Source organism: Neltuma alba, unplaced genomic scaffold, assembly GCF_004799145.2.
Source record: "Neltuma alba isolate B1F8T4 unplaced genomic scaffold, ASM479914v2 tig00010569_pilon, whole genome shotgun sequence".
Taxonomy (NCBI): domain Eukaryota; kingdom Viridiplantae; phylum Streptophyta; class Magnoliopsida; order Fabales; family Fabaceae; genus Neltuma; species Neltuma alba.
The window spans coordinates 160,865-232,953 of NW_021635435.1; the positions used below are offsets into that span (position 1 = coordinate 160,865).

A 72,089-nucleotide genomic window follows, 5' to 3' on the forward strand; every position below is an offset into this window, starting at 1 on the left:
TTTGGTCTTTGCCTCAATAAATTTGAATTCTGATTTAAGCAAAACAAAGGTCAACTTTGAGTGATCATGAATCTTCCAATTCAACTCTAAATTTTGCAAATGACCTATCCCCAGAAAGCTCTTTGAGTATACTTTCTAATGCAACAAGAATCACCCCAAAATTCATGTCGTCACGAAGTTATCTTCATCATAGTGACTAAAGGTCAGAATAAAGACGTTAAACCTAATTGCCATGTTTCAAAAAATATATCTCCCTCATATGAAATTCTTTGAAGTTGATTTTAGTGTCCATGAACCATGTTCTGATTCTAGTTTCATATGAATCAAGTTTCACCTCAAACGGATTTGTGGTTTAAGAGATATTAGAGAAATACCGAACCTATGTCAGAGCTGAACGAAGAACAGAGCATAAAAGAGTGTGTGTTTGATTGATAAGTCTCTAATCGAGTTCTTGATCGATAAATGCCCTTGAAAATCACCTCTGAAACTTATTTTCAATGTTTATATGAAGGGTGACTCAATATATGATGATATAACTTCCGGTTTGTGCATTTTAGCTTCCGATTGAGCCATTCAAACTTCTAATTGAGCATAGCAACCTTCAACAACAAATCTATGAATTTGAATCTTGATATTTCCATTTGATCTTGCAAGTTCTTCTTTTATCAATCTCTCTTCTTCTTTTTCCTCTTGATCGTTCTCCATAACTTAAAGTTCAACATAATAGTTCATTTCTTTTCTTGAGGAAACTACACAAGATATTAAGTGCAGTAGTTAATTAAAATATAAGATAAATAATTTATGCAAACTTTTTGTTATATTATTTGACATCATCAAAACTAATCATATCTAACATTCAAAACATGGAGCCTATGAATATGATATTTTAAAGCATGAAAGTATGAGATATCAAACATGTCATCTACTTGCATTTTATCTTGCATGCATGAACGATAATGTTTGTTACTGATATTCTCCCGAATCTCACTCTCCTTTAATAAACCCTAATAGGTGATAGAGATTGAAGGGTAGAGGCTTTTGGTGTCCCTTCCAATCAAGAATTAGGGCCTCACAATCAATAGAAAATATGCTTTCATCTCATACCTTTCTTCATTCATGCTTCGATATTATGATGTCTTGGGCGTAGAGGAACCACAACAATCCATCCCGAACTTGGTGGTTAAACTCTACTACAGTGATGATATTGTAGGGGAGTTCCTGCGGAAAAATAGCTTGACGCAGGGTGATAAAAAGCTTAACACCCTCATTCTTATTACTTTTTTAATCAAGAAAAAAGATGCATGAAGTGGAGGCAAGGAAAATAGATAAGAATTGAAGAAATGTTTTGCATTTCATTGTGTAATTTGTATGCCAATATATGATGTAAATGTGCCACTAATATTATATGTTGATTAATGATGATGATGGCATGTAAATTGAATATAGTGATGTATGAGAATAGTTAGTGCAATGATGGAATGAGAAAATGCTTTGAAAAAAATTAATTATTAATTATTAATTCAAGTGAGGGGGATAAGTCACCCCTAATTAAGCCATGAAATGGTGAAAAAGTTGAACTGAGGTAAATGAATGAATCTACTCATAAAATTTAGTGACCATCTAGAACACATCCTAAGCTTTAAAGCAAGTGGTAGATCACCTTAAATGGATGTGTTTGCTAACAGTTATGATGGCTCAAAGTTAGGGAAGATAATATTGAAAACACTGTTTTAACCAAATGAACAATAAATTTTTACTAATTAACAGTACGAATTAGCAATGGTTAAGTGTCACACCTACCTTTAATAACATATGACACCACAAGTAGAGCCATTTGGAACCATTATTCAAGATTTCAGGGTAAGAAAATTCAATATTTTAAACACTTGGACTTAGGTTACTATGCACATACCCTTAAAAATTTGCAAACTTAAAAATTCATAACTAATTATAAAAAAATCAAAACGGGATGGTTCCAAGTTCTATTGAAGCTTGTATATGATCTTTAAAGAAAAAAATACTCATTGGTGTCATGTCCATATGGAACAGAGTCAAGAAACATGCAAAGTTGCATTGTTCATTTGGTCATTTTTCAATTTTTCAGAATATTTGCCCAACATTGGAAGGGTATAACTCTTAGTAAAGAACTCCAAATTTAATGATCTACTACTTAATTTAAAGCTTAAAATAAGATCTATAAGCCTGTAAAATTTTAGGTCCAAACTCTGTTAGATTTAAGGTTTTGATGATAATAATTTAAGTGTTTTCTATTTCTCTAAGGATTTATTAAGTTGATAGATCAACTGATCAATCAAAAGTTAATCGATCAAAGGTTAATTGATCAATTGTCAGATAGTTGGCATTATTCTTCGTTATGCATGACAAGGATGGAAGATCATGAGGGGTGAGGTGCTGCCAAAAGGAGTGTTGATATGTGTTATGAGAATCCGGGTATTATGAGAAAAACCATATGCAATGGAACGCAAAAATCATACGTTTTGAACTTGTTGCTTAAAAAACATTAAGAAACAGATGAACAAGAAGCTTTGTTGTTGTGTTTCCTTCTCTAACATTTATGTTGTCTTCGGACCTTTCCTCCTCTTGCTCCTCTTCCACTAACTGTTGCTTCTTTGTTTGCAAAAATTCATTCAAATGTTTTGCAGAGCAAGATAAGAAGATTGAATGCCTTCAAATATAATAGATAAACCAAGAAACAGAACCCATCAGGATGTCTCTTCTTGACTTGAAAGATTATGATAAAATAAATCATCAATAAATCCGTTTATTCAAAAATATCAATCAACAACGGGTTTCTACTTGAGAAATTTAATGGCTTTCAAGGTGAGAAAGGCAGAGGGGGGTTTAGAAACAAGAGAACAATTTAGTGTGAAGATACCGAAGGGGTGAATCTTTGAGGTGGCAACATATAACACGTGTTTGTTGGGTATATTCTATAAGCCACATGTCTTGCAATTGACACCGTTCGCAATGTTATGGAATTTTTTTGGGTGTGAGGGAGTGACGGCTTTAACGGAGGTAATTTGGAGGAGCCAATAAAAAAGAGAGAAACTCTAGGGACTTGATTCAACATCAAGTTAAAATATAGGGAGCGCCATATTAGTTTTCCCATTTAACAATAACACGGCTACGCAAAAAAAAGGTCATAATACTCGTCCGGTCCTAGCCCTTGTACTAATGTGTATAAGCGGAGTAGTAATAATAACACGGCTACTCGCAAACTGCTTCCGGTACTTTGAACCCGGCTGTCATTGGGGAGGTGAAAGAAAGGCAAGTGACTTTGAAGGATGAATTCGAGTCCGAATTACAGTAACACTAACGGCTATCATAGGCGGCGGCGGCAGCAGCAGCAGCAGCCGGGAATGAGTCGCAGAGAGCGAGTCCGCCGTGGAAGTCGGAGGTCACGAGATTCCACAGACGGCGGAAGTAGCCTTAGGGTTTGCGAACAGCAGCAGCAGCGACAACACAGACCTCCTTGTACGGACTTCGACATGGCCTATTTCCATTCTTATGCTCATGTTGGTATCCATGAGGAGATGATCAAGGTCGAAATCTCTTTCTTAATCTTTATTATTTAGTTTAAACTTTACAGTTGAAGGACTTCGTTTCTTCATGACTGTTTGTTTTTATCAAGTGAGAGACAGTTTTCTGTAAATGGGGCCTTTTAGTTGGTTACCATGCTCGTTGCAAGTCTACGAACGTGACAGCATGATTTAGGAATTTGGTATTCAATGGCATTGCTGAAGTGAGTGGTACGCCATAAGCAGAATTGGCTGTATGCTAGTGCTTGCAGACAACATAAATTGCTATCTCTTTGAGCATTACTCTATGAAATTAGCGGTAGCGTGGTATGAAGATGCCTGTCTTTGTTAGTGTCTTTGAGAAACTATTAGTGCCATTGTCATTTGGAACGGGTCGCTGTTTGGAGAATATCTTCTCGAGAAGCTTCTTGTCTTTCTTAGTGTCTTCTTGTCCTATTTAAAGGTCTGGCTGTTATTTGGAACAATATGTTGTGTTTTGAGAGCTGTGTCATTTTCTTTAGATGATCAATGGGCGTATAGTTTCTTCGAGCTTCTTTATGGTGTTTTACCCAAGGATTTTTTGAGGGGGACAACCTCTCGGATATGCAGACGAACCATGTTAACGCTGTTGCATGTTTACCTTTCAGTTTTTAATATACATATACACACACATATATATATATTCTGAAACATGTAATTTTGTTTTCTTGGGAGGATATATAATCATTGTGTTTTACATCATTTTTCTCTGGACAAAATTCAATCTTTTATCCAGAAAAAAAACAAATACATACCAATTTAAAGGTTTATATTATTATCTTAGAAATTTGCACTGTTCCCTTGGATTGAGCCACTTCAATAGCTTACGATTCAAGTTTTTAGCAATGTGGTCAAAACTAGATTGAACTCTGGTCTTGTTTGGACTTATAAGGGAAACAGCCGAAAGCCAAACCAATAGAAAACTAGTAGAACCAGTCTTGAACTGATGAAAACTGGTAAAACCAATGGGTTAATCCAAGAAAATGAGAGAAGAACATCACAGAGGAACACAGCAGAACACAGCAGAACATCACAGATGACCGCCAAGAAATGAGAGCACAGAGGAAAAACTAATGAAGAAACGAGAGAATGGAATATGAAGTAAATCGACTAATAAGAAGAAAATAGTAAGAAAATGACCGCCAAGAGGAAGATTAACTCATGGGAGTTTAAGTTGTGTTGAGGTCCCAATTTGGTATTAACCTTCATATAAGGTCGTGAATTGTCATTCTCCCTTTACTCAAATGTGTCAAGAGAGCATGCAAGATGACCTGACTTGCAACATGGAGACATGACTTCTCTGTGAAGAGGAGTAGCTGCGGGAGACACAGTGCAAAGAATAGTGTGAGACTTTGACTTAACGAGGAAGGGGACTGGGCGAAATGTCTTTTTACTTTTTAATCTCACTTCTCGTCTTCCTTCCCTAACCCTTCGACAATGTCAATCATTCTGACCTTCCAACCCCAACCAACACATTCACCAAGACAACTTTTTACAATTTTAGGTTTAAGAATTCTTGTGGCTAGGTGAGCCTAGTGATTCTAGTAGTACTTGGCAGGTTTGATTTTTATTTTTCAAATTAGGAAAGATCTCCTTCTTTCTCTCTCACATATTTTTTAGTTTTTATATTACTTAAAATTAAAATTCACCTTTTTGATGTTTTTGTTTTCGTTGTTATTTTTATTTAAAGTAATCAATATGAAACTAAAAGTATTTTATTTTTTGGCCAAAAAGTATATTAATTTAATCAAGAAGAAATACATTGATGAATTTTATCTAATCTAATTCTATCATTATGATTAAATATTGCCTAAGTTACTTTTATTTTTCATATATTTTATTTAAAATATGATAATTTAACTAAGATTGGGCTGACCTTGGTCCAACTATTAAACCTTGAATTAGTGCCATACTTCTTTGGTTTTGAAGACATTGGTCTATAGACAAACAGGCAATGAATTAATTGTTTATGGTCATGGAAGGTACGTAATAGTAAATTTCATAGTTTCATAGTATTGGGTGTGGAAAATCCGTTTACACTCAATTGTCTTCCTTCCTCCAGAAAGATGAGTAATATCCTAAGTTCCATTACTCAACAGAGCATCCATCCCCTATCTCCGTCTGTTATGATGCAAAGCTTTAATGATATTTCTATGAACTTTCTTACATGAAATTTGGGTCATAGATGCTTGACAATTAGAAACATTATCACATGATATATAACTTCTAATAGGGTGATTAATAAAGGACCTAACACCCATTTTCAAAGCAATATGAAATTCCAGGAATCTTTATCAGCAAGAATATCCTTACTTGGGCTTGAGCGGAGGAATTAGCTTGCTTGAGAGGTTTATAGGCCCCGATTTCCTGATTCCTCCTACTTTTGGAATACAACAATATAATCGTTGGGCTGAAGAGTGCCACTGCTTTCATTTCTGCCTTGTGATGTTGAGCATCCACCTCACTGTTGGTGATAGAATCGGCTTTATTTAATGGACCTATAAAAGTAAAATTAGCAAGATACATGAAAGAGTAAAATCACTCTCTGCTATCCTGGACGTTGGCCTCAAGCTCTATTGTCTTTTAGAGAAAGTTATTGAGCATATTAGTTACTCTAGGGTGGCTATAGGCCTGACCTAGGAAACTGTTGTATTGGGGGTTGTGAGGATCACTTTTTGGACTATTAATATTTGTTGGGTTCTCAGGGGAAGGGGGGACTTATTTTGTGAACTGAGTTTGGTGAGGAGAGTGCTGGCCTCTTGAATGCCAGGTTAGGGGTGGAGGAAGAGAGTCTTTCTTCATCATTTTCTCTGTATTTCAGTGTGTTGGTGAGTTGAGTTTTCTTTGTTGTTCCCGTGTGAGCTGTGCTAGTTATATATTGTATTGAACCCAGTATTTTGTGTGATTAATATCAGTTTCAGCATTGTTTGTCTACTGTTTTTTCTTGGTCTCTATCAGTTGGTCTTGGGTTTATGTTGGCTGTTGTTGATCTTGGGTTCTTGGTACAGGTTATTAGTTTAAGGTCCAGTAGTAGGTTTGGTAAAGGCTATAGGTCTAGGTCCAGTGTTGAAAGTATTAGGAGCATTGTGAATCTCAGGTAAGGGCCCTTTCTTTGACTGGAAAAATCCCATTCTTGCATCATAGGTAGGCAGAAGCGATGAAATTTATACTCTTCTTTTGTTTGTTGAGGAGTTCCCATTTAATATATACTTGATAGCTTTTGGGGTTTTTATGGTGTAAAAGTTGAACTGCATTTTCAAGATCTCTTGGTTAATTCAAAGTGTGATGCGATGCTCAGTAATGTAATTTTAAGATCTACAGTTATTTTATTTTTAGTTTTTAGTTTCTAAATTTTGTCCTTCTGTTTTGTACAGGATCGGGTGCGGACTGAAACTTATAGATCAGCAATCACTCAATTCCAGAGTTATATTGCAGGAAAAGTAATTTAGCAAACACAAGTTGTTAGTTGAGTTGGGCATAGAATTGTGTTTTATTTTATAACACGGTATTAAAACAGAAATTGCTGGTGCATTGTGATATATGTGATTATGGTTTTGTTTGGAGTTGTGTGCTTTGTGAATTCTGACTGTATGTTTAAAGATGGACCAAGGCCTAAAAGAAACACCAGCTGATTTGTTAGATTAATGGATCATTGATTTAATGATTTAATCATCATGTGTTGTCACTTTTGGTATTTCACAATTTAAATTAGATTAAGTGGGGATCATATAAGCAGTGATCCTCCTCTTTCATGGGATTTGATTGTAGTTGAGTTGTTTTTCATGTGGTTAACCAAACTCTTTCAAGATCCCTAAATTATATTGCTACATGAGAAAAGTAATGGAGAAGACAGAGATCAGATTCTGAGATTTTTCCTCCAGGTTTCCAGCAGTTTGCTAATTTTAATATGAAATTTCTCAGGTTTACTTTTTCATTTTAATTTTTTTTTTGGTGGTTTCTGTGTTAAAATAATTCACAAACAAGTTGATGGAGAAATATGGAAAGCTGACACACCTATATTTAGAAGTATTGGCATGTTGGACATTGATATCACTATATTCTGTGTCCAGTGCTTCAGAGTGAAGCGAAGAACACTTGCATTTTTGCCTTGAATATATGTGGCAGACACTGGTGCTTGGCTGACCTTAGAAAAGGGAAAGGGGTAAAAGAATAGAATGGGATACTAGAAACCCATCTTGTCGAGGTAAATAGATAGTATATGCATATAAGCCTCTAAAGTAAAAAAGAAAAAAAAGGGGACGATATGTCTGCTTGCCTCACTCTTACTTGACCTGATAACCAAGTTTTAGTCTCCGTAAATGAAGATGCAGAAGGGTGTTCAAAGACTTCCAATCACTTCACGATTTTCTTTAGAAATTAAGCAGGAGCATTAATGAATGAGGGATTTGCTAAAATGCAGGACTTTTAACTATTGGAAGATTCTCTTCTGCTTATAGTTTTTCTTGTTATTTTCCTCTGAGTAGCTCTTCTCCTGCAGGTTGTAGTGGATGTTGGATGTGGCACTGGCATCCTTTCTATATTTTGTGCTCAAGCTGGGGCAAAGCGGGTAAGCTCACTGACATTTGTAAATCTATATTTCTTTATGCTTAGGAATTAGTATTTTTGCGTCAAGTTTGAAGTAGCTTAATTAAGTGATAATCTTTTTGATTTGGTGAGAGATAATTAATAAATATGTAGTCAATTTGTAATCCAGAAAGAAAAACAAACAGGAGAGCAAAATTAGGAAGTTATTTGACAAAGAGTGCAAAATAATTTCCTCAAGACAGTCGAAGAGAATTCTAGGCCTCTAATTTTGTTGTACAGTGACAGCATAGGGGACTTTTCGTGGCAGTCCATTTGTCTTATTATCATCTTATTTTTCATAAATTTAGATTTTCTATTTTGATAAAATAAATTTTATTTGAGAAGCTTCCATGGTGGTCCTTGGTCATCACATCAGCATGTGCTTCATAAATTACAATTTTTTTTCTGTTCTTTTTTTTTTTTTGGGGGGGGGGGGAGGTAAAAGGAGTAATTTGTTAGAGATTTTTGATTGAGTCTTCCATTCAAATGCTCTTATTACGTGCTAGATTACACCATTCTTTTAATCGCCTGAACAGTTATAGCTGTCATTCTTAACAAAGTATATAGTATGGCTTTATGCCTTATAAGATGCATCTGTAGAGTTGTATACCTTTTTACTTTATAAGATTTATTGGTAAAGGCTGCTCAAGTGTCCTTCATTGTCATAAATTTCAGGATGCAGACCTTTTTCCGTATTATCACATCCATGAATAATTTGGCCGAATACTCATTGATAATATGGCATGCAGTTCTCATCTAAATTAACTGCTATTTGTATGATTTTGAAAGTTTCTTGGCATAATCTGGTGGGATATGATTATGTAGTCAACTTTTTATTCATAGTTTTTAGCTCTGTAATCTTAATCACTAATTTATGTTTTCATTTCCTATTATTCTAATGGGATTTGATGGCTGGTCTATTGCCATTTTCCTCCTATTTATGTGGTCACCCATTTCCATGAATAATATGAAGCATAGGGGCATTTTTTATGGTATTAGGGTCCAAGAGGCTTGAAAATCCTGAACAAGGAACAAAAAATCGGATTGGATACTAAATTGGTCGAGGCACTGGTTTAAGGGTCAGTTGGTCAAATCCAAGAGGCCGGTTCATTGGTTTTCTTGTTGAACTGGCTGATTCAGTTCGATTTTTTGTTCCTTGGTTTGAAGTCAACCTTTGTTGCAAAACATTTGTTGAAGCACCTCTATTTGTTCATTAGTGGCTCCTATTGGCCCATTCTCACTCATTCTGAATCTCACCACTACTTGAATCCAAAATGATGTGCGCGGGGGGGGGGGGGGGGAAGTAGGGACAAAGCACTCTTTGGGCAGACCAAGTCTATTTGTTTCAAGTTTCATGGTGATCTCACTATGTAGAGGGCATTATATGGTGTCTTAACAGTTGATATGCAAAAAGATGGTGATTCCTCATTTCTTACTACTATATTTTTTTATTTTCATGGTTGTGGTAGGTAAAGTAGAAATGAAATTGGGAAACATGGGGTTGACACTTGTACAAAAAATAAAGTAATTAGGCTTTAATGGAGTGATGGAGTAGGGCATTTACTCGAAAAGTTTTGTTGTAATCCAACCAGATGCTTCCTCATCAATGTTTGAGTTATGTTGTGTTTGGGTTTCTTTTTAGATGACTGCAATGTACTTTTTATGAATTCCTATAGAGATTTGTTCAGTTTTCACATCCCTTATTCAAATGTGCAATATGAAGATGCTTCTTGGTTACATTCGTACATAAATGGTAGGCTTCCTTTTCATCGTTTTCTTTTATGTATTTTGCTCAATTATTTTGTCATATCTCACTTGCACGGAGGAACTTCAGTGTTTTCACTCCCAGTCTATATGATTAAAGCTTGTTATTAATGTATTTCTCAGGCAATGTTTTTTGAGTCCCCAAAATTAAAGCCTAAAATCACGTGTCAAACTTTGAATTTGACATTATTGAAATTTTTACAAACATGACATCAGCTGTATGATTGCCTTGGCAGGTGTATGCAATTGATGCTAGTGACATTGCCTTGCAGGTAATTGTAAAATATCATAGCTTTAATTATTATAAGCTGTTCCCCCCTTTATTAGTGTTTATGTTTGAGTTTTTAATTGTGGGCTTGTAATTGATTAAGATTCTATTTTCTTTTCTTTTTCTGTTTTTTTTTTGGCTTGATAGTGTTCAGTTTTGCTTCCAGTCTAGCCCTGTACCTGCTCAGATTACCATCAGGATCGTGTTTAATAGCAAACGCCTATTTGCTACTTGAGGTTTTCCTTCTGGAAGTGTGGTTATCTTCCATATCTAGTTCTTCTTAAGAGCCCTTAATTCTTCATTTACAACTTAATTCTTCAGACCTGCCATAGCTTCTCAAAAACTTTTAAGCATTTTTTTCAGTTGAAAGGTTATCCACAATGGTTCGAATAGGAGGAGACAAATTTCCATGTGAAACATATCTCTGAATAGGTTTAGTACACATCCTTACTCCCTTTCTCAAAGCTACAGGCGAGCCGAGATCATCATAGCCAGGATTTTTATCAGCGTTGACTTCTTGCCTGTGTTCAGGAATGGTGGTGATCTCTACCTCCTCAATCTGCTGGTTTTTTTGCTTTTGCAGTCTGGAACTGTTGTGAACATTTTCCAGACTTATCAATAGTGTTAGAACTTGTTCCCTCTTCCTCTTGGGCCTCTAAACTAAAGGTAAAATCACGCTGAGAATTATGTTTGGATCTGGTTGGGCCAGGCTAGACCATTCTGGGCTAGATTCGAATCAATTCAGATTCTGTCAGTTCCAGGTCTGCAGTTATGGTCTGTGAGGTGCGATTCTGGTGTTTTCAGGTTTATTAGGTTGAACAACAAATAGGATACCATTGCTTGAGTCCAAAATTAGCCATCCATCTCCCTTTTTCTTCCCCTGAATGGGCAATTTTTGGCAGAAGTGTTTTTCTTCTTGGAAAGTAACATTCATGGACACATTTTTCAGGAATCTGGACAGTAGCATTTATAGCCCTTTTGAGTAGGTGAATAGCCTAATAAAATGCATCTCAGGGCTTTAGGTTGTAACTTGGCACTTCCCACATGGCCCCCAAAAACTTTTTGCAGTATGTTTAAAATGATAAGTGAATATGGATAGTGAAATATTTTCTGGGTAATCATGAGTATTATTGATATGAAATCGATTACATATAAAGAGGAATAGATAGAATCAAACCTGATCTAATCCCTGGAATTCTTTCTATAATTTTAGGAACAATAAACTAGAATAATAGGCAATAAGTACGTATCCGATTTAGGAGGTAATAACAACATGCACAAGAGGAAAACCAGGGCAGCTTATGGGAAGGCCCATAAGGTAGCTGCATGCCCGTTACCAGCAGATAGGATTCAAGAAACTTTTGTAAGGGAGTAGCAATATTCAGTACCTTTGAGGGCATCCTATTGAGCTGATGTAATAATGGCATTACCCTAGAAGAAACTTGGATCATTGCTGGTAATCATCATGGCCTTAGCAACTTCTACAAGGTTCTGTTTTTTATTCTATTAGCTACCCATCCTATTTAGGTGAATAAGCACAAGCGGTTTGGTGATGGATTGCATGATTTGAGGAAATTTTGAAATGGAGAACTCAAATATTCTTTATCATTGTCACTTTTGAGGACTTTAATGGAAGTTTGGAACTGTGTAATAACAGAGGAATGGAATGATTTAAAGGTCTCAATGACTTCATTTTTATTTGTCGTTACGAGCAGCCATCTGACTCGTGTGATCATCTATAAAAGTGAGAAACCACTTTGTTTTGGGAGTTCTTGAGGGGCCCTAGACATCATTATGGACAATAGCAAAAGGTTGTCTAGTTTTGTATGTTTTTGGGGAATAGGAGTTTTCAACACGCGTTGCTAACTTACAAGCATCATAGAGGGGGACAAATCCCATCTTAATCACTCATCTTTCTCTGCATAAATCCTGCTCTGCTCAATCACAACCTTAAAGATAATTTTTGATTATGTCAAAGCACAATGTTCCTCATTTAAAAATCTAGGGTGATCCGAGGTTTGAGGGCTCTGACACATCTATAATGAGGTACAGTTGTGATCCAATCCATGTTCCTTATCTCATGATTATGAATCAAAATCACACTAGTCTTAATTCGTTATTGTTTCCACAATAATGATTGACCAAAGATGCTTAGAATAATTCTTTAGTTATTCATGGATCTTGATAAACATGAAACGATATAATAACATGACACGGCCCAATCATTAAAAGAGGCACAATCATTAAAAGAACCGACAACTGAAGTGCCTAGATAGGGAGGAAAAAGCAAAGATCAACTTTAATTGTTAACAGATTGCTACTTGCTTCTGTTTCTCCATTAAGCAACTTTGATGGTTTAGGCTTTCTCTTATATGTTTATAATATGTAGTAGCATTTGGAGCTTGACTTGTTGGATATAATTGATCCTTTTCTTTTGTAAGCAGGCAAATGAAGTAGTGAAAGCGAATAATCTATCTGATATTGTCATTGTATTGCATGGACGAGTTGAGGTAGGCTTCTTTGAATCAATGGCCGATTTTTGAAAATCTGATCACCAGTATAAGTTTTCAATTTTTGATTATGATGGTTTAAATTATCAACTTGGTGTTTAGCATCTAAATAATCAAACCTTTTATTCACATTCCAAAGTTTTGATTTTATCAGGAAAAAAAATAAAGGAAGTGCTTGTTTTGTCTGTGTAAATCAAAGTTAAAGACTGAGTTGGTATGTGCTTATCTTAAGGATAGTAATTTTGGTCAAAAAGCTGTCAGACTTCACATGTGAAAGGAGTAGTGGAGGTTTTTGTTATGAAGAAACAGAACCATGTAGCTGTAGTTATTTTTTTTGTTATTGTTTTTTGATGTTTTTCTAGGAATCTATTTTTATTACTTTCAAATATGATTTTAAAGGTAAATTGGATTTCAAAACACTCGCATAATTGAAATTCAAGGGAAAATTAAACGGTAATGCAGCAAAAGTCAAATACAAGATTCTAAGATATTATGACTACAAATAGATACCTAATAAATGTTAACATGATCATAAGTCAGATTATCCAGATGGGCCTGACATTGGGTCTTAAAATCACTTACACTCCTGCTTAAGCTAGATAATATATGTTGATAATTCCCAGCTTCATTTGATTTGCAATTTGAGTATTGGAATGCACGTGAGGTAGATCAGCCACATTGAATCGACTTTCTCCTTTATGAAATGGTGAAAAATCTCTACTTGCTTACTTTGGTCACCATGAATATGGTTCTTTGCAATTCCACTTGTGATCATATTGCAAGTCCATTTTCAGATCCTTTAGTAATATTTAGATCCACAATTCTTCACATATTCCTAGAGCTAATGCTCAATACCCAATTTTTGTACTGCTCCTGGCCGCTATTGGCTGCTTCTTGATTCTTCACGTCACTAGGTTACCCCAATTATAACTGCAATAACCTATTGTAGCCATCTTATCAGTAACTAACCCAGCATAATTTGCATTTGATTAGACTACAACACTTTAGGTTTTTCTTTGGGTAAAAAAGGACCATCATGCTAGGTGTCTTCTTCAGATATCTCAAAATTCTGCATGCATCTCTCATGTGCTCTTCCTGTTGCTTATTCATGGATTGGTTTCCTTCACTTGAGAAAATTGAAGTATGGCCTAGTGTGAGATAGATAAGCTTTATCATGGTTGGTGATCTAGAATCTTGCATGAATTTTCTTCTTCTGACAAGAAAAGGGAAAAAAGAACATTCGATAAATGAGATTGAAATTAGAGTTGGATAATAAAACAGCATAGAATGTATGAAAAAAGTGTAAAGTTATGCTGGAAATGATAAAATTCTTATGGAATTTGGGAGTGATGATTTCCGTTTTCTGTGAAAATATTTGTAACTTTGGCGTGTAATATTTAATTGATGTTGCTTGATGGTTTCTACTTTGGCCTGTGATATCATCTTAATTTGCTTCTATCTTATATCTGCCAATTGGAACCTTTTTCTTAATTTATTTAACATTAGATATCCTTTCTGCAGGATGTTGAAATAGATGAAGAGGTTGATGTCATCATCTCCGAATGGATGGGATATATGCTTCTGTATGAGGTGCTTATTATGATCCATGGAATTAGCAGTAAAAAGTGAGATTATTTGTAGGGTTGAAACCAATACTATATCAATTTCATAATAAAGAAAGACATGCATTCAAAAGAGAAGAAAATATGATTAGTTGACAATAAGACATCCTCATATTTTTATGCACATCACATCCTCAAATTTCTAAAATATGATTAGTTGACAATAAGACATCCTCATATTTTTATGCACAGCACATCCTCAAATTTCTACGATGTGATTGCCTGAGTATTTGTTTGGAATGGTGGTAGGATTCTTTAAAAGTAGCTTTTCAGTCTTGATTTACAGAACATGAATTATGTGAGAAGAGTTTTTTTTTTTTTTTTTGAATTTTGTGAATAAGTGCTTTTGGAGTGTCGAATCATGATCTAAGTTTATTGTTCATAGGGTGTAGGGGGAACTTTCTGTTGGTGATTGAAGAATAATCACGGCCTAAAAAACCCTAACCCTAATTAGTGCAAGTTTAAAATTCAAAATCCAAATGTAATAGTATTTAGGGATATTATTCTGTTTTATCATTTGAAATTGTGTTACTTGATTCTCCTAGAATCTCGACCTATCACTCGGATTTTGGCCTCCCACCTTCATCAAGATGAGGTCACTATAACCTATTTATTTTGCTAGTTCCTTTGGAATAACACTTAATTTAGAACCATAAGAGTTCTTCATGGTGTCAGAGCAATATGATTAGATTTTGCATGGGCCTACTGAATTAACCCTAATACCCTGCCAACTAACCTGACTGGTTTGGCGGCAACTGTGACCAGCAACCCTAGCTCAATCGAGACCTAGCAATGGGGAGGATTATCTCCAATGGTTGTTTAATGTGTGGCTTTTTATCATGGGCAAAGGCAAGCATGGATATCTTTCTAGAGTTGTGGAGAAACCGTAGTCACCGATGAACAATATGCAGATTGGGAAGTTGAAAATTCAATGGCATAGGTATGGCTTATCAACTCCATGACTACAGACATCAGCGCCCACTTTTCTTACTTTTCTTTCTTTCCAACAGCATGAGAGGTGTGGGATGCTACTAAAGATACGTTCGCTGCTGTAAAAAACAAAGCTGCCATCATAAAGATTGAAGGATTTCTGCATGATTTCCAAAAAGGCAACCTTTCAATGGCTTAATATTACATTGAATTATCTGTTAGATGGCAGCAACTTGATGCTTATGAGGCACATGCTTGGAAGTGCACTAGAGATGCAGCACTTTATACCAAAATCAAAGAAGAAAAAAGGATTTTCAAATTTCTTCTTGGATTGGATGCCTCCTTTGAAGACATCCGTGGGACAATAATGGGGCCTGGAGGCTCTCCACTCTGTGATGTCTTTTTCACTGTCTGAAGAAAAGAGAGCCGAAAGAAGTTAGTTAATGGTGACAGCCCAAATGAGGCATTCCAGTTGAGTGCTTTAGTATCCAAAGGAGCAACGCGAGGTGACAAGAAGTAGAACAGATGGCATGATCATTGTTGAAAAAAAGGTCCGATGAGAGAAGTTTGTTGGAAACTAAATGGGAAGCTTCCAAAGAGAGGAAGGCAAGAAGGCTGAGGATACTTAGGCGCCATTAAAGGGAAGTGTGAATCAGAATTCAACAAAGAGCCAGACCTACTTAGAAGGGTTCTTGCAAAATACCCTTCCCAGGAAGATACAGTTGCAACTGGGTTTATTGCCTACATAGGTAAAACAATACTACCTCTAAAAGGTTATGTGCATCATAGGAGATTGTGGATAGCACCAGAAGTTGGAAATTCAGAATTATTGACAGATATAAGGCCATGTCCCTTCAATATATTTGTGAAAGTAGCAGAGGGGAAAGCCTTGAAGGCTAAGAGGCTAGAGATTGTTCATATGACTTCTGAAATTATTTTGTATAATGTTTTCTACACCCGGAGTTTAAAATGTAGTTTGCTACATGTAAAAACTATGACCCAACGCTAGGAATGGGGTGTTTATTTCACCTTTGTTGAACGTGTTTTTTAGGATTTGCGGAGAAGGAAGACGATTGGCATTGCTGAAATTCTAGGAGATCTCTACTGTTTGGAAGTAAATCCCACTCTCAATCAAATATCGTGAAGTTTTCTTCAGTTTTTTCTACTGGTTGTGCAAATAAAGAGGCATTGTTATGGCACTATAAGGTAAGCTATCCAATTTTCGATGTGTCAGGTGTTTCCACATCTTATGAATAAAAATGATTGCTTTTTCATTTGTGATATTTGTCAATGTGGCAAACAAACCAAAGCAACTTACAAACCATACTCACATCAATTTTTAGAACCTTTTCACCTAACTTAGTGACATTTGGGGACTTTCTAGAATACCTTCTCTATCTCATGTTAAATGGTTTGTTAACTTTATTGATGACCATTCTCATCTCACGTGGGTGCCCTTCATGAAAGAAAAATTTGATTTTCCTTCCACATTCATCAACTTTCACAAAATGATCAAACACAAATGTTGACACTTTGCAGTGACAATGGCCAAGAATACAACAACAACAACAAGCCTTATCCCACTAGGTGGGGTTGGCTACATGAATCACACGACGCCATCGTGTTCTGTCAACAACCCAGTCCTTAGATATATTGTTGACTAGGAGGTCTCGTTCAATGACCTTATTAAGCGTTCTTCTTGGTCTTCCTCTGTTCCTTTTTATGGAACTCCATCTTGTCTGATCCACCCTCCTTATCGGGGCTTCTAATGGCCTTCTTTGTATATGTCCAAACCATCTTAAGCGATTTTCAACCATTTTCTCTTGGATAGGTGCCACACCGACTCTTGCTCTGATATTTTCATTTCGAATCTTATCTTTTCTTGTATGACCACACATCCATCTCAACATCCTCATTTCTGTTACCCCAACTTTGTAATCTTGTTTTCCCTTTATTGCCCAACATTCACTACCATACAACATAGCCGGTCTTATAGCAGTCCGATAAAATTTTCTTTTAAGTTTCTCAGGTACCTTCTTATCGCAAATAACTCCGGTAGCTTTCCTCCACTTTAACCAGCCTGTTTGTATTCTATGAGAAATGTCTCTATCAATTTCCTCATCCTCCTATATAATGCATCTTAGGTATTTAAACTTTGATATTTGAGGAATGATTTGCTCCCCCATCTTCACCTCCAAATGCCCATTACCTTGCCTCCTCCCAAAATTACAATGCATATATTCTGTTTTGTTCCTGCTCAAGCAGAAACCTTTCGACTCCAAAGTCCTTCTCCATAACTCTAATCTAGTGTTAATTTCTTCTTTTGATTCCGCCATGAGAACTATATCATCTGCGAAAAGCATGGACTTGGGATTTTTTCTTGAATAGGTTCGGTTAGAACATCCAGAACAATGTTGAACAAGTACGGACTCAAAGAGGATCCCTGATGTAGGCCAATTTGAATAGGGAAGTCCTTTGTCTCACCTCCAGGCATCCTTACACTGGTAGTTACCCCCTCATACATATCTTGTATGGTTTTGATATAAGCAACTCGTACACCTTTTTTTTCCAAAGCCTTTCACATTACTTCTCTTGGCACACGATCGTAAGCCTTTTCCAGGTCAATAAAGACCATATGTAAATCCCTTCTTTTACTTCTATATCTTTCCATTAACCTTCTTATAAATAGATTGCTTCCGAAGTGGATCTCTCTAGCATAAATCCAAATTGGTTTTCTAAAATAGAAGTCTCTAGCCTCAACCTATATTCCATCACTTTTTTCCCAACTTCATTGTATGACTCATAAGTTTTATCCCTCTGTAGCTTGCACAGTTTTGAATGTCTCTTTTATTCTTGTAAATAGGAACTAAAATGCTTCTCCTCCATTCATCCGGCATATTCTTAGAACGTAAAATTTCATTAAAAAACTTGGTTAACCACGCCTCACCCTCATCTCTCAGACATTTCCAAACTTCAATAGGGATACCATCAGGCCTAACGGTTTTTCCATTGTCCATTTTCTTGAGAGCTGCCTTAACCTCTCCGATACGGATCTTGCGGTAGAAAGCCAAATTCTGATCATCTTCGTTAATTAGCAAGTCTTGTAAGTCCTGAGTCGCATAATTGCTTCCCTCATTCAACAACTTGTAAAAATAAGCCTCCCATTTGTCCTTAATATCACCATCAGTAACTAACACTTTACCATTTTCATCCTTTATACACTTTACTTGGTCCAGATCTCTCTTTTTCCTCTCCCTTTGCTTTGCAATCTTGTAAATATTTCTTTCTCCTGTCTTTTTTCCTAACTCCTAATAAAACCCTTCATAAGCTTTAGTACGTGCTTCGCTTACTGCTTTTTTCGTCTCTTTTTTAGCCAACTGATACTTTTCCCGGTTTTCTACACTGTTGCACAAGTGTATGGCCTTAAAACAATCTCTTTTCTGTTTGACTTTCTTTTGCACACTCTTATCCCATCACCAAGTCTCCTTATCTCTCTGACCAGGACCTTTGAATTCTCCCAAAATTTCTTTACCTACCAAACGAACCCTTATAGCTATCTCTTCCCACATCATGTTTGCATTTCCCTGTGACTCCCAAATCCCTTCCTCCAAAAGGGTCCTTTTGAATAACTCACGTTTCTCACCCTTTAACTGTCACCACCTAATCTTGGGTTTTACCACTTGATGGTGTTTTTGCTTGGTACTCTTAAAACGTACATCAAGAATAAATACTCTATGTTGGGCCGTCACCCCATCTCCTGGAATCACTTTGCAATTAGTACACAATCTTCTGTCTGGATTCTTAACAAAAAAGAAATCAATCTGTGATTTTGAGACCACTTTTGTACGTGATTAAATGCTCATCTCGCTTTTTAAAACAAGTGTTGACAATCTTAAGATTATATGCAAGAGAAAAGTCGAGAATAGATTGTCCTCCACTATTAAGCTCCCCAAAACCAAAACCACCATGGGTCCCATTGAATTGTCTGCTTCCTTATTGACATGTCCATTAAGGTCCCCACCGATAAAAACTTTTTCTTCGAGTGGTATGCTTTGAACTAACCCCTCCATATCTTTCTAGAACTTATCTTTAAGGTGTCTTTGTCCCAACCTGAGGTGTATAGGCACTAATGATATTGATAGTATCTTTTCTAACAATTACTCTCAACGATATTATTCTGTCCTCAAACCTTTTAACCTTTACCATGTTTCTTTTTCATGTTCCATCAACGATGATACCAACCCCATTCCTTGCACTCACCTTTCCTGTATACCAAAGTTTATACTCTCCAAGTTCCTTGGCAGCTTCTTCAGTCCATTTGGTTTCTTGGAGGCACAAGATATTAATCCTTCTGTCCCTCCAACTCCTGCTACTTCCATAGATTTTTCATTCAGCGTCCCAATATTCCAAGTGCCAAATCTAATCTCAGTCTCACGAACTAACTTCTTTAGCCGCCTTCGTCCAAGAGAGTGCGGTAGTCCTCGCTCATTTAACACTACATCCGGGCGACGATGCAGCGGCTCTAGCTCATTTCTCACTGTACTTGGGCCATATAGTGCGTCACTTCTGGGCAACGATCTAGCATTAGCGTAATTACTTCGTTGATCCATATTCATGAGATTCGATGGGTTTTTACGTTGGTTGTCGAGGGCCTAACACAACCCTCTTCCTTTATCCAGGCTTGGGACTGGCTATACAATATAGGCGGAGTTTGACAATGGCCAAGAATACGTGAGCTAAACCCTTCAAAACTACCTTAAGGATCATTGCATAGTTCATGAAACTAGCTGTGTTGACACCCTCAATAAAATGGAATGACAAAACGCAAAAACAAACACATCCTAGAGGTAACCCGAGCCCTTATGTTCACTCACAATGTCCTTAAACAATACTTAGGAGAAGCTGTCCTCACATGTCACATCTGTGCACTCTCAACTTTAAAACACCAATGCGCCTCGTTACCCAAGCCTACCTGAACACTTTACTTGCCATTGATCTTCCTCCAAAAGTTTTTGAATGTTTAGCCTCTGTAAAGAGGGAGGAAAATTTGAACCCCGACACATTATACTTTTAGGCTATTCATCGTTCCCATGAGGCCGCAACTGTTACTCTCCTATTCTTTGAAAGTATTTTGTCACAATGAACGTCACATTTGTGGAAGACCAAGCTACTACACCAACTCTCCCATTTAGGGGAGAATGTGAGGGAATGGGAGCCTTTAAGTCTTGGAAAACTTGAAAATATTGTAGAAACTGAATCTACTTGACCTAATCCTTTTCCTATAGCCCTACTCGAGCTAGACCTAAGCCTCCTAAATTATGAAACTGAAAATGAAACTGAACTTGAAACCATTTCCACTCCAGAACTTGACCCAAAATCACGTTCTTCACCATTAGAGCCTAGTATAGTGCCTAATGATGCCTTACACAAAACTACAATAGAGGAATTTGAAGAAGAAATTGAAGAAGTCGAGACAGAAGAAGATGCTCCAAATAGTGGGGATCTTGGATCAAGGCAAGGTCAAGGATCAACCCAATCTTTAGAACCTGATGATCTTGAATAGCCAATTACACTTAGAAAGGGAGTAAGTATTGTGCACTATGCACCCTATGAATCACTTTGTTTCTTATGACAAGTTGTTTATTTATATGAAAGGTTTTGTTACTAACCTTAAAGAAGAAAAAGTTCCTTTAAATTTTAATGAAGCAGTTAAGGATCCTAAATGGAAAGCTGCCATTGATGAGGAGCTTAGGGCTCTAGATAAAAGCAAAATGTGGAATGTAGTGCAAATATCAAGGCGAAATAGGGCTATAGGGTGCAAATGGGTCCTTACAATCAAATATAATTCAGATGGGTCTATAAACAAATTTGAAGCTCAATTAGTGGCAAAAGCATTCTCCCAAACCCAAGCTGTTGATTACCAAGATACATTTGCACCAGTAGCAAAACTAAATGCTATCAGAATATTGCTATCCCTTTCTACCGACATTGATTAGCCACTGCACTTGCTAGATGTGAACAATGCATTTTTAAATAGAGATTTTCAAGAAGTCTATATGAGGATCCTAGAAGGACTAAAAGAACATGGGGGTCCTAACAAGGCTTATAGGTTATATGAGTCACTTTATGGGCTCAGGTGGTCACCAAGGGCATGGTTTGGGAGATTTATAAAAGTTGTTAAGAGTTTAGGATACATTCAATGTCAATCAAATCATACTTTGTTTGTTAAGCACTCAGGTACAAAGATTACTATCTTAATTGTGTATGTTGATGATATTGTGATAACTAGAGATGATTTTGGAGAAATAGAATGGTTGAAAAAGACTTTGGCTGCGGTATTTGAGGCTAAATACCCTGGACACCTAAGGTACTTTCATGGAATGGAAATAACTAGATCAAAAAAGGGCATTTTTGTCTCCCAGAGAAAGTGCACACTTGATTTACTCAAGGAAACCGGTGTTGTAGGAGCTAAGCCATCACCAATTCTTGTAGACCCCTCTGTTAACTTGGAATTCAAAAAGGATGGTGTTGCCGTTGATGCAGAGAGATACAACAGACTGGTGGGAATTCTTATTTACTTGTCCCATACTAGATCTGACATAAGCTATGCAGTGGGAGTAGTTAGCCAATTTTCAGCACAACCACAAGAAGATCATATGTAGGCAATTTATACTATAATTAGTTATTTAAAGATGACACTAGGAAGAGGAATATTCTTCAAAAGGGAGAATCTAGGAATGTAGTTGTTTATTTAGGTGCAGATCATGGAAGAACATGTGTTGATAGAAGATCAATAGGAGGTTACTTCACTTTCGTATGGGGTAGTCTTATAACATGGAAAAGTAAGAAACAAATTGTTGTATCAAGTAGTATTGTAGAAGCTGAATTAAGGACCCTAGCTAATGGAGTTTGTGAAGGCATGTGAATTATCTGAGTACTAAGGGAACTTATATTCACAGTTAATGCACCTGTTAAACTATGGTGTGATAGCATGTATGCAATTTAGATGGTTTGCAACCCAGTTCATCGTGATAGAACTAAGCACGTTGACATTGATAGACACTTTATAAAAGAGAAGATTGAATCAAAGAGTTATTGATTTCTCACACATAAACACCTCATTCTAAGTAGCTGATGTTCTTACCAAACCCCTGGAACAACCTAAGCTTGAAAATTTTAGAGGCAAGTTGGGCATGTTGGATATCTACTTGCCAGCTTGAGGGGGAATGTTGGTGACCAAAGAATAATTGGTCATGGGCCTAAAACAGCTTAACCCTAATTAGTGCTAGTTTAAAATTCAAATTTCAAATGTAATCTAGTATTTAAGGATATTATTCCGTCTTATCATTTGCACTTGTATTTTTTGATTCTCCTTGAGTCTCGGCCTATCACTAGGATTTCGGCCTCCCACCCTCATCAAGATGGGGTTGCTGTAACCTATTTATTTCTCTAGTTCCTTTCGAATAACATTTAATTTTGAAGCACAAGAGTTCTTCGCTTTCCCTATTATGTGACAGAATTGCTTTTACTGCCCAGAATTATAAAAAGAAAATTAGCAAGATACATGAAAGAGGAAAAATACTTTATGTTGTCTAGGGTGTTAACCTCAAGCTTCCTTCTATTTTGGAGAAAGATGCTGAGCATTGGAGTTACTTTAGGCTGGCTATAGTCCTGACCTAGAAAGGGGTCTTTTAGGAATTGTGTGACTCACTTTTGGGGCTCATATTAGTAGTGGGTGTATCTTTGTTTTTGGATTTTTTTGGGGGGGGGGATTTTGTATTCAAAGTGTAGTGCGGAGAGGACTAGCCTCTCAAAACCCAGGTTAGGGGTGGAAGAATAGAGTCATTCTTCGTCATTTTTTCCTTCATGTTTTAGTGTGCTATGTCTTGTGCCTTTTGGGTGAGCTTAGAGTGAATTATAGGTTGTGATTTTCCTTCTGATCTTGAGGAGGAAATATTTTGTGGAATTAATATTAGTTTCCATATCATTTTTCCTCTTGTTCTACTTTGGTTCCTATCATTATGCAAATTGTTATCTAAATTGAAATGGAACCCTCATCCTTAGAGTGAATTATAGGTTGCAATTTTCCTTATGATCTTGAGGAGGAAATATTTTGTGGAATTAATATTAGTTTTAGCATCATTTTCCTCCGGTTCTACTTTAGTTCCTATCATTATGCAAATTGTTATCTAAATTGAAATGGAACCCTCATCCTTGGTTTGATAGGTTTATTGAGTTGGTTGTGAAGTATGGAATGAAGGAAAATGTATGTCATCATTGAGCTTTCTTGAAACAAATAGTCAATGACATAATCCTAGTTGTATGTGTTGATTATATACTAATTATTGAGAGTGATGCTTTAAACATATTATCACTCAAAATTTTCACCCTCTCTTTTAAGCAATTGTTAGGGCTATGAATATTTTTCATGATAGTTGAGCTTGTAATGTGTAAGATAGGTATCTTTCTAACTGAGTGAAAATATGTTCTTGAATTTTTAGCTGATATATGGAAAATTGGCTGTTAGATCATGTAGTGCACCTATTTTTTGAACTATAAAATTTCCATGGAGGGGTGGGCCATTTGAAGGTGATTAGAACTGTAGAAAAATGTCATGGAAAGCAAGCTACCTTTTTCAACTTGTTTTGACTTCACATATTTTTTGTTAAAGTCCATATTATATGTTGTTTATGTTCAAGGTGTTAGTAGTTTTTTCATTTGAATAGGGGTGAAATATAAGATAAAAAAATTGTATTCTTATTGTCATTTCTTAAAAATATTTTATCTTAGGAATTGAACATGAAAATTTTTAAACAAAGACCATTTAAATTTGTATGATCTAAATCACGTCTCAAGGATGGGCTTATGGTGCTAGTCCTTAAGCTAAGCATTGAATCCAAGTCCTGAACTCTTTTTTGTATCATTTACTATATAGGAATTGGGCATAATGGAAGTGAGAAGGAAATCCATATTTTGCATTGTTTGGCATTACCATATTTCTACAAGGAAGCCTACTTCCATCAAAATCAACAGAAATAGCTTCTACCCTATTACCTAAGTTCCACGGAAGTCTCAATGCATTATTTTCTCCTTCACATTTCAACATTAAACATGATTGTAACACTGAACGATGATGCAAAGTGGTTTGGTGATGATGATGAAGATGGTGAAGGTGGTGAAGGCAGTAGTGATGACATGTCGTGGAGGACCTATAGTAGAAGGCAATGGCGAAGGTGGTGCTAGCGATTGTCTAATGCCAATCACAATCACTCCTTACCCATTGCAATTCCTAGGCACAATTTCTTGTTTTGCTACTTTACCTCTTACCTTTGTTCACTCTTTCACAATGTCAACAAGTACTCGTTTTTCTGTTTTTGCATTGCCATTTCTCCCCTCATCCTGGATTTTCATATTTTCTAGTTTCTGGGCTTCTATGTTTGATTTTAATTTTTGCTCTGTTGCTCATTGTGTGGAAATGGTTGGTGCAGATTGTTTATGGTTCCTACTCTGATTGTTTATGCTGTCTATTGAGGTAGGGTTTGCCGATGGTGGAGGATGATATAGGTGGGGATGGAATCTTTGGAAAGTGGAAGAAGACTATAGATCTGGGTTCATTTATAATGTCTAACCCATCTTTTAGGTTTTTTAATTTTGATTTCTATTTTGTTGTTAGATTTTTCATAGGTGTTGGTGATTGTTTTCTAGTGGCTTTTTGATGGTGTGGTTATTGCTGGTCTTCTTCGTGGTTGAGGGTTTAGGTTAATTATTCTTAAAATCATAACAGTATTGCCACCTATTGTTAAAAATGTTAGCAGTCAATATCACTATTTAAATGGTGAACATTAGTTGTCTAACACTATGATTTTAAAGTTCCAAATTTGCAGCCCGGGTACTTGGTGCTCGAGTGAGAGGGTAAATTTGCACTTGAAGCCATATATATATATGCACACATTGATAAAATATTGTATTACACTTCGATTGACATGCCAAACATTCTTTCAAACCCCATTGCCACTCGTATTTGCTCTATTTCCACTTCCATTTCCTTGTTTACTTCCTTCGTACTCTTCCAAGATGTCAGATGTGGCATCAATGTGGTTAGCTATTTTATGTTTTCCTTGATAGTTAATTATTGGATGGCTTTAGAAGAAATTCTTCGCTGCTTAGAAAGTAGCTTGAAGAAGCAACTATTGCATGGATTTCATGGGTACACTATTGGATGCTTTTTATTTGTCAATTGGATAAAATCCATGGTATATGTGAGGTTTACTAGGAGACATTGTGTTTCCATGTAGTGAATCAGTGTGATTACGAAGAAGAATGTAGTATTTTGTTCTAGTGTAGAACTAGAACATAGAGCTTGAGGGCTTTTGCTGTTTAGGATTGTGGGGATATATTATCTTTTGAGAAGGATTAATCTTGTGCCCTTATTGCTAACAAAGATGACAATAATTTACTTTTGGCTTTCAACCCTAGTGTTTCATGAATGAACCAAGTATAATGATGTTTTAAGAAAGGAAATGACTAGCAGATATTTCCACTAAACCTTTGAACGGATTGTGATCCTTGATTATGTAACATTGTGGATAATGTAAATATCTTGTCATTCATATAAAGCGATGTAGGTACATGTTATTGGACATCTTGTTTATATATACCTACAATGCTATATACAAATATTGAGGTAATTATGTTATCTTGTTTATATATGTCTTTTTTTTTTTTTTTTTTCTGCTGTCTTTTATATAGTTCCTGGATGTGCCTCTTTTGGTGAGTGTATGTGCTGATTGACAACATTTAAGACAAAAGCAATGCTAGGCTTTGCACATGACATGTATATTAACCGTCCAACACATCTTTGTTAAGTTTCCTTGTCAGTTGTCTTGCTTCTTACTCTTTCTTGCCATTATAGGTGTATCAATTGGTTTGCAGCCAAACTTCCCTGTATCAGTTAAATAGTCAACAATATATCTTTTGTCAGTTACTGATTCCCTTCTTTGATCATGAAACCTCGTTGCCTAAGGAATATTCCATTTGTCCCAAAGTCTTTCACTTCAAATCTTGTTACTAGTTTCCCCTGAAATATTTCTGTAAAGATATGTAGAAATATTGTAATTAGTATAGGATCAAATTAGATATGATAGGATATTAAATGATAGGATATTATCTCCTAATAATGTGCTATTAATGCCTAGGCTCCTCTCTTGTGTATATATTCTCTCTTTCTGATCATGAATAATACAGGAAAATATATTCCATATTATTTCCTTCTAATATGGTATCAGAGCAGGCATTTTAGGGTTTTAACACTTGGTCGTGCCATACACATTGGCTTTTTGTCAGTTCTTGAACCCACCTTTAGGGCTCCTGTCTTTGGCCTCTGGTGGTAGCACGCGCTGGCCAGAGGAAGTCGCAAGGTCCTGACCAGCCAAACCCTGGCGTTTTGTCGCCATCTGAGGAGTGCGTGACTCTCACGTCGTCACCTGAGGTGGCTTGTTCATGAGTTGACTAGTTTTCCAGTTGCATTCCGACATCACTAGTTTTCCAACTTTTTTACATTGTTCCTTGATTAGACAATATATCAACATATTGAATTAGGATGCTCTTCTTACCTCTCATGTCTGAAATGGTCACCATATATGCAAAGCCAACCATTGTTTGGGAAGCATGCTTCTCCAGTGGGAAAATCACTATGTTAATTTTTTATGTCCATGACATAATGGTCAAAGTTGATAATTGTAAAGATATGTAACTATATATTGTAATTAATATAGGATCATATAGGATCAAATCAGATATGATAGGATAGGATATTATCTCCTCATAATGAGCCATTAATGACTGAGGCTCCTCTCTTGTGTATAAATACCCTCTTTCTGATCATGAATATACAAGAAATATATTCCATATTATCCTTTGTCTAATATGGTATCAGAGCAAGCCATTTAGGGTTAGGTTTTCCGTCTGGATACATTTCACCTGCGCCGTACAGTGATTCTACCGTCAGCCACCGCGTTCAACAATAGGGCGTCTGTGTTGGACGTTTTCTGGGAACACGCGCTGGCCAGGGAGGATCGCACGGCGCCGACCGGTCGATCCCTGAAGTTTCGCGACCGTCCAAGCAGCGCGTGACCGTCACGTGCCGTCACTCGCGACGGTACTGTTCACGCGTTGCCGCGTTTTTCGCCGTCCGAGCAGTTTGTCGACTTCGTCTTGCATTTTCCGGCGCATCCCTGGTACTTTTCAGGTCTGGGTCTTTCCCCTTTGTGTTGATTCAGAGCTCTTTGGTTACTGTGCCGTGTGAACAGTAACGTTTCAGACTGGTATTGCTGTTCGTGCCTTCTATAGATTGTAGGAGGTGTTGTTTGGTCCCTGGAGTGATCATTTGTGGCTACTTATTCTTTCTTGTCATTGCTAGACTTATCTCTTTTCTATTTATCTCTCATGGGTGATATTAAGTCTACAGTTACCTCTGAAGTGGTTTCGGTAGTCGTTAAGATTACTGAGCACAAATTAAACTGGACAAATTATCTAGATTGGAGTAAAACTATTCGTATCTACTTACGGAGCATTGAGAAGGAGAATCATTTAACTGAAGACCCTTCGACCACAGACACCAGTCAATTGTGGTTAAGGGACAATGCCCGGCTCTTCTTACAGATCCGCAACTCCATTGACAGTGAGATTATTCCTTCTGTTTCTCACTGTGAATTTGTTAAGGAATTGATGAATTATTTTGAATTTTTATACTCAGGCAAGGATAATATTTCTCGTGTTTATGAGGTTTGCGAAGCGTTTTATCGCGCAAAGAAGCAAGATCGCCCTCTCAAGACCTACTTCATGGATTTTAAACGAATGTATGAAGAATCGAATGTTCTTATGCCTCTTGGTACTGATCTGAAGGTCCAACAAGCCCAACGAGAGCACATGGCCATTATGAGTTTTCTCACTGGTCTTCTGCCTGAATATGAAACTGTTCGCTCTCAAATTCTATCTGTTTCTGAGATTCCTACCCTTCAGGAGGTGTTTTCTCGTGTGATGAGGACTGAGAATCTTTCATCACCAGTTACTAATGCTCCTGTCAGTGCCCTAATCAGTCGAGGCCCAAATGATAGTTGTGGGATGACTAACCGTGGAGGCTCCAAGCAAGGGGGAACTACTCCAGATTCTAGTGGGGTGGTATGTTACTACTGTAAGGAGCCGGGCCATACGAAGCGTACTTGTCGTAAGCTACAAAACAAACAACAACGTAATAACTCTGCTGCACATGTGGCAACCCTAGCTGATGATAAGGTCACAATATCTGTTGCTGAATATGCTCAATTAAAATCTCTCACACCACTCGGGAGTGCTCCTGCTGCTATAGGTAATTAGGCTACTGCTCTTGTCTCTTCTTCCTCCAAATGGATCATAGATTCTGGTGCTACTGACCACATGACAGGTAACCGCCATCTCTTCTCCACTTATAATTCTTATGCCAATCCTTCAACTATCACTATTGCCAATGGCTCCCATTCCCGGATCCTTGGATCAGGCACTGTTCAACCTACCCCCTCCATTCATTTGTCATCTGTGCTAGATGTACCTGATCTTGCATTTAATCTGCTTTCCCCTAGTAAACTTACTCGTCAATTAAACTATTGGGTCTCACTCTTTCCTGATCATTGCTTGATACAGGATCTTTTGACGAAGAAGACTATTGGTAGGGGCTATGAATCTGGTGGACATTATTTTCTCGATGAGCAAGGGTCTCGTGCTGTGGCTTGTGCCGGTTGTCTCACTCCTTTTGAAGCACATTGTCGTTTGGGTCATTTGTCTTTGTCTTCTTTAAAAAGGGTTTATCCTCAGTTTCAACACTTGTCATCTTTAGATTGTAAGTCGTGTCAGTTTGCCAAACATCATCGTCTTCCTTTAGTGTCTCGAGTCAATAAACGGGCTTCGTCCCCTTTTGAGCTAGTTCATTCTGATGTTTGGGGTTCGTGTCCTGTTGAGTCAACAACAGGTTTTAAATATTTTGTTACATTTGTTGATGACTATTCTCGTACAACTTGGTTATATTTAATGAAAAGTCGTTTTGAATTATTCTCTCATTTTTGTGCCTTTTTTGCGGAAATTAAAACTCAATTTCATACTTCCATTCGTACTTTACATAGTGATAATGCTAAAGAATATTTTTCTAGTACGTTTCAATCCTATATGCTCCAAAACGGTGTCCTTCATCAATCTTTCTGTGTTGATACACCAGCTCAAAATGGTGTTGCAGAACGAAAAAATCGCCACTTACTAGAGGTGGCACGAGCGCTTTTGTTTCAAATGAAGGTTCCCAAAACCTTCTGGGTTGATGCTGTCTTCACTGCTTGCTTCCTCATTAACTGCATGCCCTCTTCGGTTCTTGATGGTAACATTCCCTATACTACTCTTTTCCCTTCAAAACCTTTGTTTCCTGTTGATCCTAAGATCTTCGGCTGTGTTTGCTTTGTCCGGGATGTACGACCATCTGTCTCCAAATTAGATCCGAAGTCCCTTAAGTGTGTCTACCTTGGCTATTCTCGGGTTCAAAAGGGCTATCGGTGTTTCTCTCCTACTCTTAATCGTTATCTTGTTTCTACAGATGTCACCTTTCAAGAATCAATTCCATACTTTTCTTCGTCCATTTCACTTGCCCCTCCTCCTTCTATGGAAGAGGATGACCTTCTGGTGTACCCGGTTCTCCCGCCACCCACTCCACCATCTCCAGCTCCAGCTCCCGCTCCTGCTCCAGCTCCGGCTCCGGCTCCGGCTCCGACTCCTGTGCCACCACCCTTGTCTCATGTCTACATACGATGTTCCAAGGAGACCAATGTCACCATCCCAGATTCCGGCCCTCCAGTGTCTGCTTTGTCATCGGATCCTGTGTTGAGCATCTCTCATCCTGAACTTCCACCTCTCTCCAACTCCGAGACACCTCCTGTTCCTGATCCAGATCCCTCACTTGACTTGTCCATTGCTCTTTGCAAAGGTAAACGCACTTGCACCCATCCTATTTCCTCATTTGTTTCTTATAACCACCTTTCCCCTGCCTCTCGTGCCTTTGTCTCTTCTTTAGATCTTATTTCCGTACCTAAGACCCTTCATGAAGCTTTAACCCACCCGGGTTGGCGTGCTGCTACGGAAGAGGAGATGGCGCCCCTTGACCGGGCTGGCACTTGGACCTTAGTGGATCTACCGACAGGAAAGAAGGCTATTGGCTGTAAGTGGGTCTTAACCCCTAAAACCCGAGCTGATGGTACCCTTGACCGCCTTAAAGCTCGCCTGGTTGCTAAAGGCTATGCTCAGACCTATGGTGTTGATTACTTTGAAACTTTCTCCCTTGTTGCGAAACTCTTCTCTGTTCGTCTTTTCATCTCTATGGCAGCAACCTATGGCTGGGATCTCCATCAATTGGATATAAAGAATGCTTTTTTACATGGTGATCTTCTTGAAGAAGTCTATATGGAGCAACCACCAGGCTTTGTTGCTCAGGGGGAGCGTGGAAAAGTATGTTGTCTTAAGAGATCTTTATATGGCCTAAAGCAGAGTCCCCGTGCATGGTTTGACAGGTTCAGTACTATTGTGCAGAAATTTGGCATGTGTCAAAGTAAGTGTGATCACTCTGTGTTTTACCAGAGCACAGGCACTGGCATGATTCTATTGGTTGTGTATGTCGATGATATTGTGATTACAGGGAGTAATATGTCGGGGATCTCTTCTCTTAAGTCCTTTCTTAATTCTCACTTTCAAACAAAAGATCTGGGCTCGGAATTGAGGTCTTGAGAAGTAAAAAAGGAATCTTATTGACTCAAAGGAAGTATGTTCTTGATCTGTTGAAGGAAACTGGAAAGTTAGGGGCTGCGCCAAACAGTTTTCCTATGATTTATAATCCACTCCTTGATGCTGATGGAAGCATACCATCTGAGAATCCCGTTGATGCTGCTAAGAGCAAGCTGTTTGAGAACCCGGAGAGGTATCGAAGATTGATTGGAAAACTGAATTATCTTACTGTGACCCGACCTGATATCACCTATCCAGTCAGTGTACTTAACTAGTTTATGGTCTCGCCTACTATCAGACAGTGGGAAGCTTTAGAGCATGTGTTTCATTACTTGAAGGGGTCTCCAGGTCGTGGGATATTATACAAAAATCATGGTCATATAGATATTGAGTGCTTTTGTGATGCTGATCATGGTGGTTCAAAGGCCACAAGAAGGTCTACTACAGAATATTGCGTCTTTATGGGAGGAAATTTGGTGTCCTGGAGGAGCAAGAAGCAGAATGTGGTGTCACGATCAAGTGTAGAGGCAGAATATAGAGCTATGGCACAATCCGTGTGCGAGATAGCCTGGATACATCAATTATTGAAGGAGGTTGGTCTTAAAACCACGTTACCAGCAAAATTGTGGTGCGACAATAAAGCAGCCTTACACATAGCTTCTAATTCAGTGTTTCATGAACGCACAAAACACATTGAGATTGATTGTCATTTTGTTCGGGATAAGATCAAGGAAAACTTCATCTCAACAGGACATGTGAAATCTAGTGACCAATTGGGTGATCTCCTTACTAAAGCTTTGAATGGGGTTCGGGTTGACTATCTTTGTAACAAGTTGGGCATGATTGACATCTATGCTCCAACTTGAGGGGGAGTGTAAAGATATGTAAATATATATTGTAATTAATATAGGATCATATAGGATCAAATCAGATATGATAGGATAGGATATTATCTCCTCATAATGAGCCATTAATGACTGAGGCTCCTCTCTTGTGTATAAATACCCTCTTTCTGATCATGAATATACAAGAAATATATTCCATATTATCCTTTGTCTAATAATAATCATGGTGATATAAAGTAGCTAAAGAAATTATTGACCTAGGAAATCTTGGACGTGGTGGAGGTTGCCAAAACAATAGAGAGAATTGTAGTGTCACAGAGAAAATGTGCTTTGGACTTGAAGAGATATGAATGTTCACTTTCTAACCTCCTGAAACTTAAATGTGAATAATTACAGATTTGGCTTGATGGAGAATTGTGTACCAGTTGATATTGAGATACATCAAGGCTTAATGAGATGGCTGATATACCTTTGTGATGCAAGATTGATTTCTAATTCCCTATGGGAGTAGTTAGTCAATTCATGAGCAAGTCAAATGATGAGCACTTGGAGGGAGTTTTGGAAGGAGTTTTTACAATATTGATGTACCTAAAACTTACTTGTGGGAAAGGTCTCTACTTCAAGGGATTCATATAGGTGTTGAGGTGCACACCAATAGTGACTAGGGAAGATCTGTTGCAGATAGACGGTCTATTATTGGATATTTTATGCATGTCTTGGTCATTCTTGTGACCTGTAGGAGTAAGAAACCAGCGGTAGCACATAATAGTGTTGAAGCAGAATTTACGGCTCTAGTAATGGGAAATTGTGAAGGTTCTTTGCTGTCTTGAGTATTGAATGAATTGAAGATTGGGTTTGGAAGCCGTATGACAGTCCTCTGTGATAATATAGCAACCATTGGGGTGGTATCACAATTAGAAAAAGCATGTAGCGATCAATTGACAATATATCAAAGAGAATATTTAGTAAGCTTGATAGGGGCAATGTACACACCTACTAAAGGATAGAAATGATAAACGTTTATTCACCATCTTAAGGGGGAGCATTGGAATGTATGTGATTCCTGATTATTAGCTGTTCTTTTCCTAGCTTTTTTCCTTTTTTTTATCATTTGATTATTCATGTGAGGATTTTTTTTTTTCAAGAATTGAGTAAGATTGTAGATTTCCTAGATAATCTTTGATTCGATTTTCTGGTGAGATTGATAAGATCTCCAAGGATTATAGCTAGTTGTGCTGGGTTGATGCCTCATGGATGTCTTCGGAAGATTAGCCCTTAATAGAATAGGAATCTGTGAATGAGAAATAATTAATGTAAGCTAATTTCATGGACATAAAATTAGGCTAGGAAACTTGCTAAACTAAAGCCATGTCATCTGATTATCATAACAAATCTCCTGTCTTAAAACTATTTGATTATGTTTGACTATTTTCAATTAATATTTATTAACCACCTAAATAACCATATGTGTTAACCTTGTAGAGCATGCTTGGAAGTGTTATCACAGCTAGGGATCGCTGGCTCAAACCTGGAGGTCTTATTCTTCCTTCAGATGCAAAGGTAACTTTATTTTTTTTATGCAGATGTTTCAATGCATATTGTTTACCCAGTTTTGTTAGTTAGTTAGTTTTATTAGAATGATTGCCATCCAATGTTCACCTTTTTCTTTACTTCAAATCCATGCTTGCTAAGAGATATAAGCTGTACAATAAAAACAACAGCTACTAGAAATCATTGTAGGAGATAACATGATTATTTGGTCTTAACTTTTCTTTTTGTGGCTCTATTCTCATCTCCTTATCTTTTGGTTATTGTTATTAGAAATATTTGACATACTTTTATGTTTGTTCCTGGTTCCCACCATCAACACATTGTTTCTGATTGTTAAGAAATAAGTAGTAAGAATTAGTTTCCCTCTTAATTTCTACACTCATAGTCCATATGTATCTTTGTAATAAACTTTGATATTAATATTAATACATGGGAATTAGGAATGGTAAGGGGAATTAGGGGCTAAAGTGTAATTTGGGTAATTATCTTAATATCTCTATAAATTGGATCTTGGGTGTCATGGGGATTGTGTGAATGAATATTACTATTTTGATCTTGTTTCTTCCTTTACCACTAATAATGATATATCTGCTAGTCTTTTGGCCACTGGACCACATCTTCATCTGGGGTTCGACTCCAATCTTCAGTTTAGAGAAGACTCTTCTTATCCATATTTGTTCACATATTCCTAGTGCTAGGGCTTTGTATTCGGCCTTGGCATTTGTTTATAGATTGTTTTTTTACTTCTCTATGTGGCTAGATTTCCCAACACGAAAGTACAATACCTTGTAGTTGATCTTCTATTAGTAACAGAACCTCCTCAGTCAGCATCGTTGAACATTTCATTGGTTCTACTTGGTCCCTTTTTGAAGAACAAGCCATATCCAGGGGTCATCTTCAAGTATTGAATAATCTTATGTACTGCATCGATGTGTTGCTCTTGAGGATTTTGCATGAATTGGCTAACGAGGCTCATTGGAAAGCTTACATCAGGTCTAGCATGTGAGAGATATAGTTTCCCTACTAGCTCTTGATATCTGCCCACATCTATTGGAATGTCTTCTTTTTTGAATTGTCTTATGCGCTGCCTCCATGGGTGTTTCTGCTAGTTTTGCTCCAAACATTCTTGTTTCCTTTAAAAGGTCGGGGGTGTGTGTCGTTTGAGACACTGAAATTCCAGTACTAGGCTTGGCTACCTCCATTCCGAAGAAGTATCTGAGATTGCCAAGATCTTTTACCTCAAATTCTCTAGCTAGTGAACCTTTTAGCTTCTGAATGCTCTCTCTGTTGATGGTGATGTTATCTACATACACCATGAGAATAGACATTTTTCTGTTCTGTGCATTGACAAAAAGTGTGTGATTAGTTTGACACGGATGCTAAAGCCAAAACTCTTACTTCACTTGTGAATATTTCAAGCTACGCTCTTTGAGACAGTTTTACCCCATACAAGTACTTCTTTAGTTTGCATACCCTGGAAGGGTTTCTAGTATCTCCTAGGCCGAGTTGTAGCTCCATATACAGTTCTTCTAAGTTGCCATTCAAGAAGGCATTTTTGATGTCTAGTTGATGAAGGGGTTAGTCAAGGTTTGCTACGAGTGATAAAAGGATTTTAATTGTATTGAGTTTGGCAATAGGAGCAAAGGTCTTTTCATAGGCAATGCCATGTGTTTGAGTGAATCCTCTAGCTGAGTCTTGCTTTGTATATGTTTATGGGTTATACTTTGTAGTAAACACCAATTTACAGCTCCCTTTCAACTTCCTTGATGGTAGATTGGTCACCTCCTGATTCTGATTTTTTGCTAGTGATTTCTGCTCCTCATTTATGGCTTCTCTCCATTTTGGATCTTTTACTACCTCTTCAAAGCTTTTAGGCAAGTTTTCATTGTGGTAGAGACGGAGTTGTGCTCTATATAGATCCTTGTTATGGATGCTTCGACTCTCTCAAAGGAAGAAAAGCAGTGAGATATTTTGAAAAAAATGTCAAACAGTTAAAGAATAGGGAAGGAAAGAAGGTAAAGCACATTAATGGCCTATTTGGATGGGGAGAACAATTGTGAGGAAAGAAAATGGAGAAAAGAAAAATCTAGAGAGATAATGTTGTCACTCCTTATGTTTAGATGGATAGGAGAAAACACAGTCAAATCTGATGAAATCAAATTGAAAAATTATACTAAAATTGATCCTAATAATTGATAATATCTATTGAGGATTACTATTAATCCATTTAATAAAGCATAATCTGTTTTGGTAACATGAGTGTGCGAGTGTGCTGTCCGACTAGTTTCACCTGCTATTGTGATACATTTGACAACTCAACAAACATTTCTTGCACTTTAAACCACATTTCCTTAAATGTGCTTGGGACCTCAACAATAATTACTGGATTTAGTATATACTTTGCTATATAAATCTGAATTCTATGTGCTTCTATGTAGCTGTACATGGCTCCTGTAACTCATGCTGACCGATACAGTGAAAGCATTGACTTCTGGCGTAATGTCTATGGAATTGATAGTAAGTTTACTTGCTGTACCTAGATACCCTCTATTTTTGTGATATCAATATCTATATGGTGTGCTTGTGCCAGTTTGAAGTGAACGGTATTCACGTATACGGTATGTGTGAATTTTGATATTTGATTGCTTATAATATGATTTGCATATTAGAAATAGTTCAATACTTACTTTTATATGTTGGATAACATTTCATTTACTTGTTAGTAAAAGGATATGTTTCTATACTGTTGTAGTTTTTTTATCTATTTGTCTTTGTTTTGTTTTTGTTTTTCACTTTCGAAGCTCATATCTAGATAGCTTTAGTTTTTTCCTGATAGATATTGTAGGAAAGTGGGCTTGCCACCTAAGGGCCCAAAACTAAATGTTGTACCTGATTTCCTATTCTTATTACAGTGAATCTCTTCTAATCTCTTGTAAAACTATGGTTATTGTTATTATTTCATTTCTAGGAGGAACATAAGGATATGTTCAGATTTGTACTAATTAGTTGTATTCCCTATATCCCCTATATATAATGTAAGTTGATCTTCAATGAATAATACAATGAACTTTTATTCAAAACTTTCATGGTACAAGAGCCGTGCAAAACACCACGCTCGCAAAACACCACGCTCAATGTCTTTCAAGACTGCGCTGGTGTAGCCATGCCTTTTCGTTGCATATGGCAATAATATGACTGCAATAGGGCAAGGTTTTCTTCACAAGGTAGCGGAACGATGAGGAACTCGTCACTAGTAGGTTGGCCATCGAATCCTTCTCTCAAATGCTGATTACCCATTGTTCAAATGGGACTAATTATCTTCAAAGGTCTCACTATGTTCTCATGTTTGTTCATGGTTGCAATAGGGAAAAATATCTCATAGGGTACTCACCTCTACCAGCCTCAAGTGACCCTCTATTTGGCACATTGTACGCAGTAAGCAACTTTGTTATGCCATGGCTTGTCAATTCTTGATAGTAGAGATTGGCGAAATCTATCTCCTTGCTACAACGACCAAAGAAATTTTGGGTTCTACCAAAGCTAGTTGCTCTACTACAGAAAACACCATTGTTTGCTTTAAGTCAAATGCTTACTCTATGAATTAAGATGAATAATCTATAGTTCGTTATTACACTGCACTAATGAAACTTTGGCAGCAAGTAGACCTTTATGAGGCCTATGAATGGTCATGTCTTATGGATGCTATGCGTTACAAAAAGTTGGTGGATCAGGAACGATGCTACAAGTTGCTACTTGGGCTCAATGAGTCCTTTGGAGATGTATGGGGATGAATCATGAGTCTCAAGGCTCTTCCACTATTGATAGAAGCCTTCAATATTGTCAAATTTGAAGAAAGCATGAAGGCACTAACTAATTCCTCTTCTTTTTCTTCTTCACATTCTAATGGCTCATCTGCTCTTACTATCTGGCTCCCAAGGCAACACCAAAGCAAAAAAGTCTAGCCAATGGTGTGATCACTGTCATAAGAATGGTCACACATGACAAGTGTGTTAGTCACATGGAAAACTTCCACACAACAAACATAAAGGAAAAACTGAAAGTGAGGACTTGATGGTAGGTTCCTCTCCTTCTGATGGTGATACCTTGAGCCATGATTAGTTGTTGCTTCCATGAAAATCGTTAAACAAACATATTTTTGCCTCTGCTAGTTAGACCCCTACATCATTTGGTATTCTGTGTCATGCAAGTATTGTCCTAACTCACTCTCTTGGTAGTGTGACTACATCTAAAAATGTATGGATAGTTGACTTTAGTGCATTCAAGTGTCTATTCTTATAGAGCTGGTATGGAATAATTAATCTAAATTGTATTGATCTATGCACTATAAAGAGAATATATAGAGGAGAAGGAGAATCGGGAAGATTACATGGGAGATCAAGAGTGATTATAGGAATAATTTGAATTAAATCTAAATCCTTATAATTTGCTTAATATTTTGGTAATTACGACCTAGTCAAATATTAACCACACCTCCCCTCAAGTTTGATTATAGATGCTAATCATGTCCAACTCGCTTATGAAGTTCCTTGCTTATGAAGTTCTCAAATAGGTCTTCAGGAAGTCCTTTGGTCAGAATGTCTGCAAGTTGTTGCTTTGAGGTCACATAGGATAGGCGCAAAACTCCATCTTCCACCTTTTCTCTAATGAAGTATTGATCGACCTTGACATGTTTGGTTTTGCTATGTTGAAATTGGGGTAAGAGCCATGTTTAAAGCTACCTTGTTATCACAAAAAAGTTTCATTAGTTCGGTGATCTAAACTCGGGCCTCTTCTACTACTATTTTCAACCATAGTCCCTCCATTATGCCTAAAGCCAGAGCTCTTAATTCTGATTTTGCACTACTTTTGGCTACAGCCTTCTGTTTTTCACTTTGCGAAGTTACTAGATTTCCCTACAGAAAGGTACAATAGCCTGGTGTTGATCTGTTGTTTTCTTGATCACCTGCCCAATCAGCACCAGTATAGATTTTCACTATTCTGGAGTCACATTTCTTGAAGAAGAGTTCTCTTCTAGGTGTTCCTTTCAAGTACCTTAGAATTCTATAAGCTGCATCCAAGTGTTTCTTCCTAGGTGAATGCATTTGTTGACTTGGACACTAATCGCAAAGGCAATATTTGGCCTTGAATGTGATAGATAGATCAATTTCTTTGATACCTCCCAATGTCAACTGGTTCCTCATCTTATTGTTACTTGTTTTCTTTTTCTTCCTTCTCCTTGGTTGTTGCTCTCTTCTTACTTCGTTTGGTGCAACTCTTTTTGACACTAATCAGAGTTTTAATTGGTTTGCAACCAAGCATGCCAGTTTCTTTGAGCAGATCGAGAATATATTTCCTCTGAGAGACATAAATTCCCCTTATTGACTGGGCAACTTCCATTATGAGAAAATACCTTAGTTTTCCTAGGTCTTTCACTCGAACTCTTTATTTAAGGCTGTCTTTATCCTATTTCATATTTACATCATTGTTGGTAAGAATAATATCATTCACATAGACAATAAGGATTGCCATTAGTTCTCTATTTTTCTTGACAAACATTGTATGGTTAGATAAGCTCTGTCTGTAGCCCTCAACTTTAAGGACCTTCGAGAATCTATCAACCATGCACAAGGTGACTGCTTTAACCCATACAAGGATCTTTTCAATTTACATATTTGATTTTGTCTTCCTTTATCAAAACCAGGAGGAAGTATCATGTAGACTTCTTTTAATTCACCCCTGAGAAATGCATTTTTGATATCTAGTTGTTGTAGAGGCCATTCTAAGTTGGCTGCAATTGATAGCAGAACCCTTATTGTGTTCATCTTAGTGTCGGGGCAAATTTCTCGCTGTAATCTATTCCATAGGTCTAAGTAAAGCCCTTGGCACCTAATCGTGCCTTAAACTTGTTGAGAGTGCCATCAGCATTATATTTAGGGGTAAAGACCCATTTGCACCCTACTATTTTCTTCCCTTTTGGTAAGTCAACTACTTCCACGTTCCATTTTTTTCTAATGCCATTATTTCTTCCATCGCTGCCTTCTTCCACTTCAGATGTTCAAGTGCCTCATACATATTATCAGCTATTCTGATTTTGTCAAGATCAGTAACAAAAGCACGATAATTATGAGATAAAGTTGCATACGATACATACTTTTGTATAGAATGCATGGTGCATGAGCAGGTTTTCTTCCTCAAGGCAATGGGCAGATCATTGTGTTTTATTGCCTCAGTGGGTTTAGAAACTTTCATTAGCTCAGACTCTGGCAGGACTCTAGGCAAGTTGGGCTCTATAGTCTCTTTGTCTCGCCTTGAGTAAACTGTGATATTTCTTACCATTCTTATCACCCCCTGCCTTTGGCACTTCCGTAACATTTGGAGGAACAGACTTAACAGATGGAGTAGACTTGAGGAGTGGGGGTATGGGTTCAGGTACACTTTCCAAAGACTAAAATTCACTCCAACTCTCTCCTTGAATTGAAGACTTGGGAAAGAAAGGTTCTTGCTTAGAGAAGGTGACATCGCGGCTAATGAGGAGGCGTTTTGAGACAGGTTCATGACAATTATATCCTTTGTGGCTAGAGGACTACCCTAGAAAAATGCACTTAATGGCTCGAGGATCAAATTTAGACGGGATGATGGAGATGAATAAAAACAGAACAACCAAAGACACGAAGCGGAAGTTGATGATCAAGATGAGCAACAGGATAAGTCTCACGAAGTTTGTTCAAAGGAGAGACAAAGGAAAGAACCCGACTGGGCATACGGTTGATTAATTGAGTTGCTGTAAGAATGGCATGTCCCAAAAAAAAATTTAGGTGCATTGCACATAAAAAGAAGGGCTCTAGCGACTTGAAGAAGGTGCCTATTTTTTCTTTTGGTAATGCCGTTTCGTTATGGATTGTGAGGACAAGAGCTATTGTAAACAATTCCTTTGGCTTTGAGAAATGTAGCTAAATGTTGATTAAAATACTCTGTGCCATTGTCAGCGTATAAAATTTGAATGGTGGTATTAAACTAATTTTTAACTAGATTTAAGAATTCCATGAAGATGGGAGAGACAATAGATTTTTCTTTAAGTAGACCCAAGACATGCATGTATGATTATCAATAAAAGTAAAGAACCATTCGGCATGGGTACGATTGGAAACACGAGACGGCCCCCAAACATCACTATGACTTATATTGAACAAGCGAGTTGGTTTGTAATGGGATGGTGGAAAAGGTATATGATGGTGCTTTGTAAGTTCGCAAAATTTACAATGAAGAATTGAATTCTTATTAATGGTAAAATTTGGAAACAAACATGGCAAATAGGGAAAACTAGGATGACCCATCCTTTTATGCCATAATAAAATGTTATGATCAACAGATGAAGAAACAAGACCATCTATTTGTGAACACAGCAACCACAGTGGAGATGTTGAGATAATAGAGACCATCATGCTCCCTAGCTATGCCAATCATGTTCCTTGATGAGAGATCCTGAAAAACGTAGTAAGTAGGAAAGCAATAAACACCACAATTTGCATGTTTTGTCAACTTGTTAATAGACAGAAGATTACAGGCCAGTAGTGGGACATCTAAAACCGAGTCAAGACAAATAGTGAATAGTGAATAGGAGAACCAAGTAAAAAATGAGAAGAGAGAATGACTATGATTGCTTTGGTATTAGAGGTTTAGGAAAAAATATGTATGAATCAATATTAATGGCTTTCTAGTCCTATACTATTTACATCAATCATAGGATATCTAATATGTATACACTATGGAAGAGAAGTTACCAAGATTCATCTAAAGTTTTACTAGATAATCATACGACTAATACAGATAGAGCCCAATGACACAGCTAAACCTTCCTAACAAAGAAAACAAAGCTTTTAAAAAATATGATATCTGTCCCATCTGAATTGAGGGAGTTAGTAATTAAGAATGCAGCAAAAAATGGAAAAATGAAATAGAAACAGAATGTGTAAGTGAACCTCATTTGTTGGGCTTGGGCTCAGGGTTTTCGATAGGTGTTGTGGGGAAAATATTTTAGCACAAGTTCTTTGCTATGAGAAAATGAACTTAATTGGAAAACTTGTTATATGGTATATGTGGATTGATGTAGATCTATATTCAAATCGATAGATGTGTGTCCATAAATATCCTATTTCCTTTTATCCATTATATTTTGATTTTGGTTGCAGTGTCTGCCATGTTACCTTTAGCTAAACAATGTGCATTTGAAGAACCTTCTGTGGAAACAATAACGGGTGAAAATGTTTTGACATGGCCACATGTGGTGAGTCTTCATGTTAACGCTGATTTATTTTTCGTACATTCCCTCTAGCATCATTGTATATTTCAGCCCGCCTGTGATTCCTTTTTAAAACTCAATCCCTGCCTGGGGTTGCTTCCAGATAATGTAAGATTCTACAGATAGTCGTCAAAGGTGTTCCAATTGGCTCGTTTGAGAAATGGTTTATCACGCTAACAAGATCGGCTGTATTTGGTCTAATGTGGGAGAGAGATCAATTTGCCAACAAGTTATTGGTACTTGCCCTTATTGACAGGAGCTGGAAGTATCTCTACCTTCCTAGGCTTCTTTTTTGTGTCCCTTTTCTTTTCTTCAAAACTGATGTTGACTTCCATAGGTGTAGTTGCATGCCTACACCTCAACATCCCTATCTCCTTTAAGAGATCAAGCGTATATTTTCTTTGGGATGCTATTATCCCCTTTCTCGATCTGCCAACTTCCACCCTAGGTCTTTTGCTTCAAATTAAGCTGCAAATAACTTCAAGTTCTGGGTTTCATTGAGAACATTTCTTGTAATTATTATGTCATCTACATAAACTATTAGCACTGTTCTTCCACCATGAGCCTTTACAGAGTATGAACTATTTGACGCTGAGTGTGTCCATTCTTCTTGACTACCTCAGTGAATCTTAAAACCATGCCAAAGGAGATTGCTTTACTAATGTTCTGTTGAATCGAAATACTTGCTGCGAAAGCCTTCATATCAGGAGATAACCTCTTGTAACAGACAAAATTAGCCTTCATATCTGGAGAAAAGCACGTTTGTGACGCTCTCTTCTGCCCAACCGTATTTTGATCTCACTCCTTTTTTTAACCTGGCTTTGATGCAGTGTGGAATTCTGGGGGAAATGTAGTTTTCTCATTCACATGAAAGATAGGATACATCCGAATCTGCAAAGAGATATAAAAGAATAAAACCTAATAAATGAGGCTAATAAATGCTAATAACTATATACAATAAAAGCAGGTATTTAAACAGAGTCACTTTTTGGGTCTTTAAATATTCCCTTTGGTCCAAAGAGATGGAGTTCAGTCTTTGGGCTAGTGTAGTGAGTTTGGGAGAGTAGTGGCTCTCAGAAGTTCAGTGGCTTATGTTATGTGTTGTGTATTGTAGGTTGTTACTTGTATTCTGTAACTCTTATCTAATTGTAATTTCTATTTATGGGTGTATGAGGGAACTGGGGTTGGTTTGAGTCATTCTTTCTCTTCTAATCCAACTTTATTATTCAACAAAAGTGTGATCATTCCCACATTATTTGTTGCCATTTCTGGATTATCAGCACCACATTATTTATTACCATGCCAAGCAATAATTCAGCTCATAAGATTAGATTATTAAGCGAAGCCCATAGATAATGTAATTGTAGTTTCTTGCAGCTGGCATCTTCCCTTGCTGCTGAAGAAGTGTTATTCCTGAGTTTGTTCTTTAATTGAGATAAAGGAAACCCTTTCAAATGCCTCTTGTATTACAATATATTGCTAGTTTTCACCCTACTCGGTGACTAGTGGAATACTTTGAAGACAAATTCAAAATTTGATAAGAAAATATATCTTTATAAAAACTTCCATTTGTAACTGTTTCCATACATGCATGTTTGAGTTTGTTATATTTCAAAAATTTCTCCCTTTCACATAGCCAGTATTGTTTCCAAAATTTTGATAATTTACCTTTACAGGTAATACATGTTGACTGTTATTCGGTTACCATCCATGAGCTAGAATCTGTTTCAACTAGATATAAGTTTAAGTCAATGATGCGAGGTAACCTTTCCTATGCATGTTCTATTCTCATTTATGTATTTCTAATTGATACTTTTTCTCTCTGCTTATCTTGATCACCCCTCTTTCGCTCCTTTTATTTAAAGCGTATTCTCAAATTCCATGGGTCAAACTCAATTTTTTCTGTGTTCTAGTCCATAGGCCATGTTTTCAGCTCTGTTTTAAAGCTTACCTATGAGTTTTTATAGTCATTATTATAAATGACAAAATAAATGTTCACTTGTTCCTCGTAATGTGTTATGGTAATATATTTCCCATTTTTTCCAGCTCCATTGCATGGGTTTGCATTTTGGTTTGATGTTGAATTTAATGGACCCGCAACTACACCAGCAAATTCTTATTTTACAAATTTGTCTGTTGACAACCATCCAACGGATGGAAGTCACCGAAAGAAACGGACAAATCCTAGCGAGGCATTGGTTCTATCCACTGCACCCGAGGACCCTCCAACCCATTGGCAACAGGTGCTGTTTGTTTTTATAATTTCTAGTATGCAGATAAGCTGTCTTAGTTTCATTGCTTGGCAGTGTGTTCAACTTTCAGCATTTGTGTTTTGCTTACCTTGAAGATATTCCAAGGCAAAAAACTCAAACATGTTATCTTAATATATCTTAAATCTTCCGGAATCTATCTGCAGCACTCACAGTAACCTAGACAACGTGCCTCCACACGGGATCTTAGACTTAGCACTATGGTACATGGCATATAATTTCTTAATATAAGTCGAAACAATTCAAGTAAGCTAGAGAACTTGCCTCCACACAGGTTCTTGGTATCATGGTCCATGACATGCTGTTTGGTGCAAGGCAACGTTCAAAATAAGGCTATTTACCTTGTATAATTTAATATAAGTCTAATCAATTCCTGGATAATCGAATAACTTTAGTCTATGAATGAACAATACGAGTTTATGTAAACATTTAGGAGCTCTTTTTACCAGGCGTCTTGGGCATATCCTTGACGCTGGTGCCGCTGCAACACACTGACAACAAATCTGACAATTGCCAGGGTAAATGGGGAAAATAGTGTAAGAAAAAGCATAGAACGATAATAGAATATCCATGAGGACTGGTCAATGGGATATAAATTAGGACCTGGGCATGAGCGCTTGCCAAGGTGTTCTAAAGCTATAGCTTCATGATGTGTGTAGCATGATGACCTTCCTTGTTTAGTGGTTTCTGTTGTTTGTTTTGGTTTTTTGGTCAAACTTCGGTTTAATTGAAATCTATAATTTATGTTTGATTAATGTTTTTTGCACTATGTGTAGACGTTGATATACTTCTATGATCCCGTAGAACTAGAGCAAGATCAAGTTATTGAAGGCTCAGTGGTGCTGTCTCAAAGCAAAGAAAATCGTCGATTTATGAATATTCGCCTAGAATATTCGTGAGTTGGAGCGTGTTTTATCACAACATTTTTATGGTTACTTGGAAGCATCTTTACTTGGTTTCTAATTTTATTCTTATCATTGCAGCTCAGGTGGTCGATCCTATGTGAAAGAATCTGTTATGAGATGAGTGAGCAGGTAGTTTTGATCGTCTTTGGCATGAAAGCTGACTTCGGTGTTGCAACAGAAACTTTGTGATTATACAAGATTCGAACGGAGCATCTAATACACTTGACGGGATATATACACATTGCATTAGAGTTAGGTCAACATGTTGAAATTTTGATGTAACCCTATTGATGTATTGTTTTTTTTTTGGGGCCAACCCTGTGATGCTAAAAATATACATTTTAGTTGTCCATGAGGTTGTATACTGACGCGGATCTTGTTTCTTGAAGAATAATATTTCATTTATATTTGCTGGACTTTAGCTGCAATATTCTTGTTATTATATCTGAATTTCAATTGTGTATCATTAAGATGACATTTGGTTACTCTAAATTTAATTTGGATGGTGCAAATTCATAGTTCTTTTATATTTTAAGCTAAAATTTAACCTTAAAAAAGTAGCAATTTAAAGAATATATCAAAAATCCTGGAAAAAATTTGTAAATGACAAGTAAGGAATTCTGATATACAAAATATCAAATCACTCCACCTGTACCAATTTGGAATTTTCAAATGTTGCCGAAAGATGCTGCTGCCCTTGAGTTGTATAGAAAAGCAAGTACGGGGCAGAAAGAATGTTGGCGCTCTTCAAGATGGGATGCTAACAATTGCAAAGAAAGCAAGGGTATGCTATTTTGAAGCAAGTTTTCCTCTTCTGAGGCGGCCATCTTCATCCTTCTCTTTTTGTTGGTCATTCGGGAGGGGTTGGTTTGGAGGCAAGCGGGCTCAGGAGAAGGGAGGTAAACATGTGACATTTTTCCAACAAAGCCTTAGCCCCAAGGCACCTCAACCTATCTATCTATGGAGAGGAGTTAATGGTTGTGGTCTAACATTGGCATTAATACTTGGAAAGAGGCAAATTTTTCAATAGAACTGATCAACAAAGTCTTAAGTATCTTATTGGGCGGAAATTAAAAACTCCCTCCAAATGTAGTGGATAGCCAAGCTTACATGAGATAAATTACAAAAAGGAGGGATGATAGGGATGATAATACTAAGGCTAATCATTGTCAACGTTACCTAGTACACAGCTATTGCAAAAGGTTCTAGACGCTGCCAATTTAGAAATGACTCCAAATTGGCTTCATTAATAATTGGCATAGGTGTTGGAGGTGTTTTGGGATCCTTTACTCGCAATGGTTAAAAAAACAAGTTGGTGGTTGGCAAGGATGCCTCTTGTAATATCCTGAATTTTGGACTTGAAAGTGTAAGGATTAGCCTAAGATGAATAGGCTATTAAGTTCTTTTGAGTAGAAGTTTCAAAAATGTGAGAGAAAAGCTCAAAGGTCTTTAGGAACTAAACTGCAAATTTGAAAAGTCCTAGGGGCTAAAGTATAAATATAGTTAGAGACTTTGGTGAACTTTTGAGGCATAAAAGTGAGAAAAGAGCTTAGTTACGGGCCAAATGTTATATTCGAGGTTTAGCTAAAATAGTAATTTTGAAAAGTTTCGGGTCAAAAAGGGCAAAGACGAAAATTATGTCTAAAAATTTCAAAAAAATGGGAAATGGTGTCTTAACTCCTTTTTGTGAAGAAAAATGATGAAAATACCCCTGAGATGACTTTAATAGAATTTTTAAAGTTACGGCTCATTTTGAGATATATAGCTAGAACTATTTATTTAAGCCACACAGAGGCCTTAGAAAAATAAGTAAAAATGAGAATTCATGAGTTAAGAGACTACAAAAAATTATGAAATTAGTCTCATCTACAAAAGGCGAGCAGAATGACTTTAAAACTATTTAAGACCCGGTTATGCCATTTAGGGACATTTTACGGGAAATTCAAAAAGAAATATGTACAAGCTAAGTTATGGTTTGAGAAAATTCATAGAATTTTTCAAAAATTAAAGAAAGTTTATGGTATGGATGGATGAATTTTTAGAGTTTTGGATCGAATAAAATGCTTTAGTTAAATATTAAATAATTAATGTCTTCTAAATAGGAGACAAAAAGATAAGGTTCATTAATAACATGCTAAGTCAGCATGCTGAGTTGCTAAAACGTTTTTATGACGCCATTATGGAGATTTTGAGTCATCATTTGAGTCACCAGCTTTAAGGATAGTAGGAAAAGCAAAACTCAATAAGGGTAGGGTTTATACAGTCCTCTATCTACCTGGTACAGTAAAATCTCTACCCTGTGACTCAGGGAGGTTGACTGACCTTTCAATAGAGCTGACTATTTTCCTCTTTGCTCCTCTATAATGGCACCAAAATCAAAACTTTTCCATTGATTAAAAATTTCATGAAAGCTTGTGGAAAAGAAAAGGAACTGGCAAGAGACAAATGAGACTGGTAGATTGGAAGCTTGTTAAGTAAGCTTTCTAATTCTCTCTTCCCTCTTCATTTCACTCCACCGAAGAGCTCTTTATTGGTAGAATTCTTTCTAGGCCATTTGATGAACACTTTACAAATTGGTGATGACACATGGAAAAATCATGAAATAGGTGGCTTAATCAAGAAACACATGGCAATGCACATGAGTCACATGGGAATTAAAGCTTCTAAAAGCCAAGACACTTGTCATCTTTGATGGACACTTGGCAGGATCATATAAAGGGTGATTTGAGCAAATGACATATGTTATGGCAAAGGTAAATGAGATAAACCAAGATAAATAGTAACTCTTGCATTATAGATACTATACCCTCCTATTCATCATAAAATTTCAGCCAAAGAGAAAAAAGAGAGGAGGAGGCCAAAGTCTATGGAGGGAAAAGGAGAATAGAAAGAGTAATGGTAGCCATGCAAGATGTAACATCCCAAATTTTAGGCCTAGAAGTACTAAAATTACCCTAAACTTGCAGGCTACTGGAGCTTTTTTTGTAAGAGTTCCAGAATTTTTCTAGAAGGATGAGAAGATTCCTAGGGATCAAATTACAAAGTTAAAACCTTTTGGAACCATGAGACAGGCAAGTTAGAGATTTGGATAAAGTCTTGAGAGATCGAGTATGGGATTGGAAATGGTTAAGGATCAAAGGTTGTGTCGAGAATGTCAGTGAGATGATTCCTAAAGTTAAATCCAAGTAGGGACCTAATCGTAAATTTGAAAAACAGGCCAAAAAGGTAGTGATGGAGACTACACAAAAATTTTTTTAGAAAAACCCCAAAATATTCTATAAAAATGGGAAATGAAGTTTTGAGGCCTGTAAGGGGTTGAAAATAACAAAAATACCCCTAGAGCAAATTGATGAAATTCCTAGGGTTTTGGTTGACTATAAATACTAATCCAAATTGAATTATTTAAAATACGAGGAGGCCTAAAATAATTGGAGAAAAATGGAGAACAAATATTTGAGAAATTATCATCAGTTTTAAAAATGATTTCATCCCAGAAAGCAAAGAGGGTGGCTTTAACAGAATTTAAAGCCTATTTATACATTATTCGAGGAAAGTCAAAATAAATCGACTATGGGTTAACTTTTGATTTGAGAAAAATTAAAAAAATTTGCTATGATGCAAAGGTAGTATTGGTACCCAAAGATAGATTCTCAGAGTCATAGACTAATAGAAAGTATTTGGTCAAGTTTACTCTAACATAAATATTATTAAATGTTTCAATGAAAGAACAAAGGGAAGAGTGATTTGACCATGTCGTTATGCCTTGGGGTTCAATGCAAGAAATTTATAATCAGATCTAAGAGTTAAAATATAGCAGTGCAATTTGGGTCGTGTTCGTGTAGAGCCTTTATTGATGACATAAGCTAGACTAAATACCATCTAGTGAAATGAAAGGGGTTTGGGTTTTGAAGATTTAATTGAATTGTGACTAATGTATATGCAATAAAAATAAACCTAAGCTACTATATTTTTGGATTTTTAATAAAATGATGATGGAATGGAAATGGATGATAATGGGCCTCTTGAAAATGGATTAGTACAATCATTGTTCATAAAAGATACTGTGAGTTTATTTTCACTAAATCTTCCTAAATAGTAAACCTCAAATACCATTGAGTCTAATGTCTTAATTCATGAATCCAGTCCTTAAGACATTGTGAAGTCCTCTTAGTGTGTGCTTATGATCAGTCAATGCATTAGATTCAATTAAAAACCCTTTTCTTCCCAAGCATGATCATGTTGAATGAAAAGGAAGTAAGTAGTCAAAACTAAATATATATACAATTGCATATATTGAAGAGCATAAATCCTCATTAACTAATCCAAAACACAAATTAATCATCCAACAGTAATTACAATCATAGTCAAAGAGTTTAACTACAAATTACTATTCCTAAGACCTAGGAAATCATAAACCTATAGCTAAACAAAGGATGAATCAAGCACCATCTTCCATCTTCAAGGGTAGAATCCTAGCCCTCCATAGCTTCAAAAACAACTCCAATCAAAGTAAAATCATCAGCTATGGTAGCTAGGAGTAGAGGAAAATGGGAATGGAATGAAAAAAAGTTGAAGGAAATAGATGGAGAAGAATATGGAGAGGGAGAGGCATGAAGATGAGTGAATAGAGGTGTAGGAGATGAGAGAATGGAGTGTTAGTCGAAAATAGGGTTTTTGGATGTTTAAGGGGTAAGTTTAGCTTAGATTATATGAACGGGTGCTCTATTTTTTTGTTCTGCTCCGAATCTGGCACTGTTGATATGAGGACTTTATCGCGGTGAAGGTATCCTAAATAGAAACTGATGTACATTTTCACACTTGTGCCGTTGCGCAGAATTTTCTTGGCTGTGATGGATAGTTCCAAAATCAATACTATGAGTTCTCATGTTGTGTAATCCCTTGGCCTTCAATCTTGGCTCTAATTCTCAAGTATCCTGCAATGAAAAGGAATAATTTGTCCAAGAAATTAATTGAATACAATTAATAACCAATTATAACAATTTTATCCTTAAAAAGAGACTAAATTAAAGCAAAGACACTTAATCCAAATTAAGCATAATTTTCACAAAAAGAGCCACTAACCTATGATAAAAGCCTTAAAATGATATAAAATAATAGAGAAAAATTAGGCTTAATCAAAGAGCACCACTCCCTCTTTATACATGTTAAATAATGCCATGTGAGGTTATTTGTGATTAAAAAAAAGGGTGCCAGCACAGGTTCCAGGTTACTGGGTAAGTTAGGATATAGAGAAGTACCCAATACGATGTAAAATTATGAAAATCGGTGGAGGAATAGCTAAGGGTATAATTGTCACATCCTGTTAATTTTAACCCTAAAAATAGGAAATACAAAATAGTCCAAGGGTTAGGAATTGTAGCAGATAAATAGAAAGAGCAACTTTTGAACTAAAACTAAACAAGAGACCGAACTGTCATTTTCAAAATATCTGGTCAAAACAGAATAGACTGGAAAATTATACCAAAATTCTAAAAAATTCATAAAAATTTATGAAAAATAGAATAAAGCCTTCAGGACAGTATTTGAGGCCTGAAAGATAAAAATAGCGTGAAAATATTTATTTCAAAATTTTCTATAATTTCATGAAATTTCAGCTAAATAAGGGAAAATTGGCCGAATTGAATTATTTAAAATATATAAAGGCCTCAATAATTTGAGAGGTTATTATGAATTTTAAAATTGTTCCTAGCCTTTGGAGATACAGAGGTTAGTTTTAAAATATTTAGAGTCAAATTATATGGCAAAATAAAATATGAGAAAATTAGGAATACCTCTCCTTATTAAGAGGAAGCTATTGGCACAAAGAAATGAATTTTTAAAAATACTGGATTGAACAAGATCCAAGAAAAATTCAACTGGTATTTTGAGATTATACAACATAATAATCATAAGCTTAGTGGAACAAAATTTTTCCTAATTTTTCTTGTTGGATTTGGCGCCAAATGAGGAGAGGGAGGACCTTTGGTGGAATAATAAAATTTATTGAAAGTTAGGCTTGAAGAATGGAATTATGCATAAGAGATGGTGATTTTTCTCACATGCATGCCAGGTGGTTCTTCAGGTATCCTATGAGGTGGCATCTTTATTCTATGAGAAGACACCTAAAAGGGCTTGAGTGGCAAGATCATAGGGGATTTAGGAGTAAGATGATGCCAAGTGTAGGGTTAAAAATGGATGGTGATTGAAGTTACCATATGGTAAGATTTTGATCAAGTTTATAAATACTCTTCCCTCTCTTCCTTAGCCAAAAATTTGGCCAACTTAAAGCAAGGAAGAGTAGAACATTCCGCCTAAGAGAGAAGGAAGGAGGAGGAGAAGAAGAATAGGCTAAGCCTAGGTGCAATTAAGTCCTAGATCAAGGTAAGAGCTTGGTTTTCCTTCTAGTCTATGATGCTCTTGGATTGATGGTTTTAAACATGATTTTGGTGGAGTTTGAAGGTTGAAAACCCTAAGCGGAGATGCTGCCCAAATTGGTTCATAATGAAATATGAATGATTCAAAGTTTATATATGGATTAGAGGGTAGAAAATGGTTGATTGATGGTGTTTAAATTTTTTCATTAGAATGATTTCAACTCGTGAAACCTAGGGCTATATTTTGGCAAGATTTGATTCTCCATGCTAGGGTTTGATTTTTGTTATTTTGATGCTTTTAATGAGTTTAGAAGGTGACTTTGTGTAGGGTTATGTGGAAAACGTGTTTAGAAGCATTAAAATTGAAGATGAAATTTTGGAACCTCTTGACCAAAAGGAAAAATAAGGGGAGGAGTTGGATTTTAATAAATCTATGTTCATATATAGATTTTTCATGAAAAATCATGTAGGAAAAACATGTGGGAGTTATGTTAAGAAAGATGATACTAAAACCTTAAAATAAGGGTTAAAAGGTTAGGGTTTTAGATTAAAATGTTTGATGGCATTATTTAAATTGATTTGAAGAGCCATTGTTCTTTGCTTGATAGGCATTATTGTTGTTCAAGAAAAGGCTCAAGAAATCAAGGAATCAAGTGTGTCAAAAGGTAGTATAGAACTTATAATTTTAATGTTCACTTGCATGGTTTGTTGCTATATGTTATTTCTTGTTTATATGTCATGATGTGGTAGAGATAGATATATGATGATGTGCTTCACTCCTTGCAATTTATACCTTGGTATGATATATTGTTTCTGACACATCTAGAAATTTCATAACTAAGAGGACGGAAATCCCTGGACATTTAAAGGCCAGAATAATGGAAAGAAATATGAAAATTTGGGAAAATATGTTAGAAATTCTCAAAAATTAGTAAATAATTATGGAAGGTAGAGAAAAAGTCCCTAGACAATATTCAAGGCTTAAAAGTTGAAATTATGATGGAAAGCAATAATTATTGAATTCTCAGTAATTATTGAAAATTGACTAATTAGGAAAAATTGGTCAAAAATTAATTATGAAAAATAGTTTTGAGCCTTAGAAAATTAAGAAAAAATAAGGATAAAGTGTCTTGAGAATTATAAGACATTGTACTAGTGGTTTTATTCCCAAAATACTCTTCCTTAATTTTTAAGGGAAGTTAAAGTACAATTATGCTAATTAGGGTTTTATTTGGGAAAATTCTGAATAAATACTTATGAGGCTAGATAAATCCCAATAAAATTTATGAAACTTCTATGAGATTAATAAGAGGTTATAAAATGATTAGGAAGGTTTTAATGAGTTCAGAGACCTGAAAAAGGTAACTCTCAAGTAAGAAAACTAATATAGTAAGAAAATTAGTTTCTATTAATAATACAAATTCATTAATCAGAGCAAAGGAAGGCTCCTTAGGAAGGGAAAATTAATAAGAAAATGTTAAGGATCTGATAGAAATTTATTAGGTAGCTCAGATCATTGATATAAAAAAAGACCAAACTATTTCAGTATAAAAAGAGTGCTGAAAGAGGGAAAAAGTACACACCTTTTTACTTGGCTATCATATTGCTACTTGTCAAGCTAGAGATGGAGAGCATTTTAACTACTAAAATCCATTTCATTTGGAATTAAATAAAGGAACGAGAAAATGCAAGAACAAAGCTTAGCTTGACATATCATCATTGTAATTCCATTGAACTTGGGTGGCATTTAATTAACTTAAGGCTTATAATAGAGTCCTCCTCCTCTCACAAGACACAATTTTCAGCCAACCTAGGGGAACCTCTTGCAAAATATTTTCTTGAAGTGTAATCAAGGAGAAGCTTGAAGATTTGATCATACAAGGTTGCATCCAAGGTTAGTTTGATGTTCTACCTTGTGTATTGATTAGTTTCCTTGAGTTTTATGGTTGAAACTGATAGTTTCTTCTTGGTATGGATGCTAGCCAAATTGTGTTAGGGTTGGGGGGAGAAAAATATAATGTTAAACTTAGGTTAAATGTGTGGATTACAAGTTGTTTCAAGTGGTATTACATCATCATGAAGTGAAATTCATGTTAAGGAACCTACATACTATGTATCAGCCAAACAGTGATTTTACCCTAGGATGAGATTTTGCATGTTTTGATGCTTCCATTGGCCTTAAAATGAAGTTGGTAAATCTAAGCCATAAGCTTTGAAATGCTTTAAAATGAAATTGGATATTGAAGGGCCATAATTACTACCTCTCGACCAAATTAAGATCAATAGGGAGGAGATGTGTTTTTAAAATTCTAAGCTCATATTTGAATTCTACATAAAAAATTATGTAGGATTGACCTAATGGGATAATTTTTAGGTTGTTGGAAATCAATTCCAAAAATTCAAGAACAAGGGTTTCTTGAATTCCAAGTTATGTTTGTGTAGTATAGTTGTGATGTGTGGTTGCCCCTTTTAAAAGTGGCTTTAGCTTTGACATTTCGGAAGGCAGGACTAAGATCAAGAGGCAAGAAAAGCATTAGAAGAAAGGTAGTAAGATTTAATTAACTTTAATGTTAATTATTGCATTGATTGCTATGTAATTTCATGTGCTATTATGCGGTTGAGGTAAATGATGTATGAGGATGATGAATGTGTAGCTATACTCCTTGCTTTAAATTCCTTGGCTATTGCATGTTAGAGTGCTACATGTATAGGGTTAAGTTCCCTATTAATAGCAAAAGGTTGGAATGCTTGTAATTGATGCACGCTTGATGTTATAGTTGATTCTCTCTTGCTATTAGGATTTCTTTGAAATCTCATTCCTTCCAAATGTAACTCTTTTCCATAGGGGCTGAACCATCAAGGAGAAATGAGTAATTAGAGAAAGCTTATGTTATTTGCATGTTGAATTATGGTTTCTTTTTTGGAATTTGTATTAAAGTTCATGGTACTGTAACTCTATTAAGGCAATGAGTTTATGACTCTGTTTTGAATATGTTATCCATCTTGGATGATTATAATGTTTTGTACGATTAAATTACACTCCATGAGCTTCAAATTGATAGGTAGCACGTTTTAAATGGATGTGTGTATGATTTTTGGTGATTTTTCAAAGTTAGGGTAAAAAATCTGGAAAAACAATTTTTACCAATTGGAATAGTGGAACTTCTATACAATTCTGGTACTGTTTCACACAAATTTAACCTTTGAGACTATTTTTACTTTGAAGAACTATTCAAGATCTTCCTATAGAACTTGGAAGCACTTTGTTTTGATTTTTTTAGAATTAGTTACAAATTTTCAAAATTAGACAGAAAAATCTAGAATTTCCATAAACAGTGTTTTTCCAAAATTCAGCGTCCAAGTTACATATTTTTCAGCTTAAGGACATCCAAAGTGGTTTCAATTGCTTCTATTTGAAGTGAAAATCTAAGGTGTTACAATAATTATGCACAAATTTCTCCCTATTTTAATGCATATTTGATGAGGGATATGGAAGGAATAGTACATTTTGCTAAGAGTTAAGCTTGGAAGAATGGAATTATGTAATAAAATATTATGCTTTCTTCACATGTGAAATAGGTGGCATATGATGTGTCCCTTGAGTTGGCATTTGCATTGAATATTTAGGACAACTAAGTGGGTTTATGTGGAAAAATCACAAGGAGATTATAGCAGGATGATGACAAGTATTATAGTAAAGGTAAATTAGATTAACCAAGCTAAATGGTATTTCTAATATTATAAATACCCCTTTCTCCCTCCTATTTGCATGTTTGGATGGCCAAGAGAGTAAGAGTAAAGGGAGCACAAAATTATCAAGTGAAAAAAGGAGAAGAAGAAGAGCATAAAGTCCTAGGCAAATCCAAGCTTCAAGACAAGGTAAGAGCATGATTTTTGATGTAGTTTGTCTTGCTCTATGTTTTTCTAAGCTTGGCTATAGTTTTGATGAATTTGAGAAGGTTAAGACCTAAAATTAGATGCCGTCCAAATGTGTTTAAGCCATGCAAGAGATGGCTTGATGTTATATTAATGATTAAGAGGGAGAAAGGAGTTGTAATCAAGTGGTTTTGTGATGAAATTGGAAAGATTCCAACTTCCCTTAACTTTGTGTGAAACTCGTCCAGATCTAGCATTTTTATAGGATTGAATTATGATGATATTGATATTTCTAATGTGTTTAAAATGAAAAATTATGCGGGCAAAAGGTGAGAAAGCAAGTTTGGAAGCATTAGAATTGGAAATGAAATTTTAAATCCTAAAACTCTGTGTTCGGCCAAGGCTTGTTCATGGGGAATGAGTTAGATTTTGTTAATTTTGAGCTTCAAAATGGATTCTATATACAAAATTGTGGGGTAATAGCATGTGAAGTTAATTTTAGGATGATTGGACTTAAAGTTCAAAAGTTAGAGGTTAAAGTATGTTAAAAAACGATGTATGAATGTCATTGCTTCCATGGCTCTAATAAATAAATGGTGATGATATGTAAATGTAACTAGGGCCATGTGACATCAAGAAAGATGAATGGAAAATGTTGATTAAGTAACCTTAATGACTGGAAGAAAAGGGAGTAAGAGGAAAGAATAAATGTAAAATGCTAAAGCTAGCAAACTTTACGCTACTCTTTTATGCTTGGTATTTACTTACATGTTTGGTATGTTTGTTTGTTTATGTAATTTTATGAACTCATGCATTGTAAATGCCAATATGTTTAAAATATGCTATAGGCCTATGTGTTTTATGATAAATGCATGGTAATTTCTAAACATGTCATTATATTATAAAGATGTTAAGTTGCAAGCATGTTATGAATGCCAAATGTCACATCCTGTAAATTTTAACCTTGATAATGGAACTAAAAAATTAAGTCGAGGACCAATAGGTAAAGTAGACTGATTGATGAAGCTATTCATGACATAAAATCCAAAGAGGGTCTGGATTGATATTTTCATAATATTCAATATATGTAGGACTAACTGCAGTTGGTGTCAAAAAATTAAAAAATTCTAAAAAAAATAGAGAATTGAGGATTTATAATAATATGTGAGGTCTCAGAAGTGAAAAAGGGGTAAAAATAATTTATTACAAAATTTTTAAGATTTATCAGTATTTTATGACCATACAAGGATTTTTAGTTGTAATTAATTATTTGAGCTATCCTAAGCCCTCAATAATTTTGGAAAAAATATGAAAAACTTAGTTAGCATATTATTATGGATTTTAAAATTATCTCTAGCCTCGGGTGTGAAGGAAGTTATTTTTGGATAATTAGTGATGAAACTTTATCAGTAAAACCCGATTTCGGAAAAAAAATTCAATACAGGAGGTTAAAGATAAAATCTGGAAAAATTCATGGGATCTTTTTATATTAAAAGAGAATTTTTGATGAAGAAAAATGAATTTTTGGAGGCCCAGAATAATTATGGGAAATAGTAACAAATGTGGTGAATTTTGACTTGAAATTGATAATTTATCATTGGGTTATATTTCCCCTTCCTTTCCAACCAATTTTAGACTGATTTTGGACTAAGGAAACGTAGTAATTTTGTTCAGCACATGGTCCCTCATGTAAGAAGAGTTCAAGCCCAAAACAATCCCAAGAGAAATAAAAAAAATCACATATAAAGGGACACTTGGCATGACCTAAAGATGGAAGGTTGTGAGAGGGGACATACGACCCTTGAGTTGACAGATTTTTAGGCCACAAAGAAGGGGGTTTGGCCAGCCAAAAGGCTCTATAAATACCCCCTTATATGAGCTTAAATCTGGCAAAATTTGGGACAACCAAGGGGAGACTCTACTGTACCTAAAACTCAAGCAAAACAAGACCTAAAACCATACAAGAGAAGAGAACATCACCGAGCTTCAATCAAGGATTTATTAAGATGTGTTTAAGCTTGATTTTGGTTATGTTTAAGGGTTGTTTTGGCTAAAGTTTCATGGCAAAATCCTAGGCTATTATGCTGCCATAGTTTTGGCCAAGATGAGAAAGGGTTAGGGAAGGATAGAAAACTTGAATATAAGCTTGGAATGATAAGTTTAGTTGACGTTTGGATTAAATTTTGGAAGAAATCCTAAGTTATGCTACTCGGCTACTCTTGGTTCTTAAGGTTAAAGGCTTTTTCAATGTGATTTGATGATTCCAATGAGTTTAGAAGGTGATTTTGTATGGGAAAATACCAAGGAAGAGTATTTAAAATCATTGGAATAAAAAATAGAAACCAAGAACCCCTTGAGCATCCTATTCAGCCAAGTTGAGTCAAGGGGAAAGGAGTGAGATTTTTTTAAATATGAATTGATATTTGGATTCTACATGAAAAATTGTGTATGAATGACCCACGAGATTGATTAAAACATGTTAGATTTAAGGTTTTGATGATAACAAATTAAGCAGTTTCTGATTTAGTAAAGTTGATTGATCAGGTGGTGATCGATCAAAGGTTAATCAATCACTTGACAGATAAAATGTTTCTATATATAAAGGTAACTTAACAGTAAAGTTAATCAATAACATGCTAGATAAATCTAATGTTATATATGTTGATCGATCAATTTATCGATCAAGGCTAACACTGTCTAGTATAGAAGTGTGCAGAAAACCATCACTCAATTGATCAATAATTTGATGATCAATCACCTAACAGATGAAAGGACTCAATTCTGGTAAGCTTTTATTGATCACCTTATTAATCAATGAATTATCAATAAGAAGACAGATAAATGGTAAAGCTCTTCTACTTAAGTTGTATTCTGTTCTATTCACCATTTATTGATCACTTTATCAATCAAAAATTTATCGATAACTTGTTCTATCATTGCATTATAACCTAATTGATATTATATCCAAGTGTGCTATCAGGCTCTTTTATCGATCACTTGATCGATCAGTGGTTTATCGATCAAATGATCGATCATCACCATATCACTACACTAAACTGTTTTAAATCTTTTTTGGATCACCTGATTGATCTTTGATTTTTTGATGAAATGATCAATCATCCAATCTCCTGAAACTTCTATTTTCACATAACGTAATTGATCAAACTCTTCCTGGCCTTTTGAACTAAGTTTTTCCAATGCTATTTTATCTATCACTTGATCGATTAATCTTTATTTGATCAGCTACTCAAACATTATACACTATGTGATTTTGATGTGTAAAAGTTTCCTTGACCTTTTATCAATTAGTTTATCTATTATTCATTTATCAATAAAGTGTTTGATCAACAATATTCAAAATCTATTTTCCTCTTACTTAGCTTCATCGATAACTTGATCAATCAAGCAATTTTTTATCACTTATTCGATCAATATACAAGTTCATTTCATAGCAAGCTTTTCACAATGATTTCAAAATCTCTCATATTTTTATCTTTAAGCTTTTCTCACCCTTTCTTTTACACATAATTCTCTTTGAAAGGATTCAAAGGCATAAGAGAATTTAAAAGCTTTAATCTTGAAATATCTCGTTTGAAGTCACTTCTTTGATCATCTATTAATCCATAAGCTTATTGATAAAAGTACATATATGTGACTAAAGTTCTATCTGCATTTAATTGAAAACTTGATCGATCAACTACTTATCGATCAGGACTTCAATCAAGTATGTATAGGTCATATTTAAAGTATATGATGAGTGATTCTTTTTACTTCTAAATGTTATATGAATATCAATAATCATCATTTATTCAGTTAGCTTTATAAATTTCCTTCTGAATGAAAGAAAACTTGCTTGTTTATGAGGTTGTTATAGATTATGAAGCTCAACGATTACTTAGTAGCCTTCAAACCTACCATTCAGAAACATTAATAGCGAACTACTATTGCAACTATCGAACACACGCAACCAAACTTACAATGGCTAAAGCTCTTCAGTCTAACAGTTAATCAAGCCTCTCCAACTATAAAAGGCGCGAAGGGCATTGAATGAAGTATTGAATACGCGAGCTACCTTCTGTTGAAATATTTACTTTTACATTCAATACTCTGTTTCACCGAGCTTCAGTGTTTATTACCTATTTACTCTGTAAGGGAGTTTGAAATACCTTTTACTCATTTTTTGAGAGTAACTTAAGAGTATGGACTCTTGAGAGGGATTGTAACCTTACGAGTAGTGAGGGAGATTGATTGAGTAATCAATTACTATACTAAGGCACCAAGAGCCTGTTTAATGTTGGGATCATAGTGGTAATCTCAAAGGTGTTCTGAGGACTAGATGTAGGTTAAGTGGTTAAAGACTAAACCAGTATAAATCCTGTGTCTTTGCTCTGTGGTGAAATTCTTCCAACTCAATCTTCTATGTTTTTATTTATAGCATTCTTTCAATACGTTAAAATTTTTATAACTCATCCAATTCACCCCCCCTCTTGGGTGAAACTGCCACTAACATTTAACAGTTTGAGGAGAGATCCTATGGCAGGCTTCAAAGATAGTATGCTATCTGAAGGATGTTCAACATCAAAACCACCTAGCTTCAATGGAGAGAACTACACCTTCTGGAAGATGAGGATAGAGATCTTCATCAAAGCTACTGAATATGGATTATGGGACATGATTGAGCATGACAACTATATTCTAATGAAAATTGTAAAAGGCCAACAAGTTCGTAAAAGTCCCAGGGAGTTCGATAAAGAAGACAAGGGGCTGGTGATGTGGAACGACAAAGCTATCAACATACTGACCTGTGCCTTGAGCCAAAAAGAATATTTCTGAGTTTCCAGTTAGAAACTGTAAAGGAAATATGGGAGGCATTAGAGATTACCCACGAGGGAACAACCGGTGTGAAACAGAGTAGAATCAACACTCTCACCACAGAGTTCAAATTGTTCAGAATGAAAGATGGAGAAAGCATGTGAGACATGGAAGTTAGATTCTCACACCTCATCAATCACCTTACTACACTTGGCAAGAAGTATAGCCAAGAAGATCAAGTGACGAAAATCCTAAGCATTCTCATGAAAGAATGGGAGTCGAAAGTAACAGCCATTGAAGAAACGAAGGGAGAATCAATTGGCTCTGTTACAGCATTTTCTAAAAGACTAGTAGAGTATGAGAGTAAACAGAAATATAAGAAGGAGATAAACGAGAAAAGTCTTAAGGGCATTGCTCTCAAAACTCAAGAAAGTGAAGATGACGATGAAGAGGACCTGGAGGATGATGAAATGGGTCTTATAGTTAGAAGATTCAAGAAGTTTTACAAAAACAGAGCTGGAAGGAGATTTCAATCAAAGTGTAAAGCCTCCACATCTCAAAATGAGCCTAAGGATCCAATCATTTGCTTTGAATGCAAAAAGTCAGGACACATTAAAGCATAATGTCCTCAGTTGTCCAAGATAAAGGACAACAAAAAAAGGAAGAGAAGTTCAGAAAGAAGAAGGCCTTTGTGACGTCAATCTGGAAAGACAGTTCTTCAAAGGAAGAAGAGAGCAAGGATGAAGAGACAGCTAACATCTATCTCGTGGCCTATGAAGACAAAGATTTAGAGATAGATGAGGTAATCATTTCCGAACCCTCTCATGATGAATTACAATCGGAATACAATGCATTATATTTGGAATTAGTAAGAACTGCAAAGGAGTTGGTAAGCTCCAAGAAAATGATAAAGATTCTGGAAGAACAGCAAGAGAAGCAAATCGACATCACACCTCCAGTATACATATAATGTGAGAAAAACAAAAAGAAAGCCGAGGAGCTCATAAAAACCTTGGAGAGATTCACTAGTGGTAGTGAAATGCTCAAAGTAATTCTAGGAGCCCAACAGTGCTCGATGGATAGAACAAGAATAGGATATGATCCCACTCAAGATAAGAGGAAAGGAAAGAAGAAAAGTGGTGGTCAGTCATATCTTACATTCTTTAGAAATGTAGTTCATTTTTGCATTATGTTCTTATTGTAACCGTAAAGGTCATACAACCTCTTCTTGTCATTACAAGAAGAAAGGAACATACGAGATATTAAAATGGGTGCCCAAAGGTACTTATGTGTTAAGGACAAACTTTACTAACCAAAAAGGACCCAAGAAAGTATGTGTACATAAAACGTGATTGTTCTATTACAGGTATGTCTCAAAGCGTCCAGGACAAATAATTGGTACATTAACAGTAGATGCTTCAAACACATGACGGGTAACACCAAGAAGTTTTCGTCACTCAAAACAAAAGAAGAAGGCAAAGTACGCTTTGGTGGAAATCAATATGAAAGAATAGCTGGAATCGGAGAAATAGGAAGTGACAAAGGAATGAAGGTTGAAGATGTCTACTACGTAGAAGGTCTATGTCACAACCTGTTTAGTGTCAGTCAGAGTACTTGTCACATCCAGTACTACGGTAATTAGAAATACGAAATATTCCTAAATAATTAAGAGCCAAAAATGATAAGGAGGAATAGAAGAATTTTGGTGGAAAATAATTATTATGATTTTCCAAGCCAATTATGGAAATTTGACTAATTAAGGAAAATTGGTCAAATATAATTATGGAATAATATTTTCAAGCCTTAGAAAATTAAGAAAAAATAAGGATAATATCCTTTCAGAATTATATGAGATTATAAAATTAGTTTTATGACCAAATTACCCTTAGAGAAATTACAAAAGAATTTAAGGGTGATTTAGGCCAATTTAAGGGATTTTATTTGGAAAATTCCAAATAAATATTTTTAAGGAGAACAAAATTCTAAGAAAATTCCTATGATATTCCAAGGAATTATAAGAGATTATGGAATTAAATGAAGATCCTCAAGTATCCAAGATTTTTCCAAATACCTTTGAAAAGTGGAAAACCCCTAAAGAGAAGGAAATTAGCTTTCCTTTTTATTTAATTATTAGGAAATTAATTTTGAGACAAAGAGGGCAATTTGGGAAGATAAAAATAAGGAGATTAAATTAGGGATTTGACAGAAAATAATTATAGAGACCAAAATACTATAATTATAGAAAAGAAGTTAAATCCGGAGTCAAAGTGCACCGACAAAGCAAGACTAGAGTCTTGCAATTCAAATGGTTCACAATTAGCCATGTGTTAAGCCCCTAATGGAGAGGATTTGAACTTTCCAAGTGTCATTCCTCAAATGGAGAGGATTTTGACTTTTGGTAATTAATTTCATATGGATTTAGTTAATTATGAAAGAGAAAGTAAGATTAAAAGGGGTAATGACACTTGGAATTTCATTTATGATGGTGGTTGGGATATTTTGGCTCATTAAACAAGCACATCTCCCCCTAATTTCATATGAGAAGTTTGGCCAAGAGAGAACCAAGAGAGAAAAGAGAGAGTTCAAGGAGAAACAAGGGAAAAGCTACCGACTTTGATCATACAACCAAGAATTCAAGGTTAGTTCTTGGTTCTAAATGGATCTTTGCCTTGTTTTCTTTCTTTGTATGGTTGAAATTTCTATTTCTTCTCTTCTTTAGGTGCTGGCCAAACTGATTATCATGTGGGAAAAGAATTTTTGTTGATCACATTTGCTAGAACACTTCAAAACATGTTAGTTCTTAGTGGTTGCAAGTGGTTATAGGTTGTTTTTGAGTATTTTCTTGGTTGTTTCTCTTGAGGTTCATTTTGGCCAAGGTAGTAAATGGATCCTAGGATGAGTTTTTCAATATTTTAATGCTTCCATTGTGCTCAAAATGAAAAATGGTGTAGGATAAACCTAAAGAACAAGTGTTGGAAGCATTAAAAATCAAAGTTGTGATTTTTGGTTAAAGAACCCCTTTGGTTCGGTCAAGAGAAAACTGAAAGGAGGAATTTTTTTTTCTTAAATATAAGCACATATTTTGAATCTACATGAAAAATCATGTAGGAATAAGTCAAGAAGCAACTTTAGAGTTTATGGAAAACAAAGTTAAAAAATGAAAGAACAAAGGTGGAAGCTTTAAGGAGCAAGAGTTATGTTTAAGTTGTGTTCTTTCTTTTGCTTAGTTTGGTTAATGATTCTTGCTGTCCTTTTTGGTGGATTGCCATACTAGGGTTTGACATTTGTGAAGGAAAATAAGAGAAACAAAGAAAGCTTAAGCTTTTGGAGCAAGGTAGCAAGTTGAACCTAACTACTAACATTAACTTGGCATTATTGATTATTGCATGATTAATTGCTATTATGTGGATGAACTTTCTTGATTGGGATGTAGCTGCTCTTTGCACTTTCTTGCTTTGGCCTTTGCATGATTGAGTTTGCCAAATGATAAGCATGCTAGTTCACCAAGAGTAGTTAATGTAGTTATACATAATGATGATGCTTGTTGATGATATAATTGGTTAATTTGCTATTGGGATTTCAATGAAATCTCATTTTCCAAATGCAATCTAACATTTTAGAGCTTGAAACATCCAAGGGCAAGCTACAGATTAAAGGTTAAATTATGGTCATAAAAATTCGTGACTTTTGAGTTATGTAAATATTATGTTGGGCAGTGCTGTAAATTTACTGACACCGCCACTTTTAAGTGACGTTGTGATTAAGTTCCTGAAAGCGTTTAATCACAAAATTTAGCATGATTGTAGATCACATTTTGAGCTTCATTTTGATAGCTAACACATTAAAAATGGCCAGCTACATGCTTTTTAATTATTTTTCAAAGTTAAGGTTCAGAATCTGGAAAAAGAGTTTTTGCCTAATAGTCAGAGGTGACTTTTACAAAAACCTGATACTTTTTCCAATGGAATTGGTTCACAAGATTATTTTTCTCTAAAAGACCATTCAAAGGGATTTTTATAGAATTTTGAACCACTCCATTTCAATTTTTCTAGATTAAGTTATGAATTTTTGAAGTTCAGCCAGAAAACCGGATTTTTACCTGATGAACAGTGAAAATCCGAAAATCAGTGTTTTTGAGATAAAATTGAGCCCAAGACCATCCAGTGTGGTCTAAAATAGTTTTAATTGAACCCGAAGACAATATGATAGTAAGTGTAACAGTACTGACAAGAACAACTGGGTGATCTTTGATTCAGAAGAATGTTTAGTCACAAGCAAAGATGATTTGCCACTAAAGAGAGAAGAATTAAATATAAAGTTGAGATCTCTAAGGGACAATAATTGCTATACTATTCAAATTAACTCAAAACTTTTTGAAAACTACTTTGTTAGCAAAAATGAAGAAAGTTGGCTTTGACATAAATGTCTTGCTCATGTTAATACGAATCACCTGTCAAAATTAACAAAAAGGGATTTAGTTGTTGGTTTGCCCAAAATTCAATTTGAACATGATGTTGTTTACGAGGCCTGTTAGAGGGGCAAACAAACAAAGTCCTCATTTAAATCAAAGAAGACAGTCTCAACTGAAGGACCACTCCAAATGCTTTACATGGATTTGGTTGGGCTATCAAAAGTCAAAAGTTTCGATGGAAACTTATATACTCTTATGGTAGTTGACGACTATTCAAGATTAACCTAGACTCTGTTTCTTTCCTCTAAAGATGAGACATTTAATGCATTTATCATTTATACCAAAAAGGTTGAAAATGAGAAAGGTATTTCTATTGTGTCAATCAAGACTGATCATAGAGGAGAATTCGAGAACAACAAATTCACGGACTATTGTGATGAGCAAGGGATTGATCACAACTTCTCAACACCAAGAATTCCTTAATAGAATAGAGTTGTGGAAAGATAGAATAGAGTGCTCATGGAAATGACAAGAGCAATGTTGAATGAGAAAGAGATTTCACAAGTGTCCTGGGCTAAAGCAATGAGCACGGCTTGTTATATTTCCAATAGAGCTTACATCAGAACACTGCTCAGGAAAACTCTGTATGAGTTGTACAAAGGACAGAAGCCTAACCTGGCTCATCTAAAGATCTTCGAGAGTAAGTGCTACATTCACAACAACAACAAAGAAAATCTTGATAAATTCGATCCTAAAGTTGATGAAGGTTTATTTCTTGGTTACTTTAATCATAGTATAGCTTATAGAGTTTTTAACAAACATATGTTTACTATTGAAGAGTCAATACATGTTGTGTTTGCTGAAATTGATGCGATTTCAAAACCTCTAGATGATGATGTTGAGATCGTTCAAAAGTTTGGAAAATTGAATTTGAACAAATCTTCAAACAAAGTACCTCAGAAGAGTTTTTAGAAAACAAGGATTATTCAAATGAACCTCTTTCACAAGAAAATTTAGGATAGCCTAAAGCTTGGAGACATAATAGAGATCATCCTTTGGAACAAGTCATTGGTGAAATCAATGAAGGGGTCAAAACCCAGAAACAAGTTTTCAATGAAGTGCGTTTCTCTGTATTTATTTCACATATTAAACCAACCAATATCGATGAGGCTCTATCTGATGAATTCTGGATAGTAGCAATACAGGAAGAGCTAAACCAATTTGAGAGAAATCAAGTTTGGGAGTTGGTACCCAGACCTAATGACCATCCAATCATAGGCACCAAATGGGTATTTAAAAATAAGCTCGATGAATCTGCACAAATCATCAGGAACAAAGCCAAATTGGTAGTTAAAGGCTATAATCAGGAAGAAGGTATTGATTTTGAGAAAACATATGCTCCAGTAGCTAGATTGGAAGCCATACGAGTACTCTTAGCCTTTTCTTGCATAAAAGATTTTAAATTATATCAAATGAATTTTAAAAGTGAATTTTTGAACAATTATATTTTAGAAGAAGTTTTTATCGAACAACCACCTGGTTTTGAAGATCTAAATTTTCCTAATCATGTTTATAAATTGAAAAAGGCTTTGTATGGTTTAAAACAAGCTCCTAGAGCTTGGTACGAACAGCTTAGCAATTTCCTGATAGAAAAAGGTTTTAAAAGAGGTAAAGTGGATGTATATTTTTCATCAAAAGAAATAGAAAATAACTATTAGTTGTTCAAATTTATGCAGATGATATTATACTCATAGCTACTAATAAGAATCTCTATCAAGAGTTTTCTAAGTTAATGCAGGGTGAATTCGAAATGTCAATGATGGGAGAATTGAACTTCTTTCTGGGATTGCAAATCAAGCAGAAGAGAAATAGCATTTTCATATCCCAGACAAAGTATTTCAAGAAGTTACTAAAGAAATATGGATTAGAATATGCTAAAAGTGTGAAGACTCCTATGAGCTCAACCATCTCACTAGACACAGACAAAAAGGGTAAAGACGTGAATCTGACCAAGTATAAAAGAATGATTGGATCACTACTTTGTCCCATGGCAAGCAAACCAAATATCCAATTCAGTGTGGGAATGTGTGCAAGATACTAATCAGCCTCGAAGGAACCACATGAAGAAGCCGTCAACAGAATCATCAGATATATTGTCAGAACACAAAATTTGGGAATCTAGTGCCTGAAGAAAGGAGCAGAATATCTAATAGGATACTCATATGCTGATCATGGGGGCTATAAGACAGACAGGAAAAGCACCAATGGACAATGTCAGTTCTTGGGAGGATGTCTTGTCTCGTGATCAAGCACAAAGCAGAATACTGTTGCAATATCCTTCATAAAATCAGAATATGTTGCCACTACCAGTTGTTGTGCCCAAATTCTATGATTGAAGCAGCAACTACAAGATTTGGGAATCAACTTAAAAGAAATACCAATCCTGTGTGACAACATGAACACAATAAGCTTATCCAAGAATCTTGTTCATCATGCCCGAACTAAGCACATTGATGTTTGACATCATTTCATTCGGGACCATGTTCAAAAGAAAGACGTGAAAGTAGAATTCATTCCCACTAAATATCAAATAGCAGATATATTCACAAAGCCTCTCGATCAATAGAAATTCAATTACTTCATAAGAGAATTGGGAATGGTAAATCCCAGTGAATTGTAAGAAATCTTATACTACTTCTCTAATTTGAGTACTTAGATTTAAAGTTCTGATGATTGAAAGACTAACTTAAGCATCAGAGTGTATAGAAATTTATTTTGCAGGAAGCTCTATTTTGTCGTGAAAAAACAAAGGTGAATAAACTATGGTATGATCGATGAAGACGTTAATAACTCTATATTGAATTGGCATGAGGTATTGATCAACTGATCGATAAACAAGGAATATGGAACTAACCAGAGATGATGGAAGGAAAATTATCGATAAGCTAATCGATCACTCAATTATCGATCAACAGCATCAAAGAATCTTAGTCAAATCTGGCAAATGAGTAAGAATTATCGATAAAATATTAATCCATCAAATGATCGATAAACCAGACCAGGTACGTACTTTACTTAACATTTATTGATAATAAGATCAATTATTCATTGATCGATAACCTGATTGATAATTACATTCAGTGTTCTTGAATGTTCTTCTTAATTATCGAACACGTGATCGATCATGCATTAATTGATAACTTGATTGATAAATTATATGTCTATAATGTTTAGAATTTGAAAAACCCCCGTCTGTTACAGAATCCTAGCTCGATAAAACTGTTACCCTTGTTTCACGTAACGTTCAAATTCTCACTATTTCATTAAATTCCTCACTATTCCTCACTCGAAATCACACTCTGAGCTCTTTCAATCCTTCCCAATCCTACTAAACTCTTGACCACCAAACATTCCTCCAAAATCTCTCTTAAGACCAAGGAATCATGAGGAAAAAAAAACCGAATGTTAGCCAAGAAGAAAGCACCGAGAAACAAATCCAATCTAGAGAAACCACTCCCTCAACTACGAAGAAGGGATACAAACCCAAAGTAAGGGAAGAACCCTCAAAGAAACAGGGTGTACTAAAGATAAGAGAAAGTTAGACCGAAGGCTCTGAGCACCTATCTCTTAGAGAAAATCTCCACGGTAAAAGTCTAAATCAAAGCTGCGGTAGTCACCGAGGAATCAGAAACATAATCTGATAGTGAAGCTTCAGTTCAGAAAGCTGTGGAGGCTGAACTAAGAATTTCTGTCCCTAAGCAACTGAGACAGAGGAAACAAAAAGCAAATGAGGGTGCGTCACGCCAAGTTTCTACCTAAGGTACTCTATTTAAATCATCTAAGTTTTTGGTTGGGAATCTAAATAAGGATGTAAACATGGTTAAGTTTAAGGTAGATTTTGCAAATAAAAAATTTTGTCCTCTGGTCTTTGTTGATATAAACGGCTTGAAAAAGAATGAGAAAATGAATTTGGACTTGAGTAATCCGTGTGAACACTACTCCAATTCGTTGGATATTAGAGGAGAATACTGCCCAAAAGTAGTTAAAAGGTTCTATTGCAATATGGAATCTGTAAAGGAATACGATAAATAAGATAATGTGATGAATGATTATCTAATAGTCAAACTAAGAGACAGAACCTTTAATCTCACTAGTGCTAAGCTGAATGAACTTCTAGGGACTCAAGAATATGTGAGGGGAGGTGATATGAATGAGATGAAAACCTATAAGGTTTTGATGCAGAATGACAACTATCCTGGTGAACTGAACTTTCCCCCAAAGCAAATATGCGATTATTACAGAATAATCCACTATATCTACTTAGAGTATGGTCAATAAATCTGGCAGTTTCTCACGTCTGAACCAAGATAATACCTTCTATTGGCCAGAATAATCAATGGAGAGAAGATCAACATAGGGGATCTAATTTTTAATGAAATGAAGGATTTTGTTCTCAACAAGTCCAAGTCTACATCAATCCCATATGCTCAACTGGCTACCTATCTCCTTCCAATGTATAATATTGCACCATTCAAGCCTGGAGAAATAAAAGTGAAGGTTCCTTGTATTTGGAATTAACCAGCTCAATAAAATGAAGATTCCAATACCCTTTCGGTCTTCACAGGAATTGGTAAGCAAAGAGAAAGGAAAACAGCTAATGACCAGTGCTTCAAAGGGCCAGGATGAGGCTGAGTCTTTTGTAGAATCCTGTCAAATCTCTGGCCCCTTATTTTATGGCAACACTATTCAGAATATATTCCAAACTGAGCTACAAGAGTTTTAGAAAAGAGTGTATGCCACGGCTAAAGACTATGGAGAAATTTCATACAAGAAATTTGATGGACTTTCTAAGATATTAGATCTTCATCATTAAGCCATGGCAGTCTTTGAAAAAGAGGCCTCACAAAGGTTTAATCATGTTGACAAGGAGATTAGAGAGCTGAAAAGCTTGGTTGCCTCACTTTGCACAAATTTCTCATCCCTTAACACTTCCTTCAATTTTGAGGACCTTTTCTCTCACCTACTATCTCCTCCTTACCCTGAGCCTAAACCACCTACCTCACCTATACCCACTTCTCCTATTTCTACTTCACCTTCTGTCCCTTCCACATTATCTCCTGCTCATCCTCCTGCTACCTTAGCTATTACCCCAGTTCCTCAACCTGCTCCCTCTCTATCTCTTCCACCTATTTCTCAAGCCCTTTCTCCTCTTTCCTAGCTTCCCCCTCTCCCTATTCCCATCACCTTGCCTACTATCTCTTCTCCTTCCCCATCTTCTGATGCTGACAAAAAGAAGGAGGAGAAATCTGCTTAGTTTTTTTGTGTTTTTATTCTGCCTTCTATTATGTTGAACTTGTGCTATTTAAATTTTAATAGTCTTTAATTTATTTGTGTTTTCTGTTATGGTTGTAATCTGACAGTTGCATTTTTAACAGTTTGTTGTTCTTGATTTTTTTTTATCTGTCATGTGTTCTTACTTAATTCCAGATGTAGTTTAAGTTTTATCTAATAAAAATTTGATTAATCTTACAGTTATGTTTTGTCATCATCAAAAAGGAGAAGAATGTTAGATTTAAGGTTTTGATGATAACAAATTAAACAGTTTCTGATTTAGTAAAGTTGATCAATCAAGGGTTAATCAATCACTTGACAGATAAAATGCTTCCGTATATAAAGGTAACTTAACAGTAAAGTTAGTCGATAACATGCTAGATAAATCTAATTTTATATATGTTGATCGATCAATTTATTGATCAAGGCTAACACTGTTTAGTATAGAAGTGTGTAGAAAACTATCAATCAATCGATCGATAATTTGATGATCAATTGTCACATCCAGTACTATGGTAATTAGGAATAAGAAATATTCCTAAATATTTAAAGGCAAAAAATGACAAGGAGAAATAGAAGAATTTTGGTGAAAAATAATTATTATAGTTTTCCAAGCCAATTATGAAAAGCTTGACTAATTAAGGAAAAATTGGTCAAGAATAATAATGGAAAAATATTTTCAAGCCTCAGAAAATTAAGAAAAAATAAGGACAATGTTCTTTGAGAATTATATGGGATTATAAAATTGGTTTTATAACCAAATTGCTTTTAGAGAGATTACAAAGGAATTTAAGGGCGATTTAAGCCAGTTTCAGGCCTTTCATTTAGAAAATTCCAAATAAATAATTAGAACGAGAATAAAATCCTAAGAAAATTTCTATGATATTCGAAGAAATTATAAGAGATTATGGAATTAAAAGAAGACCCTCAAGTATCCAAGATTTTTCCCAATTCCTTTGAAAAGTGGAAAAATCAATAAAGAGAAGGAAATTAGTTTCCCTTTTCATTTAATTATTGAGAAATTAAATTTGAGACAAAGAGGGCAATTTGGGAAGATAAAAATGAGGAGAATAAATTATAGATCTGACAAAAAATAATTACAGAGGCCAGAATACTGTAATTATAGAAAAGAAGTTAATCCCGGAGTAAAAATGCACCGACAAAGTGAAGACTAGAGTCTTGCACTTTACTTGGCCCGCAAGTTGCCACTTGTTAAGCCTCTAATGGATGGTAATTAAAGCTTTCCAAGTGTCAAGCATTAAGTGGAGAGGATCTTGACTTTGAAATTTAATTACATTATGATTTACTTAATTAAGAGAGAAATTTCAAGACTAAGTAGGAAGGTGACACTTGGCAACTCATTTATGATGGTGGTCGGGATATTTTGGTGCATTAATTGAGCTCTTCCTCCCCCTAAAATCTGATTAGTGTTTTGGCCAAGGCAGGAAGAGAGGAAAAAAAGAGAGAGCTTGATGGAGAAATCAAGAGAAAGGGAGCAACTTTGATAATCCAACTAAGGTCCAAGGTTAGTTTTTGGTTCCAAGTTGTTCCTTGCCTTGTTTGCTTGAGTTGTATCATTAGAATTTCTTCTTCTCCCCTTTTTCTTGAGCTGGCCGAAATGTTTATTGAGTGGTGAAGGAAGTTTTATTGTTCAATCTTACTAGAACACTTTAAAACATGATAGATCCTAGTGGTTACAAGTGGTTGTAGGTTATTTTTAAATTGTTTTCTTTGTTATGTTGCATAAGGACCATTTCGGCCAAGGCAAGAGCCAAACCCTAGGATGTGTTTTTCAAATTTTTGAGGCTTCCATTGTGTTCAAAATGGAAAATAGTATAGGGTAAACCTAAAGAACAAGTGTTGGAAGCCATAGAATCAAAGTTGTAATTTTGGACAACGAACCCTTTTGGTTCGGCCAAGTTGAAACTGAAAGAAGGGATTTTATTTTGTTAAATCTGAGTAGATAATTGGAATCTACATGAAAAATCATGTAGAAATGAGTTAAGAGGGAATTTTTAGGGTTTAAGGAAACAAACTCTAAAAATTAAAGAACAAAGGTGGAAGCTTTAAGGGACAAAGGTTGCCCTTGAGTTATGTTGTTGATTTTTATATGGAATGGTTGATAATTCTTGCTGCCCTTTTTGTGGATTGCCATGTTAGGGTTTAGAATTTGTGGAGGCAAGAAAGAAGAACAAGAAAATCAAAGAGTATTGGATCAAGGTAGTAAGATTTAATTGACCTTAATGTTAAGTGTTGCATTGATTGCTATGTAATTTCATGTGCTATTATGTGGTTGAACTAAATGATGATGATGATGATGATGATTGTGTAACTATACTCCTTGCTTTATAGGCCTTTGTTATTGTATGT

At 35.7% G+C, this 72,089-nt stretch overlaps 1 protein-coding gene across 1 annotated transcript; it reads left to right on the forward strand.

The window, feature by feature from the left end:
• The first annotated feature begins 3,196 nt into the window (after window positions 1–3,196).
• On the forward strand, window positions 3,197–45,357 carry LOC114757144 (probable protein arginine N-methyltransferase 6). Its single transcript, XM_028946136.1, has 13 exons — window positions 3,197–3,563; window positions 6,953–7,018; window positions 8,077–8,145; window positions 10,163–10,198; window positions 12,639–12,704; window positions 14,226–14,294; window positions 33,373–33,450; window positions 35,880–35,958; window positions 41,631–41,725; window positions 43,417–43,501; window positions 43,787–43,983; window positions 44,787–44,905; window positions 44,994–45,357. Exons 1-13 carry the CDS (start codon window positions 3,306–3,308, stop codon window positions 45,034–45,036), a joined length of 1,260 nt encoding a protein of 419 aa, XP_028801969.1. The 5' UTR covers window positions 3,197–3,305; the 3' UTR covers window positions 45,037–45,357.
• Window positions 45,358–72,089: the final 26,732 nt, after the last annotated feature.

What these genes read in the sequence shown, in the direction of transcription:
- LOC114757144 (XM_028946136.1), top strand. Translation starts at nt 3,306, where the DNA reads ATGAATTCGAGTCCGAATTACAGTAACACTAACGGCTATCATAGGCGG. An exon ending in GTTTAAGTCAATGATGCGAG is followed by an intron (nt 43,502 to 43,786) that starts GTAACCTTTCCT and finishes CATTTTTTCCAG; the next exon opens with CTCCATTGCATGGGTTTGCA. An exon ending in CTCCAACCCATTGGCAACAG is followed by an intron (nt 43,984 to 44,786) that starts GTGCTGTTTGTT and finishes CACTATGTGTAG; the next exon opens with ACGTTGATATACTTCTATGA.